This window comes from Microcebus murinus, chromosome 13, assembly GCF_040939455.1.
Source record: "Microcebus murinus isolate Inina chromosome 13, M.murinus_Inina_mat1.0, whole genome shotgun sequence".
Taxonomy (NCBI): Eukaryota; Metazoa; Chordata; class Mammalia; order Primates; family Cheirogaleidae; genus Microcebus; species Microcebus murinus.
The window spans coordinates 322387-390859 of NC_134116.1; the positions used below are offsets into that span (position 1 = coordinate 322387).

The window sequence follows — 68473 nt, forward strand, 5'->3', positions numbered from 1 at the left end:
TGGGTCGGGCAGAGCCCCAGCGGGCCATGCCCACAACCTCTCTCAGCAGGGGTCCCCCAGAAGGCTCCTTTGGGACCAGGATTCTCTTGCGGGTGACTCTTTAAGGTCTGGCCCCTGGATGGAGGGGCACCAGGAGTAGAGGAGCAGGAAGGGGAAGGGGGTGGCCATGCGAGGGGACACTTTCAGGCCAAGTCCCAGCTTCAGTCTGATCCTCCTGGGAACCCCGGGGTGGACATCACACCTCCTGGTTGCCCCGCTCTGAGACAAGGAGCCGGGCTTCGCATTGCCACAGCAGCCAGTCGTGGGCTGAGGACACCTGGGGCGTTGGGAACTCCCTGGCTTCTCCTTGGTTTAACATCTGGAGCTGCTTGTGAATCGTGCCGCCACACACACCCGAGTGCAGGTGTCTTCTGCACAGACTGCGGGCCTCGCTCTTCTGAATGCCGCTAGCTCGCGACCCACCCACGGGTGAACCTGGTCAGGGTACTTTCTCTCAGGGGCAGACTCTGATCCGGGCGGGCTACCGGTGTCTCTGTTTGCTCCTTTCTTTCTTCCACTTCGGGAAAGGCTTCCTTACTGGGTGTGGAAATCTCCTATGCCTTTCCTCGCCTATTCTGTCAGCTCTAAAATTCTCTTTCGGTTGCCACCCTCACAGATGGATTAGGAAACTCTTTGCGGTGCACTCATTAGTGAAATGACCTCAATGACGCTGGAATCCAATATCTAATCGCCAATTTTTAGCGAGTCCACACGCCAGGGTGGTCGGGGTCCAATGCAGCCCCGGCCAGGCCCAGGCCCCTTGGACTGGGCCACAGGAGGACACAGAGGAGGGTCCCGGCCCCCACGGTAGGTAGAGGTGCGGGCAGTTCTCCAAGGGCTTGGGTGTTTTCCAGAGGGAGGAGATGGAGGGGACTGATTTCTTCAGCGCCCCACAAACCACGCCACCCCACCCCACCCATGGGACACATCCCGAGAGAGAGAGAGACGCCCCATACACTGGCTCCCCTCCCCCGTGCGCTGTGCCCCAGCCCTGGCCCGGGGGAATAGGCGGCCGCCGGGCCACAGGGTGGGGGGCGCAGCTGAAAGGGGTTGTGGGGGAGGGCCGCCCCTGGCTGGGGTCAAAGGGCGAGCGCCCCGCCCCTCCCGCCCGTGCGCAGTCAGCGGCCCCGGCGCGCTGGGGGTGGGGGGCGGGGAGGTGAAGGAGGCCAGGCGAGGAGAGGAGGGGGGCTGGAAGGGCTCCACCTTGGCGGGTCCAGCCGTGGAGGCGCATCTTGTGTGAGTGTGAGTGAGTGAGTGCGTGTGAGTGTGAGTGTGTGTGTATACAGAGACAGCCCCCAACCCCGGCCCGCCGCTCCCTGCCCGCCCCGCCTGTCACCCCCGTCCCTCGGAGCCCGCGGGACGCGGCCGGCGAACTCAACAGGCCCGACCCGGCGCGGGGCCTGGGGCGGGAGGAGGCGGCGGGGAAGCGCAGAGAGGCTCGGCTTCTTGAGCGGGGCAGGGGCGCCCTCCGCCATCCACGGCCACACCACCCCGAACGCGCCCGATCCCGTCTGGTCTCGGAAGCTAAGCAGGGTCGGGCCTGGTTAGAACTTGGATGGGAGACCGCCCGGGAATACCGGGTGCCGTAGGCTTCTTCTTTTTTTTTTTTTTTGCCTCTGGTTCTGTCGCGTTTCTGGGAGTGCGGGGGCGGCCCGGGGTGGGGGTGACCCCCACCCTCAGCGCCCGCCGGCCGCGGTGCCTGGCGCCCCAGCCCGCACCGTGGGGCCTCCTCTTGTCCCGAGCCGTGACACCGCCGCCACGCGGCAGCATGCGTGGCTTCTGGACTGTCAGGTCTCAGACCAAAGGTCTGCTCTGTGGGAGCCGACACGCTGGAGGAAACCTTGAGAGTCTGAGAGGGGAGGGAGTTCCAGAAGAAGGCCAGGATGTCATTTTGAGGGAGTATGTGACCAGAACTCCTCCCGTTGCTTTTGGGGTTCTATGGGCTACACGTAGGAATCTTTGGTGGTGGCACCTGATGTTCGGGGATCCGGAGTCACACCCAGACCTGCTCCACAGGCCTCCTTTTACTTTTCTCTTCGGATTCATTTTTTTTTTTTTTTTTTTTTTTTTGAGACAGAGTCTCGGTTTGTTGCCCAGGCTAGAGTGAGTGCCGTGGCGTCAGCCTAGCTCACAGCAACTTCAAACTCCTGGGCTCGAGTGATCCTTCTGCCTCAGCCTCCCGGGTAGCTGGGACTGCAGGCATGCGCCACCATGCCCCGCTAATTTTTTATATATATATCAGTTGGCCAATTAATTTCTTTCTATTTATAGTAGAGACGGGGTCTCGCTCTTGCTCAGGCTGGTTTTGAACTCCTGACCTTGAGCAATCCGCCCGCCTCGGCCTCCCAAGAGCTAGGATTACAGGCGTGAGCCACAGCGCCCGGCCGGATTCATTATTTTTAAAAAGTGTCTCTTATCTCTATTATTGCATTTACTTTTCTCTCTCTTTTCAAGCAGATGATGGGAGTCCAAGTATTAAGGTGACATGTGTTGCCCGTGCCCCCCTCCCCCCCCCCCGTGTTCTTATTCATTTACCCCTCATGTTGTTCCAGCATATTGTGGGGGCACCAATGTTAAGGACGGGTGCGTTGCCCTCTCCCAGCCTCCCCCCTCGGGTCAGAGCTTCAAGTGCGCCCATCCCCCAGTCGGTGCGTACCCACCCCATTCCTAATGGATGTGTATGCCCATCCCCTCCCCCCACCCGCCCGACACCCACCCGAAGAAGGTGATTCCTCTGTGTCCACTTAGGTGTCCATCGGTTCGTACCCATTTGCTGGTGAGCGCGAGCACGTGGTGCTCGTGTGTCCATTCTTGGGATACTTGGCTTACTGGAACGGGTTCCAGCTCTGGCCAGGAGAACCACGAGAGGTGCCCCCTCACCGCTGCTCCTCATAGCCGAATAGCACTCCGTGGTGTCCACGCGCCACATTTTATTTACCCACTCGTGGGTCGATGGGCACTCGGGTGGCTTCCAGGTCTTTGCGATTGTGACTTGTGCCCTGACACTAACCCTAACCCTTACCCAGCCCGTCTCCTCCACGGCCCCTGCCTGACTGACTCCTTCCCGCCCGGCCTATCACCTGTCACCGTCCTCTGCCCCTGCCTGACACGCTCCTCCCCGCCCGGGCCGTCACCGTCCTCGGCCCCTGCCTGACGGGGCTCCTCCGTCGCCTGGGCCTTCCAAGGGCTTGGTGTGGACGCTGGTTCCAGGACGCCCTCCCAGGAACCCGGTAGCAGGGCGGCCGCAGCGTCTCGCGCAACCCAACCGTCCGCCGGCTGGCCGCCGTGGCTAAGTGGCCTGCGGGGGACGTGCTCCCGCTGTGCCGTGGGGGCCCAGCCTGGTGTCTTCTCTGAGGCCCCGCGGCTGCCGCTCCCCGCAAGGGGAGAGCCGCGGAGGTGGGGACCGCCTCCTCATGGGGACGTACACCCAGCTCTCCACGTCGGATTCCGGGGCTCTCTGTCCTGCCAGAAGGCCCAGCTGGCCTGCGGGTCCTCAGAGTGGCAAAAACATCCGAAAACTGAGATTGAGGGTCCGGTGGGTGTCTGCACTTTTGTGCTGGGCACCCCAGGGAGGCCCGGGGGCTGGCTGGACAACGCGGTCTGCTGGGCTGGGGGGGGGGTTTGGAGGAGCAACTGATGCCCTTTGCACTTTGGGTAGCAAGTGTCTGAGGTGTCTCTGGGCCCTGTGCCATGTGGGGGCGGGGGCGGAGGCGGGGTGGGAGGAGGAGGAGGAGGAGGAGGAGGAGGAGGAGGAGGTGGGAAGGGCCGTGGCCTGCAGTCGTGTTCCCCGGGGTGGCACAGCATGTGGCTTCTTCCACAGGCTGCTTGGCCTGGGCTCCCTGCACCTGGGCCTTTGGAGGACTGGCCCTGTGCTTGCCAACACTTCCTGCAGGGACCCAGAGCTGGGAGGTTGCATCTCTCAGCCCTGGGTCGGGCAGAGCCCCAGCGGGCCATGCCCACAACCTCTCTCAGCAGGGGTCCCCCAGAAGGCTCCTTTGGGACCAGGATTCTCTTGCGGGTGACTCTTTAAGGTCTGGCCCCTGGATGGAGGGGCACCAGGAGTAGAGGAGCAGGAAGGGGAAGGGGGTGGCCATGCGAGGGGACACTTTCAGGCCAAGTCCCAGCTTCAGTCTGATCCTCCTGGGAACCCCGGGGTGGACATCACACCTCCTGGTTGCCCCGCTCTGAGACAAGGAGCCGGGCTTCGCATTGCCACAGCAGCCAGTCGTGGGCTGAGGACACCTGGGGCGTTGGGAACTCCCTGGCTTCTCCTTGGTTTAACATCTGGAGCTGCTTGTGAATCGTGCCGCCACACACACCCGAGTGCAGGTGTCTTCTGCACAGACTGCGGGCCTCGCTCTTCTGAATGCCGCTAGCTCGCGACCCACCCACGGGTGAACCTGGTCAGGGTACTTTCTCTCAGGGGCAGACTCTGATCCGGGCGGGCTACCGGTGTCTCTGTTTGCTCCTTTCTTTCTTCCACTTCGGGAAAGGCTTCCTTACTGGGTGTGGAAATCTCCTATGCCTTTCCTCGCCTATTCTGTCAGCTCTAAAATTCTCTTTCGGTTGCCACCCTCACAGATGGATTAGGAAACTCTTTGCGGTGCACTCATTAGTGAAATGACCTCAATGACGCTGGAATCCAATATCTAATCGCCAATTTTTAGCGAGTCCACACGCCAGGGTGGTCGGGGTCCAATGCAGCCCCGGCCAGGCCCAGGCCCCTTGGACTGGGCCACAGGAGGACACAGAGGAGGGTCCCGGCCCCCACGGTAGGTAGAGGTGCGGGCAGTTCTCCAAGGGCTTGGGTGTTTTCCAGAGGGAGGAGATGGAGGGGACTGATTTCTTCAGCGCCCCACAAACCACGCCACCCCACCCCACCCTTGGGACACATCCCGAGAGAGAGAGAGACGCCCCATACACTGGCTCCCCTCCCCCGTGCGCTGTGCCCCAGCCCTGGCCCGGGGGAATAGGCGGCCGCCGGGCCACAGGGTGGGGGGCGCAGCTGAAAGGGGTTGTGGGGGAGGGCCGCCCCTGGCTGGGGTCAAAGGGCGAGCGCCCCGCCCCTCCCGCCCGTGCGCAGTCAGCGGCCCCGGCGCGCTGGGGGTGGGGGGCGGGGAGGTGAAGGAGGCCAGGCGAGGAGAGGAGGGGGGCTGGAAGGGCTCCACCTTGGCGGGTCCAGCCGTGGAGGCGCATCTTGTGTGAGTGTGAGTGAGTGAGTGCGTGTGAGTGTGAGTGTGTGTGTATACAGAGACAGCCCCCAACCCCGGCCCGCCGCTCCCTGCCCGCCCCGCCTGTCACCCCCGTCCCTCGGAGCCCGCGGGACGCGGCCGGCGAACTCAACAGGCCCGACCCGGCGCGGGGCCTGGGGCGGGAGGAGGCGGCGGGGAAGCGCAGAGAGGCTCGGCTTCTTGAGCGGGGCAGGGGCGCCCTCCGCCGTCCACGGCCACACCACCCCGAACGCGCCCGATCCCGTCTGGTCTCGGAAGCTAAGCAGGGTCGGGCCTGGTTAGAACTTGGATGGGAGACTGCCCGGGAATACCGGGTGCCGTAGGCTTCTTCTTTTTTTTTTTTTTTTGCCTCTGGTTCTGTCGCGTTTCTGGGAGTGCGGGGGCGGCCCGGGGTGGGGGTGACCCCCACCCTCAGCGCCCGCCGGCCGCGGTGCCTGGCGCCCCAGCCCGCACCGTGGGGCCTCCTCTTGTCCCGAGCCGTGACACCGCCGCCACGCGGCAGCATGCGTGGCTTCTGGACTGTCAGGTCTCAGACCAAAGGTCTGCTCTGTTGGAGCCGACACGCTGGAGGAAACCTTGAGAGTCTGAGAGGGGAGGGAGTTCCAGAAGAAGGCCAGGATGTCATTTTGAGGGAGTATGTGACCAGAACTCCTCCCGTTGCTTTTGGGGTTCTATGGGCTACACGTAGGAATCTTTGGTGGTGGCACCTGATGTTCGGGGATCCGGAGTCACACCCAGACCTGCTCCACAGGCCTCCTTTTACTTTTCTCTTCGGATTCATTTTTTTTTTTTTTTTTTTTTTTGAGACAGAGTCTCGGTTTGTTGCCCAGGCTAGAGTGAGTGCCGTGGCGTCAGCCTAGCTCACAGCAACTTCAAACTCCTGGGCTCGAGTGATCCTTCTGCCTCAGCCTCCCGGGTAGCTGGGACTGCAGGCATGCGCCACCATGCCCCGCTAATTTTTTATATATATATCAGTTGGCCAATTAATTTCTTTCTATTTATAGTAGAGACGGGGTCTCGCTCTTGCTCAGGCTGGTTTTGAACTCCTGACCTTGAGCAATCCGCCCGCCTCGGCCTCCCAAGAGCTAGGATTACAGGCGTGAGCCACAGCGCCCGGCCGGATTCATTATTTTTAAAAAGTGTCTCTTATCTCTATTATTGCATTTACTTTTCTCTCTCTTTTCAAGCAGATGATGGGAGTCCAAGTATTAAGGTGACATGTGTTGCCCGTGCCCCCCTCCCCCCCCCGTGTTCTTATTCATTTACCCCTCATGTTGTTCCAGCATATTGTGGGGGCACCAATGTTAAGGACGGGTGCGTTGCCCTCTCCCAGCCTCCCCCCTCGGGTCAGAGCTTCAAGTGCGCCCATCCCCCAGTCGGTGCGTACCCACCCCATTCCTAATGGATGTGTATGCCCATCCCCTCCCCCCACCCGCCCGACACCCACCCGAAGAAGGTGATTCCTCTGTGTCCACTTAGGTGTCCATCGGTTCGTACCCATTTGCTGGTGAGCGCGAGCACGTGGTGCTCGTGTGTCCATTCTTGGGATACTTGGCTTACTGGAACGGGTTCCAGCTCTGGCCAGGAGAACCACGAGAGGTGCCCCCTCACCGCTGCTCCTCATAGCCGAATAGCACTCCGTGGTGTCCACGCGCCACATTTTATTTACCCACTCGTGGGTCGATGGGCACTCGGGTGGCTTCCAGGTCTTTGCGATTGTGACTTGTGCCCTGACACTAACCCTAACCCTTACCCAGCCCGTCTCCTCCACGGCCCCTGCCTGACTGACTCCTTCCCGCCCGGCCTATCACCTGTCACCGTCCTCTGCCCCTGCCTGACACGCTCCTCCCCGCCCGGGCCGTCACCGTCCTCGGCCCCTGCCTGACGGGGCTCCTCCGTCGCCTGGGCCTTCCAAGGGCTTGGTGTGGACGCTGGTTCCAGGACGCCCTCCCAGGAACCCGGTAGCAGGGCGGCCGCAGCGTCTCGCGCAACCCAACCGTCCGCCGGCTGGCCGCCGTGGCTAAGTGGCCTGCGGGGGACGTGCTCCCGCTGTGCCGTGGGGGCCCAGCCTGGTGTCTTCTCTGAGGCCCCGCGGCTGCCGCTCCCCGCAAGGGGAGAGCCGCGGAGGTGGGGACCGCCTCCTCATGGGGACGTACACCCAGCTCTCCACGTCGGATTCCGGGGCTCTCTGTCCTGCCAGAAGGCCCAGCTGGCCTGCGGGTCCTCAGAGTGGCAAAAACATCCGAAAACTGAGATTGAGGGTCCGGTGGGTGTCTGCACTTTTGTGCTGGGCACCCCAGGGAGGCCCGGGGGCTGGCTGGACAACGCGGTCTGCTGGGCTGGGGGGGGGTTTGGAGGAGCAACTGATGCCCTTTGCACTTTGGGTAGCAAGTGTCTGAGGTGTCTCTGGGCCCTGTGCCATGTGGGGGCGGGGGCGGAGGCGGGGTGGGAGGAGGAGGAGGAGGAGGAGGAGGAGGAGGAGGAGGTGGGAAGGGCCGTGGCCTGCAGTCGTGTTCCCCGGGGTGGCACAGCATGTGGCTTCTTCCACAGGCTGCTTGGCCTGGGCTCCCTGCACCTGGGCCTTTGGAGGACTGGCCCTGTGCTTGCCAACACTTCCTGCAGGGACCCAGAGCTGGGAGGTTGCATCTCTCAGCCCTGGGTCGGGCAGAGCCCCAGCGGGCCATGCCCACAACCTCTCTCAGCAGGGGTCCCCCAGAAGGCTCCTTTGGGACCAGGATTCTCTTGCGGGTGACTCTTTAAGGTCTGGCCCCTGGATGGAGGGGCACCAGGAGTAGAGGAGCAGGAAGGGGAAGGGGGTGGCCATGCGAGGGGACACTTTCAGGCCAAGTCCCAGCTTCAGTCTGATCCTCCTGGGAACCCCGGGGTGGACATCACACCTCCTGGTTGCCCCGCTCTGAGACAAGGAGCCGGGCTTCGCATTGCCACAGCAGCCAGTCGTGGGCTGAGGACACCTGGGGCGTTGGGAACTCCCTGGCTTCTCCTTGGTTTAACATCTGGAGCTGCTTGTGAATCGTGCCGCCACACACACCCGAGTGCAGGTGTCTTCTGCACAGACTGCGGGCCTCGCTCTTCTGAATGCCGCTAGCTCGCGACCCACCCACGGGTGAACCTGGTCAGGGTACTTTCTCTCAGGGGCAGACTCTGATCCGGGCGGGCTACCGGTGTCTCTGTTTGCTCCTTTCTTTCTTCCACTTCGGGAAAGGCTTCCTTACTGGGTGTGGAAATCTCCTATGCCTTTCCTCGCCTATTCTGTCAGCTCTAAAATTCTCTTTCGGTTGCCACCCTCACAGATGGATTAGGAAACTCTTTGCGGTGCACTCATTAGTGAAATGACCTCAATGACGCTGGAATCCAATATCTAATCGCCAATTTTTAGCGAGTCCACACGCCAGGGTGGTCGGGGTCCAATGCAGCCCCGGCCAGGCCCAGGCCCCTTGGACTGGGCCACAGGAGGACACAGAGGAGGGTCCCGGCCCCCACGGTAGGTAGAGGTGCGGGCAGTTCTCCAAGGGCTTGGGTGTTTTCCAGAGGGAGGAGATGGAGGGGACTGATTTCTTCAGCGCCCCACAAACCACGCCACCCCACCCCACCCTTGGGACACATCCCGAGAGAGAGAGAGACGCCCCATACACTGGCTCCCCTCCCCCGTGCGCTGTGCCCCAGCCCTGGCCCGGGGGAATAGGCGGCCGCCGGGCCACAGGGTGGGGGGCGCAGCTGAAAGGGGTTGTGGGGGAGGGCCGCCCCTGGCTGGGGTCAAAGGGCGAGCGCCCCGCCCCTCCCGGCCGTGCGCAGTCAGCGGCCCCGGCGCGCTGGGGGTGGGGGGCGGGGAGGTGAAGGAGGCCAGGCGAGGAGAGGAGGGGGGCTGGAAGGGCTCCACCTTGGCGGGTCCAGCCGTGGAGGCGCATCTTGTGTGAGTGTGAGTGAGTGAGTGCGTGTGAGTGTGAGTGTGTGTGTATACAGAGACAGCCCCCAACCCCGGCCCGCCGCTCCCTGCCCGCCCCGCCTGTCACCCCCGTCCCTCGGAGCCCGCGGGACGCGGCCGGCGAACTCAACAGGCCCGACCCGGCGCGGGGCCTGGGGCGGGAGGAGGCGGCGGGGAAGCGCAGAGAGGCTCGGCTTCTTGAGCGGGGCAGGGGCGCCCTCCGCCGTCCACGGCCACACCACCCCGAACGCGCCCGATCCCGTCTGGTCTCGGAAGCTAAGCAGGGTCGGGCCTGGTTAGAACTTGGATGGGAGACCGCCCGGGAATACCGGGTGCCGTAGGCTTCTTCTTTTTTTTTTTTTTTTGCCTCTGGTTCTGTCGCGTTTCTGGGAGTGCGGGGGCGGCCCGGGGTGGGGGTGACCCCCACCCTCAGCGCCCGCCGGCCGCGGTGCCTGGCGCCCCAGCCCGCACCGTGGGGCCTCCTCTTGTCCCGAGCCGTGACACCGCCGCCACGCGGCAGCATGCGTGGCTTCTGGACTGTCAGGTCTCAGACCAAAGGTCTGCTCTGTTGGAGCCGACACGCTGGAGGAAACCTTGAGAGTCTGAGAGGGGAGGGAGTTCCAGAAGAAGGCCAGGATGTCATTTTGAGGGAGTATGTGACCAGAACTCCTCCCGTTGCTTTTGGGGTTCTATGGGCTACACGTAGGAATCTTTGGTGGTGGCACCTGATGTTCGGGGATCCGGAGTCACACCCAGACCTGCTCCACAGGCCTCCTTTTACTTTTCTCTTCGGATTCATTTTTTTTTTTTTTTTTTTTTTGAGACAGAGTCTCGGTTTGTTGCCCAGGCTAGAGTGAGTGCCGTGGCGTCAGCCTAGCTCACAGCAACTTCAAACTCCTGGGCTCGAGTGATCCTTCTGCCTCAGCCTCCCGGGTAGCTGGGACTGCAGGCATGCGCCACCATGCCCCGCTAATTTTTTATATATATATCAGTTGGCCAATTAATTTCTTTCTATTTATAGTAGAGACGGGGTCTCGCTCTTGCTCAGGCTGGTTTTGAACTCCTGACCTTGAGCAATCCGCCCGCCTCGGCCTCCCAAGAGCTAGGATTACAGGCGTGAGCCACAGCGCCCGGCCGGATTCATTATTTTTAAAAAGTGTCTCTTATCTCTATTATTGCATTTACTTTTCTCTCTCTTTTCAAGCAGATGATGGGAGTCCAAGTATTAAGGTGACATGTGTTGCCCGTGCCCCCCTCCCCCCCCCGTGTTCTTATTCATTTACCCCTCATGTTGTTCCAGCATATTGTGGGGGCACCAATGTTAAGGACGGGTGCGTTGCCCTCTCCCAGCCTCCCCCCTCGGGTCAGAGCTTCAAGTGCGCCCATCCCCCAGTCGGTGCGTACCCACCCCATTCCTAATGGATGTGTATGCCCATCCCCTCCCCCCACCCGCCCGACACCCACCCGAAGAAGGTGATTCCTCTGTGTCCACTTAGGTGTCCATCGGTTCGTACCCATTTGCTGGTGAGCGCGAGCACGTGGTGCTCGTGTGTCCATTCTTGGGATACTTGGCTTACTGGAACGGGTTCCAGCTCTGGCCAGGAGAACCACGAGAGGTGCCCCCTCACCGCTGCTCCTCATAGCCGAATAGCACTCCGTGGTGTCCACGCGCCACATTTTATTTACCCACTCGTGGGTCGATGGGCACTCGGGTGGCTTCCAGGTCTTTGCGATTGTGACTTGTGCCCTGACACTAACCCTAACCCTTACCCAGCCCGTCTCCTCCACGGCCCCTGCCTGACTGACTCCTTCCCGCCCGGCCTATCACCTGTCACCGTCCTCTGCCCCTGCCTGACACGCTCCTCCCCGCCCGGGCCGTCACCGTCCTCGGCCCCTGCCTGACGGGGCTCCTCCGTCGCCTGGGCCTTCCAAGGGCTTGGTGTGGACGCTGGTTCCAGGACGCCCTCCCAGGAACCCGGTAGCAGGGCGGCCGCAGCGTCTCGCGCAACCCAACCGTCCGCCGGCTGGCCGCCGTGGCTAAGTGGCCTGCGGGGGACGTGCTCCCGCTGTGCCGTGGGGGCCCAGCCTGGTGTCTTCTCTGAGGCCCCGCGGCTGCCGCTCCCCGCAAGGGGAGAGCCGTGGAGGTGGGGACCGCCTCCTCATGGGGACGTACACCCAGCTCTCCAAGTCGGATTCCGGGGCTCTCTGTCCTGCCAGAAGGCCCAGCTGGCCTGCGGGTCCTCAGAGTGGCAAAAACATCCGAAAACTGAGATTGAGGGTCCGGTGGGTGTCTGCACTTTTGTGCTGGGCACCCCAGGGAGGCCCGGGGGCTGGCTGGACAACGCGGTCTGCTGGGCTGGGGGGGGGGTTTGGAGGAGCAACTGATGCCCTTTGCACTTTGGGTAGCAAGTGTCTGAGGTGTCTCTGGGCCCTGTGCCATGTGGGGGCGGGGGCGGAGGCGGGGTGGGAGGAGGAGGAGGAGGAGGAGGAGGAGGAGGAGGAGGAGGTGGGAAGGGCCGTGGCCTGCAGTCGTGTTCCCCGGGGTGGCACAGCATGTGGCTTCTTCCACAGGCTGCTTGGCCTGGGCTCCCTGCACCTGGGCCTTTGGAGGACTGGCCCTGTGCTTGCCAACACTTCCTGCAGGGACCCAGAGCTGGGAGGTTGCATCTCTCAGCCCTGGGTCGGGCAGAGCCCCAGCGGGCCATGCCCACAACCTCTCTCAGCAGGGGTCCCCCAGAAGGCTCCTTTGGGACCAGGATTCTCTTGCGGGTGACTCTTTAAGGTCTGGCCCCTGGATGGAGGGGCACCAGGAGTAGAGGAGCAGGAAGGGGAAGGGGGTGGCCATGCGAGGGGACACTTTCAGGCCAAGTCCCAGCTTCAGTCTGATCCTCCTGGGAACCCCGGGGTGGACATCACACCTCCTGGTTGCCCCGCTCTGAGACAAGGAGCCGGGCTTCGCATTGCCACAGCAGCCAGTCGTGGGCTGAGGACACCTGGGGCGTTGGGAACTCCCTGGCTTCTCCTTGGTTTAACATCTGGAGCTGCTTGTGAATCGTGCCGCCACACACACCCGAGTGCAGGTGTCTTCTGCACAGACTGCGGGCCTCGCTCTTCTGAATGCCGCTAGCTCGCGACCCACCCACGGGTGAACCTGGTCAGGGTACTTTCTCTCAGGGGCAGACTCTGATCCGGGCGGGCTACCGGTGTCTCTGTTTGCTCCTTTCTTTCTTCCACTTCGGGAAAGGCTTCCTTACTGGGTGTGGAAATCTCCTATGCCTTTCCTCGCCTATTCTGTCAGCTCTAAAATTCTCTTTCGGTTGCCACCCTCACAGATGGATTAGGAAACTCTTTGCGGTGCACTCATTAGTGAAATGACCTCAATGACGCTGGAATCCAATATCTAATCGCCAATTTTTAGCGAGTCCACACGCCAGGGTGGTCGGGGTCCAATGCAGCCCCGGCCAGGCCCAGGCCCCTTGGACTGGGCCACAGGAGGACACAGAGGAGGGTCCCGGCCCCCACGGTAGGTAGAGGTGCGGGCAGTTCTCCAAGGGCTTGGGTGTTTTCCAGAGGGAGGAGATGGAGGGGACTGATTTCTTCAGCGCCCCACAAACCACGCCACCCCACCCCACCCTTGGGACACATCCCGAGAGAGAGAGAGACGCCCCATACACTGGCTCCCCTCCCCCGTGCGCTGTGCCCCAGCCCTGGCCGGGGGAATAGGCGGCCGCCGGGCCACAGGGTGGGGGGCGCAGCTGAAAGGGGTTGTGGGGGAGGGCCGCCCCTGGCTGGGGTCAAAGGGCGAGCGCCCCGCCCCTCCCGCCCGTGCGCAGTCAGCGGCCCCGGCGCGCTGGGGGTGGGGGGCGGGGAGGTGAAGGAGGCCAGGCGAGGAGAGGAGGGGGGCTGGAAGGGCTCCACCTTGGCGGGTCCAGCCGTGGAGGCGCATCTTGTGTGAGTGTGAGTGAGTGAGTGCGTGTGAGTGTGAGTGTGTGTGTATACAGAGACAGCCCCCAACCCCGGCCCGCCGCTCCCTGCCCGCCCCGCCTGTCACCCCCGTCCCTCGGAGCCCGCGGGACGCGGCCGGCGAACTCAACAGGCCCGACCCGGCGCGGGGCCTGGGGCGGGAGGAGGCGGCGGGGAAGCGCAGAGAGGCTCGGCTTCTTGAGCGGGGCAGGGGCGCCCTCCGCCGTCCACGGCCACACCACCCCGAACGCGCCCGATCCCGTCTGGTCTCGGAAGCTAAGCAGGGTCGGGCCTGGTTAGAACTTGGATGGGAGACCGCCCGGGAATACCGGGTGCCGTAGGCTTCTTCTTTTTTTTTTTTTTTGCCTCTGGTTCTGTCGCGTTTCTGGGAGTGCGGGGGCGGCCCGGGGTGGGGGTGACCCCCACCCTCAGCGCCCGCCGGCCGCGGTGCCTGGCGCCCCAGCCCGCACCGTGGGGCCTCCTCTTGTCCCGAGCCGTGACACCGCCGCCACGCGGCAGCATGCGTGGCTTCTGGACTGTCAGGTCTCAGACCAAAGGTCTGCTCTGTGGGAGCCGACACGCTGGAGGAAACCTTGAGAGTCTGAGAGGGGAGGGAGTTCCAGAAGAAGGCCAGGATGTCATTTTGAGGGAGTATGTGACCAGAACTCCTCCCGTTGCTTTTGGGGTTCTATGGGCTACACGTAGGAATCTTTGGTGGTGGCACCTGATGTTCGGGGATCCGGAGTCACACCCAGACCTGCTCCACAGGCCTCCTTTTACTTTTCTCTTCGGATTCATTTTTTTTTTTTTTTTTTTTTTTTGAGACAGAGTCTCGGTTTGTTGCCCAGGCTAGAGTGAGTGCCGTGGCGTCAGCCTAGCTCACAGCAACTTCAAACTCCTGGGCTCGAGTGATCCTTCTGCCTCAGCCTCCCGGGTAGCTGGGACTGCAGGCATGCGCCACCATGCCCCGCTAATTTTTTATATATATATCAGTTGGCCAATTAATTTCTTTCTATTTATAGTAGAGACGGGGTCTCGCTCTTGCTCAGGCTGGTTTTGAACTCCTGACCTTGAGCAATCCGCCCGCCTCGGCCTCCCAAGAGCTAGGATTACAGGCGTGAGCCACAGCGCCCGGCCGGATTCATTATTTTTAAAAAGTGTCTCTTATCTCTATTATTGCATTTACTTTTCTCTCTCTTTTCAAGCAGATGATGGGAGTCCAAGTATTAAGGTGACATGTGTTGCCCGTGCCCCCCTCCCCCCCCCCGTGTTCTTATTCATTTACCCCTCATGTTGTTCCAGCATATTGTGGGGGCACCAATGTTAAGGACGGGTGCGTTGCCCTCTCCCAGCCTCCCCCCTCGGGTCAGAGCTTCAAGTGCGCCCATCCCCCAGTCGGTGCGTACCCACCCCATTCCTAATGGATGTGTATGCCCATCCCCTCCCCCCACCCGCCCGACACCCACCCGAAGAAGGTGATTCCTCTGTGTCCACTTAGGTGTCCATCGGTTCGTACCCATTTGCTGGTGAGCGCGAGCACGTGGTGCTCGTGTGTCCATTCTTGGGATACTTGGCTTACTGGAACGGGTTCCAGCTCTGGCCAGGAGAACCACGAGAGGTGCCCCCTCACCGCTGCTCCTCATAGCCGAATAGCACTCCGTGGTGTCCACGCGCCACATTTTATTTACCCACTCGTGGGTCGATGGGCACTCGGGTGGCTTCCAGGTCTTTGCGATTGTGACTTGTGCCCTGACACTAACCCTAACCCTTACCCAGCCCGTCTCCTCCACGGCCCCTGCCTGACTGACTCCTTCCCGCCCGGCCTATCACCTGTCACCGTCCTCTGCCCCTGCCTGACACGCTCCTCCCCGCCCGGGCCGTCACCGTCCTCGGCCCCTGCCTGACGGGGCTCCTCCGTCGCCTGGGCCTTCCAAGGGCTTGGTGTGGACGCTGGTTCCAGGACGCCCTCCCAGGAACCCGGTAGCAGGGCGGCCGCAGCGTCTCGCGCAACCCAACCGTCCGCCGGCTGGCCGCCGTGGCTAAGTGGCCTGCGGGGGACGTGCTCCCGCTGTGCCGTGGGGGCCCAGCCTGGTGTCTTCTCTGAGGCCCCGCGGCTGCCGCTCCCCGCAAGGGGAGAGCCGCGGAGGTGGGGACCGCCTCCTCATGGGGACGTACACCCAGCTCTCCACGTCGGATTCCGGGGCTCTCTGTCCTGCCAGAAGGCCCAGCTGGCCTGCGGGTCCTCAGAGTGGCAAAAACATCCGAAAACTGAGATTGAGGGTCCGGTGGGTGTCTGCACTTTTGTGCTGGGCACCCCAGGGAGGCCCGGGGGCTGGCTGGACAACGCGGTCTGCTGGGCTGGGGGGGGGGTTTGGAGGAGCAACTGATGCCCTTTGCACTTTGGGTAGCAAGTGTCTGAGGTGTCTCTGGGCCCTGTGCCATGTGGGGGCGGGGGCGGAGGCGGGGTGGGAGGAGGAGGAGGAGGAGGAGGAGGAGGAGGAGGAGGTGGGAAGGGCCGTGGCCTGCAGTCGTGTTCCCCGGGGTGGCACAGCATGTGGCTTCTTCCACAGGCTGCTTGGCCTGGGCTCCCTGCACCTGGGCCTTTGGAGGACTGGCCCTGTGCTTGCCAACACTTCCTGCAGGGACCCAGAGCTGGGAGGTTGCATCTCTCAGCCCTGGGTCGGGCAGAGCCCCAGCGGGCCATGCCCACAACCTCTCTCAGCAGGGGTCCCCCAGAAGGCTCCTTTGGGACCAGGATTCTCTTGCGGGTGACTCTTTAAGGTCTGGCCCCTGGATGGAGGGGCACCAGGAGTAGAGGAGCAGGAAGGGGAAGGGGGTGGCCATGCGAGGGGACACTTTCAGGCCAAGTCCCAGCTTCAGTCTGATCCTCCTGGGAACCCCGGGGTGGACATCACACCTCCTGGTTGCCCCGCTCTGAGACAAGGAGCCGGGCTTCGCATTGCCACAGCAGCCAGTCGTGGGCTGAGGACACCTGGGGCGTTGGGAACTCCCTGGCTTCTCCTTGGTTTAACATCTGGAGCTGCTTGTGAATCGTGCCGCCACACACACCCGAGTGCAGGTGTCTTCTGCACAGACTGCGGGCCTCGCTCTTCTGAATGCCGCTAGCTCGCGACCCACCCACGGGTGAACCTGGTCAGGGTACTTTCTCTCAGGGGCAGACTCTGATCCGGGCGGGCTACCGGTGTCTCTGTTTGCTCCTTTCTTTCTTCCACTTCGGGAAAGGCTTCCTTACTGGGTGTGGAAATCTCCTATGCCTTTCCTCGCCTATTCTGTCAGCTCTAAAATTCTCTTTCGGTTGCCACCCTCACAGATGGATTAGGAAACTCTTTGCGGTGCACTCATTAGTGAAATGACCTCAATGACGCTGGAATCCAATATCTAATCGCCAATTTTTAGCGAGTCCACACGCCAGGGTGGTCGGGGTCCAATGCAGCCCCGGCCAGGCCCAGGCCCCTTGGACTGGGCCACAGGAGGACACAGAGGAGGGTCCCGGCCCCCACGGTAGGTAGAGGTGCGGGCAGTTCTCCAAGGGCTTGGGTGTTTTCCAGAGGGAGGAGATGGAGGGGACTGATTTCTTCAGCGCCCCACAAACCACGCCACCCCACCCCACCCATGGGACACATCCCGAGAGAGAGAGAGACGCCCCATACACTGGCTCCCCTCCCCCGTGCGCTGTGCCCCAGCCCTGGCCCGGGGGAATAGGCGGCCGCCGGGCCACAGGGTGGGGGGCGCAGCTGAAAGGGGTTGTGGGGGAGGGCCGCCCCTGGCTGGGGTCAAAGGGCGAGCGCCCCGCCCCTCCCGCCCGTGCGCAGTCAGCGGCCCCGGCGCGCTGGGGGTGGGGGGCGGGGAGGTGAAGGAGGCCAGGCGAGGAGAGGAGGGGGGCTGGAAGGGCTCCACCTTGGCGGGTCCAGCCGTGGAGGCGCATCTTGTGTGAGTGTGAGTGAGTGAGTGCGTGTGAGTGTGAGTGTGTGTGTATACAGAGACAGCCCCCAACCCCGGCCCGCCGCTCCCTGCCCGCCCCGCCTGTCACCCCCGTCCCTCGGAGCCCGCGGGACGCGGCCGGCGAACTCAACAGGCCCGACCCGGCGCGGGGCCTGGGGCGGGAGGAGGCGGCGGGGAAGCGCAGAGAGGCTCGGCTTCTTGAGCGGGGCAGGGGCGCCCTCCTCCATCCACGGCCACACCACCCCGAACGCGCCCGATCCCGTCTGGTCTCGGAAGCTAAGCAGGGTCGGGCCTGGTTAGAACTTGGATGGGAGACCGCCCGGGAATACCGGGTGCCGTAGGCTTCTTCTTTTTTTTTTTTTTTGCCTCTGGTTCTGTCGCGTTTCTGGGAGTGCGGGGGCGGCCCGGGGTGGGGGTGACCCCCACCCTCAGCGCCCGCCGGCCGCGGTGCCTGGCGCCCCAGCCCGCACCGTGGGGCCTCCTCTTGTCCCGAGCCGTGACACCGCCGCCACGCGGCAGCATGCGTGGCTTCTGGACTGTCAGGTCTCAGACCAAAGGTCTGCTCTGTGGGAGCCGACACGCTGGAGGAAACCTTGAGAGTCTGAGAGGGGAGGGAGTTCCAGAAGAAGGCCAGGATGTCATTTTGAGGGAGTATGTGACCAGAACTCCTCCCGTTGCTTTTGGGGTTCTATGGGCTACACGTAGGAATCTTTGGTGGTGGCACCTGATGTTCGGGGATCCGGAGTCACACCCAGACCTGCTCCACAGGCCTCCTTTTACTTTTCTCTTCGGATTCATTTTTTTTTTTTTTTTTTTTTTTTTGAGACAGAGTCTCGGTTTGTTGCCCAGGCTAGAGTGAGTGCCGTGGCGTCAGCCTAGCTCACAGCAACTTCAAACTCCTGGGCTCGAGTGATCCTTCTGCCTCAGCCTCCCGGGTAGCTGGGACTGCAGGCATGCGCCACCATGCCCCGCTAATTTTTTATATATATATCAGTTGGCCAATTAATTTCTTTCTATTTATAGTAGAGACGGGGTCTCGCTCTTGCTCAGGCTGGTTTTGAACTCCTGACCTTGAGCAATCCGCCCGCCTCGGCCTCCCAAGAGCTAGGATTACAGGCGTGAGCCACAGCGCCCGGCCGGATTCATTATTTTTAAAAAGTGTCTCTTATCTCTATTATTGCATTTACTTTTCTCTCTCTTTTCAAGCAGATGATGGGAGTCCAAGTATTAAGGTGACATGTGTTGCCCGTGCCCCCCTCCCCCCCCCCGTGTTCTTATTCATTTACCCCTCATGTTGTTCCAGCATATTGTGGGGGCACCAATGTTAAGGACGGGTGCGTTGCCCTCTCCCAGCCTCCCCCCTCGGGTCAGAGCTTCAAGTGCGCCCATCCCCCAGTCGGTGCGTACCCACCCCATTCCTAATGGATGTGTATGCCCATCCCCTCCCCCCACCCGCCCGACACCCACCCGAAGAAGGTGATTCCTCTGTGTCCACTTAGGTGTCCATCGGTTCGTACCCATTTGCTGGTGAGCGCAAGCACGTGGTGCTCGTGTGTCCATTCTTGGGATACTTGGCTTACTGGAACGGGTTCCAGCTCTGGCCAGGAGAACCACGAGAGGTGCCCCCTCACCGCTGCTCCTCATAGCCGAATAGCACTCCGTGGTGTCCACGCGCCACATTTTATTTACCCACTCGTGGGTCGATGGGCACTCGGGTGGCTTCCAGGTCTTTGCGATTGTGACTTGTGCCCTGACACTAACCCTAACCCTTACCCAGCCCGTCTCCTCCACGGCCCCTGCCTGACTGACTCCTTCCCGCCCGGCCTATCACCTGTCACCGTCCTCTGCCCCTGCCTGACACGCTCCTCCCCGCCCGGGCCGTCACCGTCCTCGGCCCCTGCCTGACGGGGCTCCTCCGTCGCCTGGGCCTTCCAAGGGCTTGGTGTGGACGCTGGTTCCAGGACGCCCTCCCAGGAACCCGGTAGCAGGGCGGCCGCAGCGTCTCGCGCAACCCAACCGTCCGCCGGCTGGCCGCCGTGGCTAAGTGGCCTGCGGGGGACGTGCTCCCGCTGTGCCGTGGGGGCCCAGCCTGGTGTCTTCTCTGAGGCCCCGCGGCTGCCGCTCCCCGCAAGGGGAGAGCCGCGGAGGTGGGGACCGCCTCCTCATGGGGACGTACACCCAGCTCTCCACGTCGGATTCCGGGGCTCTCTGTCCTGCCAGAAGGCCCAGCTGGCCTGCGGGTCCTCAGAGTGGCAAAAACATCCGAAAACTGAGATTGAGGGTCCGGTGGGTGTCTGCACTTTTGTGCTGGGCACCCCAGGGAGGCCCGGGGGCTGGCTGGACAACGCGGTCTGCTGGGCTGGGGGGGGGGTTTGGAGGAGCAACTGATGCCCTTTGCACTTTGGGTAGCAAGTGTCTGAGGTGTCTCTGGGCCCTGTGCCATGTGGGGGCGGGGGCGGAGGCGGGGTGGGAGGAGGAGGAGGAGGAGGAGGAGGAGGAGGAGGAGGTGGGAAGGGCCGTGGCCTGCAGTCGTGTTCCCCGGGGTGGCACAGCATGTGGCTTCTTCCACAGGCTGCTTGGCCTGGGCTCCCTGCACCTGGGCCTTTGGAGGACTGGCCCTGTGCTTGCCAACACTTCCTGCAGGGACCCAGAGCTGGGAGGTTGCATCTCTCAGCCCTGGGTCGGGCAGAGCCCCAGCGGGCCATGCCCACAACCTCTCTCAGCAGGGGTCCCCCAGAAGGCTCCTTTGGGACCAGGATTCTCTTGCGGGTGACTCTTTAAGGTCTGGCCCCTGGATGGAGGGGCACCAGGAGTAGAGGAGCAGGAAGGGGAAGGGGGTGGCCATGCGAGGGGACACTTTCAGGCCAAGTCCCAGCTTCAGTCTGATCCTCCTGGGAACCCCGGGGTGGACATCACACCTCCTGGTTGCCCCGCTCTGAGACAAGGAGCCGGGCTTCGCATTGCCACAGCAGCCAGTCGTGGGCTGAGGACACCTGGGGCGTTGGGAACTCCCTGGCTTCTCCTTGGTTTAACATCTGGAGCTGCTTGTGAATCGTGCCGCCACACACACCCGAGTGCAGGTGTCTTCTGCACAGACTGCGGGCCTCGCTCTTCTGAATGCCGCTAGCTCGCGACCCACCCACGGGTGAACCTGGTCAGGGTACTTTCTCTCAGGGGCAGACTCTGATCCGGGCGGGCTACCGGTGTCTCTGTTTGCTCCTTTCTTTCTTCCACTTCGGGAAAGGCTTCCTTACTGGGTGTGGAAATCTCCTATGCCTTTCCTCGCCTATTCTGTCAGCTCTAAAATTCTCTTTCGGTTGCCACCCTCACAGATGGATTAGGAAACTCTTTGCGGTGCACTCATTAGTGAAATGACCTCAATGACGCTGGAATCCAATATCTAATCGCCAATTTTTAGCGAGTCCACACGCCAGGGTGGTCGGGGTCCAATGCAGCCCCGGCCAGGCCCAGGCCCCTTGGACTGGGCCACAGGAGGACACAGAGGAGGGTCCCGGCCCCCACGGTAGGTAGAGGTGCGGGCAGTTCTCCAAGGGCTTGGGTGTTTTCCAGAGGGAGGAGATGGAGGGGACTGATTTCTTCAGCGCCCCACAAACCACGCCACCCCACCCCACCCATGGGACACATCCCGAGAGAGAGAGAGACGCCCCATACACTGGCTCCCCTCCCCCGTGCGCTGTGCCCCAGCCCTGGCCCGGGGGAATAGGCGGCCGCCGGGCCACAGGGTGGGGGGCGCAGCTGAAAGGGGTTGTGGGGGAGGGCCGCCCCTGGCTGGGGTCAAAGGGCGAGCGCCCCGCCCCTCCCGCCCGTGCGCAGTCAGCGGCCCCGGCGCGCTGGGGGTGGGGGGCGGGGAGGTGAAGGAGGCCAGGCGAGGAGAGGAGGGGGGCTGGAAGGGCTCCACCTTGGCGGGTCCAGCCGTGGAGGCGCATCTTGTGTGAGTGTGAGTGAGTGAGTGCGTGTGAGTGTGAGTGTGTGTGTATACAGAGACAGCCCCCAACCCCGGCCCGCCGCTCCCTGCCCGCCCCGCCTGTCACCCCCGTCCCTCGGAGCCCGCGGGACGCGGCCGGCGAACTCAACAGGCCCGACCCGGCGCGGGGCCTGGGGCGGGAGGAGGCGGCGGGGAAGCGCAGAGAGGCTCGGCTTCTTGAGCGGGGCAGGGGCGCCCTCCGCCATCCACGGCCACACCACCCCGAACGCGCCCGATCCCGTCTGGTCTCGGAAGCTAAGCAGGGTCGGGCCTGGTTAGAACTTGGATGGGAGACCGCCCGGGAATACCGGGTGCCGTAGGCTTCTTCTTTTTTTTTTTTTTTGCCTCTGGTTCTGTCGCGTTTCTGGGAGTGCGGGGGCGGCCCGGGGTGGGGGTGACCCCCACCCTCAGCGCCCGCCGGCCGCGGTGCCTGGCGCCCCAGCCCGCACCGTGGGGCCTCCTCTTGTCCCGAGCCGTGACACCGCCGCCACGCGGCAGCATGCGTGGCTTCTGGACTGTCAGGTCTCAGACCAAAGGTCTGCTCTGTGGGAGCCGACACGCTGGAGGAAACCTTGAGAGTCTGAGAGGGGAGGGAGTTCCAGAAGAAGGCCAGGATGTCATTTTGAGGGAGTATGTGACCAGAACTCCTCCCGTTGCTTTTGGGGTTCTATGGGCTACACGTAGGAATCTTTGGTGGTGGCACCTGATGTTCGGGGATCCGGAGTCACACCCAGACCTGCTCCACAGGCCTCCTTTTACTTTTCTCTTCGGATTCATTTTTTTTTTTTTTTTTTTTTTTTTGAGACAGAGTCTCGGTTTGTTGCCCAGGCTAGAGTGAGTGCCGTGGCGTCAGCCTAGCTCACAGCAACTTCAAACTCCTGGGCTCGAGTGATCCTTCTGCCTCAGCCTCCCGGGTAGCTGGGACTGCAGGCATGCGCCACCATGCCCCGCTAATTTTTTATATATATATCAGTTGGCCAATTAATTTCTTTCTATTTATAGTAGAGACGGGGTCTCGCTCTTGCTCAGGCTGGTTTTGAACTCCTGACCTTGAGCAATCCGCCCGCCTCGGCCTCCCAAGAGCTAGGATTACAGGCGTGAGCCACAGCGCCCGGCCGGATTCATTATTTTTAAAAAGTGTCTCTTATCTCTATTATTGCATTTACTTTTCTCTCTCTTTTCAAGCAGATGATGGGAGTCCAAGTATTAAGGTGACATGTGTTGCCCGTGCCCCCCTCCCCCCCCCCGTGTTCTTATTCATTTACCCCTCATGTTGTTCCAGCATATTGTGGGGGCACCAATGTTAAGGACGGGTGCGTTGCCCTCTCCCAGCCTCCCCCCTCGGGTCAGAGCTTCAAGTGCGCCCATCCCCCAGTCGGTGCGTACCCACCCCATTCCTAATGGATGTGTATGCCCATCCCCTCCCCCCACCCGCCCGACACCCACCCGAAGAAGGTGATTCCTCTGTGTCCACTTAGGTGTCCATCGGTTCGTACCCATTTGCTGGTGAGCGCGAGCACGTGGTGCTCGTGTGTCCATTCTTGGGATACTTGGCTTACTGGAACGGGTTCCAGCTCTGGCCAGGAGAACCACGAGAGGTGCCCCCTCACCGCTGCTCCTCATAGCCGAATAGCACTCCGTGGTGTCCACGCGCCACATTTTATTTACCCACTCGTGGGTCGATGGGCACTCGGGTGGCTTCCAGGTCTTTGCGATTGTGACTTGTGCCCTGACACTAACCCTAACCCTTACCCAGCCCGTCTCCTCCACGGCCCCTGCCTGACTGACTCCTTCCCGCCCGGCCTATCACCTGTCACCGTCCTCTGCCCCTGCCTGACACGCTCCTCCCCGCCCGGGCCGTCACCGTCCTCGGCCCCTGCCTGACGGGGCTCCTCCGTCGCCTGGGCCTTCCAAGGGCTTGGTGTGGACGCTGGTTCCAGGACGCCCTCCCAGGAACCCGGTAGCAGGGCGGCCGCAGCGTCTCGCGCAACCCAACCGTCCGCCGGCTGGCCGCCGTGGCTAAGTGGCCTGCGGGGGACGTGCTCCCGCTGTGCCGTGGGGGCCCAGCCTGGTGTCTTCTCTGAGGCCCCGCGGCTGCCGCTCCCCGCAAGGGGAGAGCCGCGGAGGTGGGGACCGCCTCCTCATGGGGACGTACACCCAGCTCTCCACGTCGGATTCCGGGGCTCTCTGTCCTGCCAGAAGGCCCAGCTGGCCTGCGGGTCCTCAGAGTGGCAAAAACATCCGAAAACTGAGATTGAGGGTCCGGTGGGTGTCTGCACTTTTGTGCTGGGCACCCCAGGGAGGCCCGGGGGCTGGCTGGACAACGCGGTCTGCTGGGCTGGGGGGGGGGTTTGGAGGAGCAACTGATGCCCTTTGCACTTTGGGTAGCAAGTGTCTGAGGTGTCTCTGGGCCCTGTGCCATGTGGGGGCGGGGGCGGAGGCGGGGTGGGAGGAGGAGGAGGAGGAGGAGGAGGAGGAGGAGGAGGTGGGAAGGGCCGTGGCCTGCAGTCGTGTTCCCCGGGGTGGCACAGCATGTGGCTTCTTCCACAGGCTGCTTGGCCTGGGCTCCCTGCACCTGGGCCTTTGGAGGACTGGCCCTGTGCTTGCCAACACTTCCTGCAGGGACCCAGAGCTGGGAGGTTGCATCTCTCAGCCCTGGGTCGGGCAGAGCCCCAGCGGGCCATGCCCACAACCTCTCTCAGCAGGGGTCCCCCAGAAGGCTCCTTTGGGACCAGGATTCTCTTGCGGGTGACTCTTTAAGGTCTGGCCCCTGGATGGAGGGGCACCAGGAGTAGAGGAGCAGGAAGGGGAAGGGGGTGGCCATGCGAGGGGACACTTTCAGGCCAAGTCCCAGCTTCAGTCTGATCCTCCTGGGAACCCCGGGGTGGACATCACACCTCCTGGTTGCCCCGCTCTGAGACAAGGAGCCGGGCTTCGCATTGCCACAGCAGCCAGTCGTGGGCTGAGGACACCTGGGGCGTTGGGAACTCCCTGGCTTCTCCTTGGTTTAACATCTGGAGCTGCTTGTGAATCGTGCCGCCACACACACCCGAGTGCAGGTGTCTTCTGCACAGACTGCGGGCCTCGCTCTTCTGAATGCCGCTAGCTCGCGACCCACCCACGGGTGAACCTGGTCAGGGTACTTTCTCTCAGGGGCAGACTCTGATCCGGGCGGGCTACCGGTGTCTCTGTTTGCTCCTTTCTTTCTTCCACTTCGGGAAAGGCTTCCTTACTGGGTGTGGAAATCTCCTATGCCTTTCCTCGCCTATTCTGTCAGCTCTAAAATTCTCTTTCGGTTGCCACCCTCACAGATGGATTAGGAAACTCTTTGCGGTGCACTCATTAGTGAAATGACCTCAATGACGCTGGAATCCAATATCTAATCGCCAATTTTTAGCGAGTCCACACGCCAGGGTGGTCGGGGTCCAATGCAGCCCCGGCCAGGCCCAGGCCCCTTGGACTGGGCCACAGGAGGACACAGAGGAGGGTCCCGGCCCCCACGGTAGGTAGAGGTGCGGGCAGTTCTCCAAGGGCTTGGGTGTTTTCCAGAGGGAGGAGATGGAGGGGACTGATTTCTTCAGCGCCCCACAAACCACGCCACCCCACCCCACCCATGGGACACATCCCGAGAGAGAGAGAGACGCCCCATACACTGGCTCCCCTCCCCCGTGCGCTGTGCCCCAGCCCTGGCCCGGGGGAATAGGCGGCCGCCGGGCCACAGGGTGGGGGGCGCAGCTGAAAGGGGTTGTGGGGGAGGGCCGCCCCTGGCTGGGGTCAAAGGGCGAGCGCCCCGCCCCTCCCGCCCGTGCGCAGTCAGCGGCCCCGGCGCGCTGGGGGTGGGGGGCGGGGAGGTGAAGGAGGCCAGGCGAGGAGAGGAGGGGGGCTGGAAGGGCTCCACCTTGGCGGGTCCAGCCGTGGAGGCGCATCTTGTGTGAGTGTGAGTGAGTGAGTGCGTGTGAGTGTGAGTGTGTGTGTATACAGAGACAGCCCCCAACCCCGGCCCGCCGCTCCCTGCCCGCCCCGCCTGTCACCCCCGTCCCTCGGAGCCCGCGGGACGCGGCCGGCGAACTCAACAGGCCCGACCCGGCGCGGGGCCTGGGGCGGGAGGAGGCGGCGGGGAAGCGCAGAGAGGCTCGGCTTCTTGAGCGGGGCAGGGGCGCCCTCCGCCATCCACGGCCACACCACCCCGAACGCGCCCGATCCCGTCTGGTCTCGGAAGCTAAGCAGGGTCGGGCCTGGTTAGAACTTGGATGGGAGACCGCCCGGGAATACCGGGTGCCGTAGGCTTCTTCTTTTTTTTTTTTTTTGCCTCTGGTTCTGTCGCGTTTCTGGGAGTGCGGGGGCGGCCCGGGGTGGGGGTGACCCCCACCCTCAGCGCCCGCCGGCCGCGGTGCCTGGCGCCCCAGCCCGCACCGTGGGGCCTCCTCTTGTCCCGAGCCGTGACACCGCCGCCACGCGGCAGCATGCGTGGCTTCTGGACTGTCAGGTCTCAGACCAAAGGTCTGCTCTGTGGGAGCCGACACGCTGGAGGAAACCTTGAGAGTCTGAGAGGGGAGGGAGTTCCAGAAGAAGGCCAGGATGTCATTTTGAGGGAGTATGTGACCAGAACTCCTCCCGTTGCTTTTGGGGTTCTATGGGCTACACGTAGGAATCTTTGGTGGTGGCACCTGATGTTCGGGGATCCGGAGTCACACCCAGACCTGCTCCACAGGCCTCCTTTTACTTTTCTCTTCGGATTCATTTTTTTTTTTTTTTTTTTTTTTTGAGACAGAGTCTCGGTTTGTTGCCCAGGCTAGAGTGAGTGCCGTGGCGTCAGCCTAGCTCACAGCAACTTCAAACTCCTGGGCTCGAGTGATCCTTCTGCCTCAGCCTCCCGGGTAGCTGGGACTGCAGGCATGCGCCACCATGCCCCGCTAATTTTTTATATATATATCAGTTGGCCAATTAATTTCTTTCTATTTATAGTAGAGACGGGGTCTCGCTCTTGCTCAGGCTGGTTTTGAACTCCTGACCTTGAGCAATCCGCCCGCCTCGGCCTCCCAAGAGCTAGGATTACAGGCGTGAGCCACAGCGCCCGGCCGGATTCATTATTTTTAAAAAGTGTCTCTTATCTCTATTATTGCATTTACTTTTCTCTCTCTTTTCAAGCAGATGATGGGAGTCCAAGTATTAAGGTGACATGTGTTGCCCGTGCCCCCCTCCCCCCCCCCCGTGTTCTTATTCATTTACCCCTCATGTTGTTCCAGCATATTGTGGGGGCACCAATGTTAAGGACGGGTGCGTTGCCCTCTCCCAGCCTCCCCCCTCGGGTCAGAGCTTCAAGTGCGCCCATCCCCCAGTCGGTGCGTACCCACCCCATTCCTAATGGATGTGTATGCCCATCCCCTCCCCCCACCCGCCCGACACCCACCCGAAGAAGGTGATTCCTCTGTGTCCACTTAGGTGTCCATCGGTTCGTACCCATTTGCTGGTGAGCGCGAGCACGTGGTGCTCGTGTGTCCATTCTTGGGATACTTGGCTTACTGGAACGGGTTCCAGCTCTGGCCAGGAGAACCACGAGAGGTGCCCCCTCACCGCTGCTCCTCATAGCCGAATAGCACTCCGTGGTGTCCACGCGCCACATTTTATTTACCCACTCGTGGGTCGATGGGCACTCGGGTGGCTTCCAGGTCTTTGCGATTGTGACTTGTGCCCTGACACTAACCCTAACCCTTACCCAGCCCGTCTCCTCCACGGCCCCTGCCTGACTGACTCCTTCCCGCCCGGCCTATCACCTGTCACCGTCCTCTGCCCCTGCCTGACACGCTCCTCCCCGCCCGGGCCGTCACCGTCCTCGGCCCCTGCCTGACGGGGCTCCTCCGTCGCCTGGGCCTTCCAAGGGCTTGGTGTGGACGCTGGTTCCAGGACGCCCTCCCAGGAACCCGGTAGCAGGGCGGCCGCAGCGTCTCGCGCAACCCAACCGTCCGCCGGCTGGCCGCCGTGGCTAAGTGGCCTGCGGGGGACGTGCTCCCGCTGTGCCGTGGGGGCCCAGCCTGGTGTCTTCTCTGAGGCCCCGCGGCTGCCGCTCCCCGCAAGGGGAGAGCCGCGGAGGTGGGGACCGCCTCCTCATGGGGACGTACACCCAGCTCTCCACGTCGGATTCCGGGGCTCTCTGTCCTGCCAGAAGGCCCAGCTGGCCTGCGGGTCCTCAGAGTGGCAAAAACATCCGAAAACTGAGATTGAGGGTCCGGTGGGTGTCTGCACTTTTGTGCTGGGCACCCCAGGGAGGCCCGGGGGCTGGCTGGACAACGCGGTCTGCTGGGCTGGGGGGGGGGTTTGGAGGAGCAACTGATGCCCTTTGCACTTTGGGTAGCAAGTGTCTGAGGTGTCTCTGGGCCCTGTGCCATGTGGGGGCGGGGGCGGAGGCGGGGTGGGAGGAGGAGGAGGAGGAGGAGGAGGAGGAGGAGGAGGTGGGAAGGGCCGTGGCCTGCAGTCGTGTTCCCCGGGGTGGCACAGCATGTGGCTTCTTCCACAGGCTGCTTGGCCTGGGCTCCCTGCACCTGGGCCTTTGGAGGACTGGCCCTGTGCTTGCCAACACTTCCTGCAGGGACCCAGAGCTGGGAGGTTGCATCTCTCAGCCCTGGGTCGGGCAGAGCCCCAGCGGGCCATGCCCACAACCTCTCTCAGCAGGGGTCCCCCAGAAGGCTCCTTTGGGACCAGGATTCTCTTGCGGGTGACTCTTTAAGGTCTGGCCCCTGGATGGAGGGGCACCAGGAGTAGAGGAGCAGGAAGGGGAAGGGGGTGGCCATGCGAGGGGACACTTTCAGGCCAAGTCCCAGCTTCAGTCTGATCCTCCTGGGAACCCCGGGGTGGACATCACACCTCCTGGTTGCCCCGCTCTGAGACAAGGAGCCGGGCTTCGCATTGCCACAGCAGCCAGTCGTGGGCTGAGGACACCTGGGGCGTTGGGAACTCCCTGGCTTCTCCTTGGTTTAACATCTGGAGCTGCTTGTGAATCGTGCCGCCACACACACCCGAGTGCAGGTGTCTTCTGCACAGACTGCGGGCCTCGCTCTTCTGAATGCCGCTAGCTCGCGACCCACCCACGGGTGAACCTGGTCAGGGTACTTTCTCTCAGGGGCAGACTCTGATCCGGGCGGGCTACCGGTGTCTCTGTTTGCTCCTTTCTTTCTTCCACTTCGGGAAAGGCTTCCTTACTGGGTGTGGAAATCTCCTATGCCTTTCCTCGCCTATTCTGTCAGCTCTAAAATTCTCTTTCGGTTGCCACCCTCACAGATGGATTAGGAAACTCTTTGCGGTGCACTCATTAGTGAAATGACCTCAATGACGCTGGAATCCAATATCTAATCGCCAATTTTTAGCGAGTCCACACGCCAGGGTGGTCGGGGTCCAATGCAGCCCCGGCCAGGCCCAGGCCCCTTGGACTGGGCCACAGGAGGACACAGAGGAGGGTCCCGGCCCCCACGGTAGGTAGAGGTGCGGGCAGTTCTCCAAGGGCTTGGGTGTTTTCCAGAGGGAGGAGATGGAGGGGACTGATTTCTTCAGCGCCCCACAAACCACGCCACCCCACCCCACCCATGGGACACATCCCGAGAGAGAGAGAGACGCCCCATACACTGGCTCCCCTCCCCCGTGCGCTGTGCCCCAGCCCTGGCCCGGGGGAATAGGCGGCCGCCGGGCCACAGGGTGGGGGGCGCAGCTGAAAGGGGTTGTGGGGGAGGGCCGCCCCTGGCTGGGGTCAAAGGGCGAGCGCCCCGCCCCTCCCGCCCGTGCGCAGTCAGCGGCCCCGGCGCGCTGGGGGTGGGGGGCGGGGAGGTGAAGGAGGCCAGGCGAGGAGAGGAGGGGGGCTGGAAGGGCTCCACCTTGGCGGGTCCAGCCGTGGAGGCGCATCTTGTGTGAGTGTGAGTGAGTGAGTGCGTGTGAGTGTGAGTGTGTGTGTATACAGAGACAGCCCCCAACCCCGGCCCGCCGCTCCCTGCCCGCCCCGCCTGTCACCCCCGTCCCTCGGAGCCCGCGGGACGCGGCCGGCGAACTCAACAGGCCCGACCCGGCGCGGGGCCTGGGGCGGGAGGAGGCGGCGGGGAAGCGCAGAGAGGCTCGGCTTCTTGAGCGGGGCAGGGGCGCCCTCCTCCATCCACGGCCACACCACCCCGAACGCGCCCGATCCCGTCTGGTCTCGGAAGCTAAGCAGGGTCGGGCCTGGTTAGAACTTGGATGGGAGACCGCCCGGGAATACCGGGTGCCGTAGGCTTCTTCTTTTTTTTTTTTTTTGCCTCTGGTTCTGTCGCGTTTCTGGGAGTGCGGGGGCGGCCCGGGGTGGGGGTGACCCCCACCCTCAGCGCCCGCCGGCCGCGGTGCCTGGCGCCCCAGCCCGCACCGTGGGGCCTCCTCTTGTCCCGAGCCGTGACACCGCCGCCACGCGGCAGCATGCGTGGCTTCTGGACTGTCAGGTCTCAGACCAAAGGTCTGCTCTGTGGGAGCCGACACGCTGGAGGAAACCTTGAGAGTCTGAGAGGGGAGGGAGTTCCAGAAGAAGGCCAGGATGTCATTTTGAGGGAGTATGTGACCAGAACTCCTCCCGTTGCTTTTGGGGTTCTATGGGCTACACGTAGGAATCTTTGGTGGTGGCACCTGATGTTCGGGGATCCGGAGTCACACCCAGACCTGCTCCACAGGCCTCCTTTTACTTTTCTCTTCGGATTCATTTTTTTTTTTTTTTTTTTTTTTTGAGACAGAGTCTCGGTTTGTTGCCCAGGCTAGAGTGAGTGCCGTGGCGTCAGCCTAGCTCACAGCAACTTCAAACTCCTGGGCTCGAGTGATCCTTCTGCCTCAGCCTCCCGGGTAGCTGGGACTGCAGGCATGCGCCACCATGCCCCGCTAATTTTTTATATATATATCAGTTGGCCAATTAATTTCTTTCTATTTATAGTAGAGACGGGGTCTCGCTCTTGCTCAGGCTGGTTTTGAACTCCTGACCTTGAGCAATCCGCCCGCCTCGGCCTCCCAAGAGCTAGGATTACAGGCGTGAGCCACAGCGCCCGGCCGGATTCATTATTTTTAAAAAGTGTCTCTTATCTCTATTATTGCATTTACTTTTCTCTCTCTTTTCAAGCAGATGATGGGAGTCCAAGTATTAAGGTGACATGTGTTGCCCGTGCCCCCCTCCCCCCCCCCGTGTTCTTATTCATTTACCCCTCATGTTGTTCCAGCATATTGTGGGGGCACCAATGTTAAGGACGGGTGCGTTGCCCTCTCCCAGCCTCCCCCCTCGGGTCAGAGCTTCAAGTGCGCCCATCCCCCAGTCGGTGCGTACCCACCCCATTCCTAATGGATGTGTATGCCCATCCCCTCCCCCCACCCGCCCGACACCCACCCGAAGAAGGTGATTCCTCTGTGTCCACTTAGGTGTCCATCGGTTCGTACCCATTTGCTGGTGAGCGCGAGCACGTGGTGCTCGTGTGTCCATTCTTGGGATACTTGGCTTACTGGAACGGGTTCCAGCTCTGGCCAGGAGAACCACGAGAGGTGCCCCCTCACCGCTGCTCCTCATAGCCGAATAGCACTCCGTGGTGTCCACGCGCCACATTTTATTTACCCACTCGTGGGTCGATGGGCACTCGGGTGGCTTCCAGGTCTTTGCGATTGTGACTTGTGCCCTGACACTAACCCTAACCCTTACCCAGCCCGTCTCCTCCACGGCCCCTGCCTGACTGACTCCTTCCCGCCCGGCCTATCACCTGTCACCGTCCTCTGCCCCTGCCTGACACGCTCCTCCCCGCCCGGGCCGTCACCGTCCTCGGCCCCTGCCTGACGGGGCTCCTCCGTCGCCTGGGCCTTCCAAGGGCTTGGTGTGGACGCTGGTTCCAGGACGCCCTCCCAGGAACCCGGTAGCAGGGCGGCCGCAGCGTCTCGCGCAACCCAACCGTCCGCCGGCTGGCCGCCGTGGCTAAGTGGCCTGCGGGGGACGTGCTCCCGCTGTGCCGTGGGGGCCCAGCCTGGTGTCTTCTCTGAGGCCCCGCGGCTGCCGCTCCCCGCAAGGGGAGAGCCGCGGAGGTGGGGACCGCCTCCTCATGGGGACGTACACCCAGCTCTCCACGTCGGATTCCGGGGCTCTCTGTCCTGCCAGAAGGCCCAGCTGGCCTGCGGGTCCTCAGAGTGGCAAAAACATCCGAAAACTGAGATTGAGGGTCCGGTGGGTGTCTGCACTTTTGTGCTGGGCACCCCAGGGAGGCCCGGGGGCTGGCTGGACAACGCGGTCTGCTGGGCTGGGGGGGGGGTTTGGAGGAGCAACTGATGCCCTTTGCACTTTGGGTAGCAAGTGTCTGAGGTGTCTCTGGGCCCTGTGCCATGTGGGGGCGGGGGCGGAGGCGGGGTGGGAGGAGGAGGAGGAGGAGGAGGAGGAGGAGGAGGAGGTGGGAAGGGCCGTGGCCTGCAGTCGTGTTCCCCGGGGTGGCACAGCATGTGGCTTCTTCCACAGGCTGCTTGGCCTGGGCTCCCTGCACCTGGGCCTTTGGAGGACTGGCCCTGTGCTTGCCAACACTTCCTGCAGGGACCCAGAGCTGGGAGGTTGCATCTCTCAGCCCTGGGTCGGGCAGAGCCCCAGCGGGCCATGCCCACAACCTCTCTCAGCAGGGGTCCCCCAGAAGGCTCCTTTGGGACCAGGATTCTCTTGCGGGTGACTCTTTAAGGTCTGGCCCCTGGATGGAGGGGCACCAGGAGTAGAGGAGCAGGAAGGGGAAGGGGGTGGCCATGCGAGGGGACACTTTCAGGCCAAGTCCCAGCTTCAGTCTGATCCTCCTGGGAACCCCGGGGTGGACATCACACCTCCTGGTTGCCCCGCTCTGAGACAAGGAGCCGGGCTTCGCATTGCCACAGCAGCCAGTCGTGGGCTGAGGACACCTGGGGCGTTGGGAACTCCCTGGCTTCTCCTTGGTTTAACATCTGGAGCTGCTTGTGAATCGTGCCGCCACACACACCCGAGTGCAGGTGTCTTCTGCACAGACTGCGGGCCTCGCTCTTCTGAATGCCGCTAGCTCGCGACCCACCCACGGGTGAACCTGGTCAGGGTACTTTCTCTCAGGGGCAGACTCTGATCCGGGCGGGCTACCGGTGTCTCTGTTTGCTCCTTTCTTTCTTCCACTTCGGGAAAGGCTTCCTTACTGGGTGTGGAAATCTCCTATGCCTTTCCTCGCCTATTCTGTCAGCTCTAAAATTCTCTTTCGGTTGCCACCCTCACAGATGGATTAGGAAACTCTTTGCGGTGCACTCATTAGTGAAATGACCTCAATGACGCTGGAATCCAATATCTAATCGCCAATTTTTAGCGAGTCCACACGCCAGGGTGGTCGGGGTCCAATGCAGCCCCGGCCAGGCCCAGGCCCCTTGGACTGGGCCACAGGAGGACACAGAGGAGGGTCCCGGCCCCCACGGTAGGTAGAGGTGCGGGCAGTTCTCCAAGGGCTTGGGTGTTTTCCAGAGGGAGGAGATGGAGGGGACTGATTTCTTCAGCGCCCCACAAACCACGCCACCCCACCCCACCCATGGGACACATCCCGAGAGAGAGAGAGACGCCCCATACACTGGCTCCCCTCCCCCGTGCGCTGTGCCCCAGCCCTGGCCCGGGGGAATAGGCGGCCGCCGGGCCACAGGGTGGGGGGCGCAGCTGAAAGGGGTTGTGGGGGAGGGCCGCCCCTGGCTGGGGTCAAAGGGCGAGCGCCCCGCCCCTCCCGCCCGTGCGCAGTCAGCGGCCCCGGCGCGCTGGGGGTGGGGGGCGGGGAGGTGAAGGAGGCCAGGCGAGGAGAGGAGGGGGGCTGGAAGGGCTCCACCTTGGCGGGTCCAGCCGTGGAGGCGCATCTTGTGTGAGTGTGAGTGAGTGAGTGCGTGTGAGTGTGAGTGTGTGTGTATACAGAGACAGCCCCCAACCCCGGCCCGCCGCTCCCTGCCCGCCCCGCCTGTCACCCCCGTCCCTCGGAGCCCGCGGGACGCGGCCGGCGAACTCAACAGGCCCGACCCGGCGCGGGGCCTGGGGCGGGAGGAGGCGGCGGGGAAGCGCAGAGAGGCTCGGCTTCTTGAGCGGGGCAGGGGCGCCCTCCGCCATCCACGGCCACACCACCCCGAACGCGCCCGATCCCGTCTGGTCTCGGAAGCTAAGCAGGGTCGGGCCTGGTTAGAACTTGGATGGGAGACCGCCCGGGAATACCGGGTGCCGTAGGCTTCTTCTTTTTTTTTTTTTTGCCTCTGGTTCTGTCGCGTTTCTGGGAGTGCGGGGGCGGCCCGGGGTGGGGGTGACCCCCACCCTCAGCGCCCGCCGGCCGCGGTGCCTGGCGCCCCAGCCCGCACCGTGGGGCCTCCTCTTGTCCCGAGCCGTGACACCGCCGCCACGCGGCAGCATGCGTGGCTTCTGGACTGTCAGGTCTCAGACCAAAGGTCTGCTCTGTGGGAGCCGACACGCTGGAGGAAACCTTGAGAGTCTGAGAGGGGAGGGAGTTCCAGAAGAAGGCCAGGATGTCATTTTGAGGGAGTATGTGACCAGAACTCCTCCCGTTGCTTTTGGGGTTCTATGGGCTACACGTAGGAATCTTTGGTGGTGGCACCTGATGTTCGGGGATCCGGAGTCACACCCAGACCTGCTCCACAGGCCTCCTTTTACTTTTCTCTTCGGATTCATTTTTTTTTTTTTTTTTTTTTTTTTGAGACAGAGTCTCGGTTTGTTGCCCAGGCTAGAGTGAGTGCCGTGGCGTCAGCCTAGCTCACAGCAACTTCAAACTCCTGGGCTCGAGTGATCCTTCTGCCTCAGCCTCCCGGGTAGCTGGGACTGCAGGCATGCGCCACCATGCCCCGCTAATTTTTTATATATATATCAGTTGGCCAATTAATTTCTTTCTATTTATAGTAGAGACGGGGTCTCGCTCTTGCTCAGGCTGGTTTTGAACTCCTGACCTTGAGCAATCCGCCCGCCTCGGCCTCCCAAGAGCTAGGATTACAGGCGTGAGCCACAGCGCCCGGCCGGATTCATTATTTTTAAAAAGTGTCTCTTATCTCTATTATTGCATTTACTTTTCTCTCTCTTTTCAAGCAGATGATGGGAGTCCAAGTATTAAGGTGACATGTGTTGCCCGTGCCCCCCTCCCCCCCCCCCGTGTTCTTATTCATTTACCCCTCATGTTGTTCCAGCATATTGTGGGGGCACCAATGTTAAGGACGGGTGCGTTGCCCTCTCCCAGCCTCCCCCCTCGGGTCAGAGCTTCAAGTGCGCCCATCCCCCAGTCGGTGCGTACCCACCCCATTCCTAATGGATGTGTATGCCCATCCCCTCCCCCCACCCGCCCGACACCCACCCGAAGAAGGTGATTCCTCTGTGTCCACTTAGGTGTCCATCGGTTCGTACCCATTTGCTGGTGAGCGCGAGCACGTGGTGCTCGTGTGTCCATTCTTGGGATACTTGGCTTACTGGAACGGGTTCCAGCTCTGGCCAGGAGAACCACGAGAGGTGCCCCCTCACCGCTGCTCCTCATAGCCGAATAGCACTCCGTGGTGTCCACGCGCCACATTTTATTTACCCACTCGTGGGTCGATGGGCACTCGGGTGGCTTCCAGGTCTTTGCGATTGTGACTTGTGCCCTGACACTAACCCTAACCCTTACCCAGCCCGTCTCCTCCACGGCCCCTGCCTGACTGACTCCTTCCCGCCCGGCCTATCACCTGTCACCGTCCTCTGCCCCTGCCTGACACGCTCCTCCCCGCCCGGGCCGTCACCGTCCTCGGCCCCTGCCTGACGGGGCTCCTCCGTCGCCTGGGCCTTCCAAGGGCTTGGTGTGGACGCTGGTTCCAGGACGCCCTCCCAGGAACCCGGTAGCAGGGCGGCCGCAGCGTCTCGCGCAACCCAACCGTCCGCCGGCTGGCCGCCGTGGCTAAGTGGCCTGCGGGGGACGTGCTCCCGCTGTGCCGTGGGGGCCCAGCCTGGTGTCTTCTCTGAGGCCCCGCGGCTGCCGCTCCCCGCAAGGGGAGAGCCGCGGAGGTGGGGACCGCCTCCTCATGGGGACGTACACCCAGCTCTCCACGTCGGATTCCGGGGCTCTCTGTCCTGCCAGAAGGCCCAGCTGGCCTGCGGGTCCTCAGAGTGGCAAAAACATCCGAAAACTGAGATTGAGGGTCCGGTGGGTGTCTGCACTTTTGTGCTGGGCACCCCAGGGAGGCCCGGGGGCTGGCTGGACAACGCGGTCTGCTGGGCTGGGGGGGGGGTTTGGAGGAGCAACTGATGCCCTTTGCACTTTGGGTAGCAAGTGTCTGAGGTGTCTCTGGGCCCTGTGCCATGTGGGGGCGGGGGCGGAGGCGGGGTGGGAGGAGGAGGAGGAGGAGGAGGAGGAGGAGGAGGAGGTGGGAAGGGCCATGGCCTGCAGTCGTGTTCCCCGGGGTGGCACAGCATGTGGCTTCTTCCACAGGCTGCTTGGCCTGGGCTCCCTGCACCTGGGCCTTTGGAGGACTGGCCCTGTGCTTGCCAACACTTCCTGCAGGGACCCAGAGCTGGGAGGTTGCATCTCTCAGCCCTGGGTCGGGCAGAGCCCCAGCGGGCCATGCCCACAACCTCTCTCAGCAGGGGTCCCCCAGAAGGCTCCTTTGGGACCAGGATTCTCTTGCGGGTGACTCTTTAAGGTCTGGCCCCTGGATGGAGGGGCACCAGGAGTAGAGGAGCAGGAAGGGGAAGGGGGTGGCCATGCGAGGGGACACTTTCAGGCCAAGTCCCAGCTTCAGTCTGATCCTCCTGGGAACCCCGGGGTGGACATCACACCTCCTGGTTGCCCCGCTCTGAGACAAGGAGCCGGGCTTCGCATTGCCACAGCAGCCAGTCGTGGGCTGAGGACACCTGGGGCGTTGGGAACTCCCTGGCTTCTCCTTGGTTTAACATCTGGAGCTGCTTGTGAATCGTGCCGCCACACACACCCGAGTGCAGGTGTCTTCTGCACAGACTGCGGGCCTCGCTCTTCTGAATGCCGCTAGCTCGCGACCCACCCACGGGTGAACCTGGTCAGGGTACTTTCTCTCAGGGGCAGACTCTGATCCGGGCGGGCTACCGGTGTCTCTGTTTGCTCCTTTCTTTCTTCCACTTCGGGAAAGGCTTCCTTCCTGGGTGTGGAAATCTCCTATGCCTTTCCTCGCCTATTCTGTCAGCTTTAAAATTCTCTTTCAGGCCGGGCGCGGTGGCTCAAGCCTGTAATCCTAGCTCTCTGGGAGGCCGAGGCGGGCGGATTGCTCGAGGTCAGGAGTTCGAAACCAGCCTGAGCAAGAGCCAGACCCGGTCTCCACTGTAAATAGAAAGAAATTAATTGGCCAACTAATATATATAGGAAAATGAGCCAGGCATGGTGGCGCATGCCTGTAGTCCCAGCTGCTTGGGAGGCTGAGGCAGAAGGATTGCTTGAGCCCAGGAGTTTGAGGTTGCTGTGAGCTAGGCTAACGCCACGGCACTCACTCTAGCCTAGGCAACAAAGCGAGACTGTGTCTCAAAAAAAAAAAAAAAATTCTCTTTCAGTTGCCACCCTCACAGATGGATTAGGAAACTCTTTCCGGTGCACTCATTAGTGAAATGACCTCAATGAAGCTGGAATCCAATACCTAATCGTCGATTTTTGGCGAGTCCACACGCCAGGGTGGTCGGGGTCCAATGCAGCCCCGGCCAGGCCTAGGCCCCTTGGACTGGGCCACAGGAGGACACAGAGGAGGGTCCCGGCCCCCACGGTAGCGGTGCGGGCAGTTCCCCAAGGGCTTGGGCGTTTTCCAGAGGTAGGAGATAGAGGGGACTGATTTCTTCAGCGCCCCACAGACCAAGCCACCCCACCCCACCCATGGGACACATCCCGAGAGAGAGAGACGCCCCATACACTGGCTCCCCTCCCCCATGCGCTGTGCCCCAGCCCTGACCCGGGGGAATAGGCAGCCGCCCACCCACAGGGCGGGGGGCACAGCTGAAAGGGGTTGTGGGGGAGGGCGGCCCCTGGCTGGGGTCAAAGGGCGAGCGCCCCGCGCGTGCGCAGTCATTGGCGGCAGCGGCGGCGGCGGCGGCGGCGGCGGCGGTGGCGATGCGCTGGGGGTGGGGGGCGGGGAGGTGAAGGAGGCCAGGCGAGGAGAGGAGGGGGGCTGGAAGGGCTCCACCTTGGCGAGTCCAGCCGTGGAGGCGCATCTTGTGTGAGTGAGTGAGTGAGTGTGTGTGTGTGGGTGTGTGTGTGTTGTCTGTGTGTCTGTGTGTCTGTGTGTGTAGAGAGACAGCCCCCCACCCCTGCCCCCCCCGCCCCGCCCCGCCCGTCACCCCTGTCCCTCGGAGCCCGCCGGACCCGGCCGCCGGCGAACTCAACGGGCCCGGCCCCCGCGGGGCCTGGGGCGGGAGGAGGCGGCGGGGAAGCGCAGAGAGGCTCGGCTTCTTGAGCGGGGCAGGGGCGCCCTCCGCCGCCTTCTAGGGCCACACCACCCCGAACGCGCCCTATCTCGTCTGATCTCGGAAGCTAAGCAGGGTCGGGCCTGGGAATCCCGGGTGCCGTAGGCTTCTCCTTTTTTGTTTTGGCCTCTTGTTCTGTCCCCTTTCTGGGAGCGCCGCGGAGGCCCGGGCTGGGGGTCACCCCCACCCACAGCGCCCGCCGCGGTGCCTGGCGCCCCAGCCCGCACCGTGGGGCCACCTCTTGTCCCGAGCCGCGACACCGCCGCCACGCGGCAGCATGCGTGGCATCTGGACTGTCAGGTCTCAGACCAAAAGTCTGCTCTGTGGGAACCGACACGCCGGAGGAAACCTTGAGAGTCTGAGAGGGGAGGGAGTTGCAGAAGAAGGCCAGGATGTCATTTTGAGGGAGTATGTGACCAGAACTCGTCCCGTTGCTTTTGGGGTTCTATGGGCTACACGTAGGAATCTTTGGTGGTGGCACCTGATGTTGGGGGATCCGGAGTCACACCCAGACCTGCTCCACAGGCCTCCTTTTACTTTTCTCTTCGGATTCATTATTTTTAAAAAGTGTCTCTTTTCTCTATTAGTGCATTTTCTTTTCTCTCTCTCTTCAAGCAGATGATGGGAGTCCAAGTATTAAGGTGACATGTGTTGCCCGTGCCCCCCTCCCCCCGGTGTTCTTATTCATTTACCTCTCATGTTGTTCCAGCGTATTGTGGGGGCACCAATGTTCAGGTCGGGTACATGGCCCTCTCCCCGCCTCCCCCCTCGGGGTCAGAGCTTCAAGTGCGCCCATCCCCCAGTGGGTGCGCACCCACCCCATTCCTAATGGAGGTGTATGCCCATCCCCTCCCCACGCCCGCCCGACACCCACCCGATGAAGGTGAGTCCTCTGTGTCCACTTAGGTGTCCATCGGTTCGTACCAATTTGCTGGTGAGCGCGAGCACGTGGTGCTCGTGTGTCCATTCTTGGGATACTTGGCTTACTGGAACGGGTTCCAGCTCTGGCCAGGAGAACCACGAGAGGTGCCCCCTCACCGCTGCTCCTCATAGCCGAATAGCACTCCGTGGTGTCCACGCGCCACATTTTATTTACGCACTCGTGGGTCGATGGGCACTCGGGTCGCTTCCAGGTCTTTGCGATTGTGACTTGTGCCCTGACTCTACCCCTAACCCTTACCCAGCCCGTCTCGTCCTCGGCCCCTGCCTGACTGACTCCTTCCCGCCCGGCCTGTCACCTGTCACCTGTCACCGTCCTCGGCCCCTGCCTGACGGGGCTCCTCCGTCGCCTGGGCCTTCCAAGGGCTTGGTGTGGACGCTGGTTCCAGGACGCCCTCCCAGGAACCCGGTGGCAGGGCGGCCGCGGCGTCTCGCGCAACCCAACCGTCCGCCTGCCGCCCTCGCTAAGCGGCCTGCGGGGGACGTGCTCCCGCTGTGCCGCGGGGGCCCAGCCTGGTGTCTTCTCTGAGGCCCCGCGGCTGCCACTCCCCGCAAGGGGAGAGCCGCGGAGGTGGGGACCGCCTCCTCACGGGGACGTACACCCAGCTCTCCACGTCGGATTCCGGGGCTCTCTGTCCTGCCCGAAGGCCCAGCTGGCCTGCGGGTCCTTAGAGTGGCAAAAACATCCGAAAACTGAGATTGAGGGTCCGGTGGGTGTCTGCACTTTTGTGCTGGGCACCCCAGGGAGGCCCGGGGGCTGGCTGGACAACGCGGTCTGCTGGGCGGGGGGGTTTGGAGGAGCAACTGATGCCCTTTGCACTTTGGGTAGCAAGTGTCTGAGGTGTCTCTGATCCCTGCACCATGTGGGGGGGGGCAGGAGGAGGAGGAGGAGGAGGAGGAAGAGGAGGGGGGCAGTGACCTGCAGTCGTGTTCCCGGGTTGGCACGGCATGTGGCTTCTTCCACGGGCTGCTTGGCCTGGGCTCCCTGCACCTGGGCCTTTGGAGGACTGGCCCTGTGCTTGCCAACACTTCCTGCAGGGACCCAGAGCTGGGAGGTTGCATCTCTCAGCCCTGGGTCGGGCAGAGTCCCAGCGGGCCATGCCCACAACCTCTCTCAGCACGGGTCCCCCAGAAGGCTCCTTTGGGACCAGGATTCTCTTGCGGGTGACTCTTTAAGGTCTGGCCCCTGGATGGAGGGGCACCAGGAGTAGAGGAGCAGGAAGGGGAAGGGGGTGGCCATGCGAGGGGACACTTTCAGGCCAAGTCGCAGCTTCAGCCTGATCCTCCTGGGAACCGCGCGGGGTGGACATCACACCTCCTGGTTGTCCCGCTCTGAGACAAGGAGCCGGGCTTCGCATTCCCACAGCAGCCAGTCGTGGGCTGAGGACACCTGGGGCGTTGGGAACTCCCTGGCTTCTCCTTGGTTTAACATCTGGAGCTGCTTGGGAATTGTGCCGCCACACACACCCGAGTGCAGGTGTCTTCTGCACAGACTGCGGGCCTCGCTCTTCTGAATGCCGCTAGCTCGCCACCCACCCACGGGTGAGCCTGGTCAGGGTACTTTCTCTCAGGGGCAGACTCTGATCCGGGCGGGCTACCGGTGTCTCTGTTTGCTCCTTTCTTTCTTCCATTTCGGGAAAGGCTTCCTTCCTGGGTGTGGAAATCTCCTATGCCTTTCCTCGCCTATTCTGTCAGCTTTAAAATTCTCTTTCAGGCCGGGCGCGGTGGCTCAAGCCTGTAATCCTAGCTCTCTGGGAGGCCGAGGCGGGCGGATTGCTCGAGGTCAGGAGTTCGAAACCAGCCTGAGCAAGAGCCAGACCCGGTCTCCACTGTAAATAGAAAGAAATTAATTGGCCAACTAATATATATAGGAAAATGAGCCAGGCATGGTGGCGCATGCCTGTAGTCCCAGCTGCTTGGGAGGCTGAGGCAGAAGGATTGCTTGAGCCCAGGAGTTTGAGGTTGCTGTGAGCTAGGCTAACGCCACGGCACTCACTCTAGCCTAGGCAACAAAGCGAGACTGTGTCTCAAAAAAAAAAAAAAATTCTCTTTCAGTTGCCACCCTCACAGATGGATTAGGAAACTCTTTCCGGTGCACTCATTAGTGAAATGACCTCAATGAAGCTGGAATCCAATACCTAATCGTCGATTTTTGGCGAGTCCACACGCCAGGGTGGTCGGGGTCCAATGCAGCCCCGGCCAGGCCTAGGCCCCTTGGACTGGGCCACAGGAGGACACAGAGGAGGGTCCCGGCCCCCACGGTAGCGGTGCGGGCAGTTCCCCAAGGGCTTGGGCGTTTTCCAGAGGGAGGAGATAGAGGGGACTGATTTCTTCAGCGCCCCACAGACCAAGCCACCCCACCCCACCCATGGGACACATCCCGAGAGAGAGAGACGCCCCATACACTGGCTCCCCTCCCCCGTGCGCTGTGCCCCAGCCCTGACCCGGGGGAATAGGCAGCCGCCCACCCACAGGGCGGGGGGCACAGCTGAAAGGGGTTGTGGGGGAGGGCGGCCCCTGGCTGGGGTCAAAGGGCGAGCGCCCCGCGCGTGCGCAGTCATTGGCGGCAGCGGCGGCGGCGGCGGTGGTGGCAATGCGCTGGGGGTGGGGGGCGGGGAGGTGAAGGAGGCCAGGCGAGGAGAGGAGGGGGGCTGGAAGGGCTCCACCTTGGCGAGTCCAGCCGTGGAGGCGCATCTTGTGTGAGTGAGTGAGTGAGTGTGAGTGTGTGTGTGTGGGTGTGTGTGTGTTGTCTGTGTGTCTGTGTGTCTGTGTGTGTAGAGAGACAGCCCCCCACCCCTGCCCCCCCCGCCCCGCCCCGCCCGTCACCCCTGTCCCTCGGAGCCCGCCGGACCCGGCCGCCGGCGAACTCAACGGGCCCGGCCCCCGCGGGGCCTGGGGCGGGAGGAGGCGGCGGGGAAGCGCAGAGAGGCTCGGCTTCTTGAGCGGGGCAGGGGCGCCCTCCGCCGCCTTCTAGGGCCACACCACCCCGAACGCGCCCTATCTCGTCTGATCTCGGAAGCTAAGCAGGGTCGGGCCTGGGAATCCCGGGTGCCGTAGGCTTCTCCTTTTTTGTTTTGGCCTCTTGTTCTGTCCCCTTTCTGGGAGCGCCGCGGAGGCCCGGGCTGGGGGTCACCCCCACCCACAGCGCCCGCCGCGGTGCCTGGCGCCCCAGCCCGCACCGTGGGGCCACCTCTTGTCCCGAGCCGCGACACCGCCGCCACGCGGCAGCATGCGTGGCATCTGGACTGTCAGGTCTCAGACCAAAAGTCTGCTCTGTGGGAACCGACACGCTGGAGGAAACCTTGAGAGTCTGAGAGGGGAGGGAGTTGCAGAAGAAGGCCAGGATGTCATTTTGAGGGAGTATGTGACCAGAACTCGTCCCGTTGCTTTTGGGGTTCTATGGGCTACACGTAGGAATCTTTGGTGGTGGCACCTGATGTTGGGGGATCCGGAGTCACACCCAGACCTGCTCCACAGGCCTCCTTTTACTTTTCTCTTCGGATTCATTATTTTTAAAAAGTGTCTCTTTTCTCTATTAGTGCATTTTCTTTTCTCTCTCTCTTCAAGCAGATGATGGGAGTCCAAGTATTAAGGTGACATGTGTTGCCCGTGCCCCCCTCCCCCCGGTGTTCTTATTCATTTACCTCTCATGTTGTTCCAGCGTATTGTGGGGGCACCAATGTTCAGGTCGGGTACATGGCCCTCTCCCCGCCTCCCCCCTCGGGGTCAGAGCTTCAAGTGCGCCCATCCCCCAGTGGGTGCGCACCCACCCCATTCCTAATGGAGGTGTATGCCCATCCCCTCCCCACGCCCGCCCGACACCCACCCGATGAAGGTGAGTCCTCTGTGTCCACTTAGGTGTCCATCGGTTCGTACCAATTTGCTGGTGAGCGCGAGCACGTGGTGCTCGTGTGTCCATTCTTGGGATACTTGGCTTACTGGAACGGGTTCCAGCTCTGGCCAGGAGAACCACGAGAGGCGCCCTCTCACCGCCGTTCCTCATAGCCGAATAGCACTCCGTGGTGTCCACGCGCCACATTTTATTTACGCACTCGTGGGTCGATGGGCACTCGGGTCGCTTCCAGGTCTTTGCGATTGTGACTTGTGCCCTGACTCTACCCCTAACCCTTACCCAGCCCGTCTCCTCCTCGGCCCCTGCCTGACTGACTCCTTCCCGCCCGGCCTGTCACCTGTCACCTGTCACCGTCCTCGGCCCCTGCCTGACGGGGCTCCTCCGTCGCCTGGGCCTTCCAAGGGCTTGGTGTGGACGCTGGTTCCAGGACGCCCTCCCAGGAACCCGGTGGCAGGGCGGCCGCGGCGTCTCGCGCAACCCAACCGTCCGCCTGCCGCCCTCGCTAAGCGGCCTGCGGGGGACGTGCTCCCGCTGTGCCGCGGGGGCCCAGCCTGGTGTCTTCTCTGAGGCCCCGCGGCTGCCACTCCCCGCAAGGGGAGAGCCGCGGAGGTGGGGACCGCCTCCTCACGGGGACGTACACCCAGCTCTCCACGTCGGATTCCGGGGCTCTCTGTCCTGCCCGAAGGCCCAGCTGGCCTGCGGGTCCTTAGAGTGGCAAAAACATCCGAAAACTGAGATTGAAGGTCCGGTGGGTGTCTGCACTTTTGTGCTGGGCACCCCAGGGAGGCCCGGGGGCTGGCTGGACAACGCGGTCTGCTGGGCGGGGGGGTTTGGAGGAGCAACTGATGCCCTTTGCACTTTGGGTAGCAAGTGTCTGAGGTGTCTTTGATCCCTGCACCATGTGGGGGGGCCAGGAGGAGGAGGAGGAGGAGGAGGAAGAGGAGGGGGGCAGTGACCTGCAGTCGTGTTCCCGGGTTGGCACGGCATGTGGCTTCTTCCACGGGCTGCTTGGCCTGGGCTCCCTGCACCTGGGCCTTTGGAGGACTGGCCCTGTGCTTGCCAACACTTCCTGCAGGGACCCAGAGCTGGGAGGTTGCATCTCTCAGCCCTGGGTCGGGCAGAGTCCCAGCGGGCCATGCCCACAACCTCTCTCAGCACGGGTCCCCCAGAAGGCTCCTTTGGGACCAGGATTCTCTTGCGGGTGACTCTTTAAGGTCTGGCCCCTGGATGGAGGGGCACCAGGAGTAGAGGAGCAGGAAGGGGAAGGGGGTGGCCATGCGAGGGCACACTTTCAGGCCAAGTCCCAGCTTCAGCCTGATCCTCCTGGGAACCCCGGGATGGACATCACACCCCCTGGTTGTCCCGCTCTGAGACCAGGAGCCGGGCTTCGCATTCCCACAGCAGCCAGTCGTGGGCTGAGGACACCTGGGGCGTTGGGAACTCCCTGGCCTCTCCTTGGTTTAACATCTGGAGCTGCTTGTGAATCGTGCCGCCACACACACCCGAGTGCAGGTGTCTTCCGCACAGACTGCGGGCCTCGCTCTTCTGAATGCCGCTAGCTCGCGACCCACCCACGGGTGAACCTGGTCAGGGTACTTTCTCTCAGGGGCAGACTCTCATCCGGGCGGGCTACCGGTGTCTCTGTTTGCTCCTTTCTTTCTTCCATTTCGGGAAAGGCTTCCTTACTGGGTGTGGAAATCTCCTATGCCTTTCCTCGCCTATTCTGTCAGCTTTAAAATTCTCTTTCAGGCCGGGGGCGGTGGCTCAAGCCTGTAATCCTAGCTCTCTGGGAGGCTGAGGCGGGCGGATTGCTCGAGGTCAGGAGTTCGAAACCAGCCTGAGCAAGAGCCAGACCCCGTCTCTACTGTAAATACAAAGACTTAATTGGCCAACTAATATATATAGGAAAATGAGCCAGGCATGGTGGCGCATGCCTGTAGTCCCAGCTACTTGGGAGGCTGAGGCAGAAGGATTGCTTGAGCCCAGGAGTTTGAGGTTGCTGTGAGCTAGGCTGACGCCACGGCACTCACTCTAGCCTAGGCAACAAAGCGAGACTCTGTCTCAAAAAAAAAAAAAATTCTCTTTCAGTTGCCACCCTCACAGATGGATTAGGAAACTCTTTCCGGTGCACTCATTAGTGAAATGACCTCAATGAAGCTGGAATCCAATATCTAATCGCCGATTTTTGGCGAGTCCACACGCCAGGGTGGTTGGGGTCCAATGCAGCCCCGGCCAGGCCCAGGCCCCTTGGACTGGGCCACAGGAGGACACAGAGGAGGGTCCCGGCCCCCACGGTAGCGGTGCAGGCAGTTCCCCAAGGGCTTGGGCGTTTTCCAGAGGTAGGAGATGGAGGGGACTGATTTCTTCAGCGCCCCACAGACCAAGCCACCCCACCCCACCCATGGGACACATCCCGAGAGAGAGACGCCCCATACACTGGCTCCCCTCCCCCATGCGCTGTGCCCCAGCCCTGACCCGGGGGAATAGGCGGCCGCCCACCCACAGGGCGGGGGGCACAGCTGAAAGGGGTTGTGGGGGAGGGCGGCCCCTGGCTGGGGTCAAAGGGCGAGCGCCCCGCGCGCGTGCGCAGTCATTGGCTGCGCTGGGGGTGGGGGGCGGGGAGGTGAAGGAGGCCAGGCGAGGAGAGGAGGGGGGCTGGAAGGTCTCCACCTTGGCGAGTCCAGCCGTGGAGGCGCATCTTGTGTGAGTGTGAGTGAGTGTGAGTGTGAGTGTGAGTGAGTGTGAGTGTGTGTGTGTGTGTGTGTGTGTGTGTGTTGTCTGTGTGTCTGTGTGTCTGTGTGTGTAGAGAGACAGCCCCCCACCCCGGCCCGCCCCTCCCTGCCCGCCCCGCCCCGCCCGTCACCCCCTGTCCCTCAGAGCCCGACCGACCCGACCCGGCCGGCAAACTCAACAGGCCCCCGCGGGGCCTGGGGCGGGAGGAGGCGGCGGGGAAGCGCAGAGAGGCTCGGCTTCTTGAGCGGGGCAGGGGCGCCCTCCGCCGCTGTCTACGGCCACACCACCCCGAACGCGCCCCATCTCGTCTGATCTCGGAAGCTAGGCAGGGTCGGGCCTGGGAATACCGGGTGCCGTAGGCTGCTTCTTTTTTTTTTGGCCTCTTGTTCTGTCCCCTTTCCGGGAGCGCCGCGGAGGCCCGGGCTGGGGGTCACCCCCACCCTCAGCGCCCGCCGCGGTGCCTGGCGCCCCAGCCCGCACCGTGGGGCCTCCTCTCGTCCCGAGCCGCGACACCGCCGCCACGCGGCAGCATGCGTGGCATCTGGACTGTCAGGTCTCAGACCAAATGTCTGCTCTGTGGGAACCGACACGCTGGAGGAAACCTTGAGAGGCTGAGAGGGGAGGGAGTTGCAGAAGAAGGCCAGGATGTCATTTTGAGGGAGTATGTGACCAGAACTCGTCCCGTTGCGTTTGGGGTTCTACGGGCTCCACGTAGGAATCTTTGGTGGTGGCACCTGATGTTGGGGGATCCGGAGTCACACCCAGACCTGCTCCACAGGCCTCCTTTGACTTTTCTCTTCGGATTCATTATTTTTAAAAAGTGTCTCTTATCTCTATTAGTGCATTTTCTTTTCTCTCTCTTTTCAAGCAGATGATGGGAGTCCAAGTATTCAGGTGACATGTGCTGCCCGTGCCCCCCTGCCCCCTGTGTTCTTATTCATTTACCTCTCATGTTGTTCCGGCGTATTGTGGGGGCACCAATGTTAAGGTCGGGTACATCGCCCTCTCCCCGCCTCCCCCCTCGGGTCAGAGCTTCAAGTGCGCCCATCCCCCAGTGGGTGCGCACCCACCCCATTCCTAATGGATGTGTATGCCCATGCCCTCCCCACGCCCGCCCGACACCCACCCGATGAAGGTGATTCCTCTGTGTCCACTTAGGTGTCCATCGGTTCGTACCCATTTGCCGGTGAGCGCGAGCACGTGGTGCTCGTGTGTCCATTCTTGGGATACTTGGCTTACTGGAACGGGTTCCAGCTCTGGCCAGGAGAACCACGAGAGGTGCCCTCTCACCGCTGCTCCTCATAGCCGAATGGCACTCCGTGGTGTCCACGCGCCACATTTTATTCACGCACTCGTGGGTCGATGGGCACTCGGGTCGCTTCCAGGTCTTTGCCATTGTGACTTGTGCCCTGACTCTAACCCTAACCCTTACCCAGGCCCCTCCTCGGCCCCTGCCTGACTGACTCCTTCCCACCCGGCCTGTCACCTGTCACCTGTCACCGTCCTCGGCCCCTGCCTGACGGGGCTCCTCCGTCGCCTGGGCCTTCCAAGGGCTTGGTGTGGACGCTGGTTCCAGGAGGCCCTCCCAGGAACCCGGTAGCAGGGCGGCCGCAGCGTCTCGCGCAACCCAACCGTCCGCCTGCCGCCCTCGCTAAGTGGCCTGCGGGGGACGTGCTCCCGCTGTGCCGCGGGGGCCCAGCCTGGTGTCTTCTCTGAGGCCCCGCGGCTGCCACTCCCCGCAAGGGGAGAGCCGCGCAGGTGGGGACCGCCTCCTCATGGGGACGTACACCCAGCTCTCCACGTCGTCGGATTCCGGGGCTCTCTGTCCTGGCAGAAGGCCCAGCTGGCCTGCGGGTCCTTAGAGTGGCAAAAACATCCGAAAACTGAGATTGAGGGTCCGGTGGGTGTCTGCACTTTTGTGCTGGGCACCCCAGGGAGGCCCGGGGGCTGGCTGGACAACGCGGTCTGCTGGGCGGGGGGTTTGGAGGAGCAACTGATGCCCTTTGCACTTTGGGTAGCAAGTGTCTGAGGTGTCCCTGATCCCTGCACCATGGCCGGGGGGCGGGGGGGGAGCAGGAGGAGGGGGGGCCGTGACCTGCAGTCGTGTTCCCGGGGTGGCACGGCATGTGGCTTCTTCCACGGGCTGCTTGGCCTGGGCCCCCTGCACCTGGGCCTTTGGAAGACTGGCCCTGTGCTTGCCAACACTTCCTGCAGGGACCCAGAGCTGGGAGGTTGTATCTCTCAGCCCTGGGTCGGGCAGAGCCCCAGCGGGCCAAGCCCACAACCTCTCTCAGCACGGGTCCCCCAGAAGGCTCCTTTGGGACCAGGATTCTCTTGCGGGTGACTCTTTAAGGTCTGGCCCCTGGATGGAGGGGCACCAGGAGTAGAGGAGCAGGAAGGGGAAGGGGGTGGCCATGCGAGGGCACACTTTCAGGCCAAGTCCCAGCTTCAGCCTGATCCTCCTGGGAACCCCGGGATGGACATCACACCCCCTGGTTGTCCCGCTCTGAGACCAGGAGCCGGGCTTCGCATTCCCACAGCAGCCAGTCGTGGGCTGAGGACACCTGGGGCGTTGGGAACTCCCTGGCCTCTCCTTGGTTTAACATCTGGAGCTGCTTGTGAATCGTGCCGCCACACACACCCGAGTGCAGGTGTCTTCCGCACAGACTGCGGGCCTCGCTCTTCTGAATGCCGCTAGCTCGCCACCCACCCACGGGTGAACCTGGTCAGGGTACTTTCTCTCAGGGGCAGACTCTGATCCGGGCGGGCTACCGGTGTCTCTGTTTGCTCCTTTCTTTCTTCCATTTCGGGAAAGGCTTCCTTACTGGGTGTGGAAATCTCCTATGCCTTTCCTCGCCTATTCTGTCAGCTTTAAAATTCTCTTTCAGGCCGGGCACGGTGGCTCAAGCCTGTAATCCTAGCTCTCTGGGAGGCTGAGGCGGGCGGATTGCTCGAGGTCAGGAGTTCGAAACCAGCCTGAGCAAGAGCCAGACCCCGTCTCTACTGTAAATACAAAGACTTAATTGGCCAACTAATATATATAGGAAAATGAGCCAGGCATGGTGGCGCATGCCTGTAGTCCCAGCTACTTGGGAGGCTGAGGCAGAAGGATTGCTTGAGCCCAGGAGTTTGAGGTTGCTGTGAGCTAGGCTGACGCCACGGCACTCACTCTAGCCTAGGCAACAAAGCGAGACTCTGTCTCAAAAAAAAAAAAAAAAAAATTCTCTTTCAGTTGCCACCCTCACAGATGGATTAGGAAACTCTTTCCGGTGCACTCATTAGTGAAATGACCTCAATGAAGCTGGAATCCAATATCTAATCGCCGATTTTTGGCGAGTCCACACGCCAGGGTGGTTGGGGTCCAATGCAGCCCCGGCCAGGCCCAGGCCCCTTGGACTGGGCCACAGGAGGACACAGAGGAGGGTCCCGGCCCCCACGGTAGCGGTGCAGGCAGTTCCCCAAGGGCTTGGGCGTTTTCCAGAGGTAGGAGATGGAGGGGACTGATTTCTTCAGCGCCCCACAGACCAAGCCACCCCACCCCACCCATGGGACACATCCCGAGAGAGAGACGCCCCATACACTGGCTCCCCTCCCCCATGCGCTGTGCCCCAGCCCTGACCCGGGGGAATAGGCGGCCGCCCACCCACAGGGCGGGGGGCACAGCTGAAAGGGGTTGTGGGGGAGGGCGGCCCCTGGCTGGGGTCAAAGGGCGAGCGCCCCGCGCGCGTGCGCAGTCATTGGCTGCGCTGGGGGTGGGGGGCGGGGAGGTGAAGGAGGCCAGGCGAGGAGAGGAGGGGGGCTGGAAGGTCTCCACCTTGGCGAGTCCAGCCGTGGAGGCGCATCTTGTGTGAGTGTGAGTGAGTGTGAGTGTGAGTGTGAGTGAGTGTGAGTGTGTGTGTGTGTGTGTGTGTGTGTGTTGTCTGTGTGTCTGTGTGTCTGTGTGTGTAGAGAGACAGCCCCCCACCCCAGCCCGCCCCTCCCTGCCCGCCCCGCCCCGCCCGTCACCCCCCGTCCCTCGGAGCCCGACCGACCCGACCCGGCCGGCAAACTCAACAGGCCCCCGCGGGGCCTGGGGCGGGAGGAGGCGGCGGGGAAGCGCAGAGAGGCTCGGCTTCTTGAGCGGGGCAGGGGCGCCCTCCGCCGTCTACGGCCACACCACCCCGAACGCGCCCCATCTCGTCTGATCTCGGAAGCTAGGCAGGGTCGGGCCTGGGAATACCGGGTGCCGTAGGCTGCTTCTTTTTTTTTTGGCCTCTTGTTCTGTCCCCTTTCCGGGAGCGCCGCGGAGGCCCGGGCTGGGGGTCACCCCCACCCTCAGCGCCCGCCGCGGTGCCTGGCGCCCCAGCCCGCACCGTGGGGCCTCCTCTCGTCCCGAGCCGCGACACCGCCGCCACGCGGCAGCATGCGTGGCATCTGGACTGTCAGGTCTCAGACCAAAAGTCTGCTCTGTGGGAACCGACACGCTGGAGGAAACCTTGAGAGGCTGAGAGGGGAGGGAGTTGCAGAAGAAGGCCAGGATGTCATTTTGAGGGAGTATGTGACCAGAACTCGTCCCGTTGCGTTTGGGGTTCTACGGGCTCCACGTAGGAATCTTTGGTGGTGGCACCTGATGTTGGGGGATCCGGAGTCACACCCAGACCTGCTCCACAGGCCTCCTTTGACTTTTCTCTTCGGATTCATTATTTTTAAAAAGTGTCTCTTATCTCTATTAGTGCATTTTCTTTTCTCTCTCTTTTCAAGCAGATGATGGGAGTCCAAGTATTCAGGTGACATGTGCTGCCCGTGCCCCCCTGCCCCCTGTGTTCTTATTCATTTACCTCTCATGTTGTTCCGGCGTATTGTGGGGGCACCAATGTTAAGGTCGGGTACATCGCCCTCTCCCCGCCTCCCCCCTCGGGTCAGAGCTTCAAGTGCGCCCATCCCCCAGTGGGTGCGCACCCACCCCATTCCTAATGGATGTGTATGCCCATGCCCTCCCCACGCCCGCCCGACACCCACCCGATGAAGGTGATTCCTCTGTGTCCACTTAGGTGTCCATCGGTTCGTACCCATTTGCCGGTGAGCGCGAGCACGTGGTGCTCGTGTGTCCATTCTTGGGATACTTGGCTTACTGGAACGGGTTCCAGCTCTGGCCAGGAGAACCACGAGAGGTGCCCTCTCACCGCTGCTCCTCATAGCCGAATGGCACTCCGTGGTGTCCACGCGCCACATTTTATTCACGCACTCGTGGGTCGCTGGGCACTCGGGTCGCTTCCAGGTCTTTGCGATTGTGACTTGTGCCCTGACTCTAACCCTAACCCTTACCCAGGCCCCTCCTCGGCCCCTGCCTGACTGACTCCTTCCCACCCGGCCTGTCACCTGTCACCTGTCACCGTCCTCGGCCCCTGCCTGACGGGGCTCCTCCGTCGCCTGGGCCTTCCAAGGGCTTGGTGTGGACGCTGGTTCCAGGACGCCCTCCCAGGAACCCGGTAGCAGGGCGGCCGCAGCGTCTCGCGCAACCCAACCGTCCGCCTGCCGCCCTCGCTAAGTGGCCTGCGGGGGACGTGCTCCCGCTGTGCCGCGGGGGCCCAGCCTGGAGTCTTCTCTGAGGCACCGCGGCTGCCACTCCCCGCAAGGGGAGAGCCGCGCAGGTGGGGACCGCCTCCTCATGGGGACGTACACCCAGCTCTCCACGTCGTCGGATTCCGGGGCTCTCTGTCCTGGCAGAAGGCCCAGCTGGCCTGCGGGTCCTTAGAGTGGCAAAAACATCCGAAAACTGAGATTGAGGGTCCGGTGGGTGTCTGCACTTTTGTGCTGGGCACCCCAGGGAGGCCAGGGGGCTGGCTGGACAACGCGGTCTGCTGGGCGGGGGGTTTGGAGGAGCAACTGATGCCCTTTGCACTTTGGGTAGCAAGTGTCTGAGGTGTCCCTGATCCCTGCACCATGGCCGGGGGGCGGGGGGGGGAGCAGGAGGAGGGGGGGCCGTGACCTGCAGTCGTGTTCCCGGGGTGGCACGGCATGTGGCTTCTTCCACGGGCTGCTTGGCCTGGGCCCCCTGCACCTGGGCCTTTGGAAGACTGGCCCTGTGCTTGCCAACACTTCCTGCAGGGACCCAGAGCTGGGAGGTTGTATCTCTCAGCCCTGGGTCGGGCAGAGCCCCAGCGGGCCAAGCCCACAACCTCTCTCAGCACGGGTCCCCCAGAAGGCTCCTTTGGGACCAGGATTCTCTTGCAGGTGACTCTTTAAGGTCTGGCCCCTGGATGGAGGGGCACCAGGAGTAGAGCAGCAGGAAGGGGAAGGGGGTGGCCATGCGAGGGCACACTTTCAGGCCAAGTCCCAGCTTCAGCCTGATCCTCCTGGGAACCCCGGGATGGACATCACACCCCCTGGTTGTCCCGCTCTGAGACCAGGAGCCGGGCTTCGCATTCCCACAGCAGCCAGTCGTGGGCTGAGGACACCTGGGGCGTTGGGAACTCCCTGGCCTCTCCTTGGTTTAACATCTGGAGCTGCTTGTGAATCGTGCCGCCACACACACCCGAGTGCAGGTGTCTTCCGCACAGACTGCGGGCCTCGCTCTTCTGAATGCCGCTAGCTCGCCACCCACCCACGGGTGAACCTGGTCAGGGTACTTTCTCTCAGGGGCAGACTCTCATCCGGGCGGGCTACCGGTGTCTCTGTTTGCTCCTTTCTTTCTTCCATTTCGGGAAAGGCTTCCTTACTGGGTGTGGAAATCTCCTATGCCTTTCCTCGCCTATTCTGTCAGCTTTAAAATTCTCTTTCAGGCCGGGCACGGTGGCTCAAGCCTGTAATCCTAGCTCTCTGGGAGGCTGAGGCGGGCGGATTGCTCGAGGTCAGGAGTTCGAAACCAGCCTGAGCAAGAGCCAGACCCCGTCTCTACTGTAAATACAAAGACTTAATTGGCCAACTAATATATATAGGAAAATGAGCCAGGCATGGTGGCGCATGCCTGTAGTCCCAGCTACTTGGGAGGCTGAGGCAGAAGGATTGCTTGAGCCCAGGAGTTTGAGGTTGCTGTGAGCTAGGCTGACGCCACGGCACTCACTCTAGCCTAGGCAACAAAGCGAGACTCTGTCTCAAAAAAAAAAAAAAAAAAATTCTCTTTCAGTTGCCACCCTCACAGATGGATTAGGAAACTCTTTCCGGTGCACTCATTAGTGAAATGACCTCAATGAAGCTGGAATCCAATATCTAATCGCCGATTTTTGGCGAGTCCACACGCCAGGGTGGTTGGGGTCCAATGCAGCCCCGGCCAGGCCCAGGCCCCTTGGACTGGGCCACAGGAGGACACAGAGGAGGGTCCCGGCCCCCACGGTAGCGGTGCAGGCAGTTCCCCAAGGGCTTGGGCGTTTTCCAGAGGTAGGAGATGGAGGGGACTGATTTCTTCAGCGCCCCACAGACCAAGCCACCCCACCCCACCCATGGGACACATCCCGAGAGAGAGACGCCCCATACACTGGCTCCCCTCCCCCATGCGCTGTGCCCCAGCCCTGACCCGGGGGAATAGGCGGCCGCCCACCCACAGGGCGGGGGGCACAGCTGAAAGGGGTTGTGGGGGAGGGCGGCCCCTGGCTGGGGTCAAAGGGCGAGCGCCCCGCGCGCGTGCGCAGTCATTGGCTGCGCTGGGGGTGGGGGGCGGGGAGGTGAAGGAGGCCAGGCGAGGAGAGGAGGGGGGCTGGAAGGTCTCCACCTTGGCGAGTCCAGCCGTGGAGGCGCATCTTGTGTGAGTGTGAGTGAGTGTGAGTGTGAGTGTGAGTGAGTGTGAGTGTGTGTGTGTGTGTGTGTGTGTGTGTTGTCTGTGTGTCTGTGTGTCTGTGTGTGTAGAGAGACAGCCCCCCACCCCGGCCCGCCCCTCCCTGCCCGCCCCGCCCCGCCCGTCACCCCCCGTCCCTCGGAGCCCGACCGACCCAACCCGGCCGGCAAACTCAACAGGCCCCCGCGGGGCCTGGGGCGGGAGGAGGCGGCGGGGAAGCGCAGAGAGGCTCGGCTTCTTGAGCGGGGCAGGGGCGCCCTCCGCCGTCTACGGCCACAACACCCCGAACGCGCCCCATCTCGTCTGATCTCGGAAGCTAGGCAGGGTCGGGCCTGGGAATACCGGGTGCCGTAGGCTGCTTCTTTTTTTTTTGGCCTCTTGTTCTGTCCCCTTTCCGGGAGCGCCGCGGAGGCCCGGGCTGGGGGTCACCCCCACCCTCAGCGCCCGCCGCGGTGCCTGGCGCCCCAGCCCGCACCGTGGGGCCTCCTCTCGTCCCGAGCCGCGACACCGCCGCCACGCGGCAGCATGCGTGGCATCTGGACTGTCAGGTCTCAGACCAAAAGTCTGCTCTGTGGGAACCGACACGCTGGAGGAAACCTTGAGAGGCTGAGAGGGGAGGGAGTTGCAGAAGAAGGCCAGGATGTCATTTTGAGGGAGTATGTGACCAGAACTCGTCCCGTTGCGTTTGGGGTTCTACGGGCTCCACGTAGGAATCTTTGGTGGTGGCACCTGATGTTGGGGGATCCGGAGTCACACCCAGACCTGCTCCACAGGCCTCCTTTGACTTTTCTCTTCGGATTCATTATTTTTAAAAAGTGTCTCTTATCTCTATTAGTGCATTTTCTTTTCTCTCTCTTTTCAAGCAGATGATGGGAGTCCAAGTATTCAGGTGACATGTGCTGCCCGTGCCCCCCTGCCCCCTGTGTTCTTATTCATTTACCTCTCATGTTGTTCCGGTGTATTGTGGGGGCACCAATGTTAAGGTCGGGTACATCGCCCTCTCCCCGCCTCCCCCCTCGGGTCAGAGCTTCAAGTGCGCCCATCCCCCAGTGGGTGCGCACCCACCCCATTCCTAATGGATGTGTATGCCCATGCCCTCCCCACGCCCGCCCGACACCCACCCGATGAAGGTGATTCCTCTGTGTCCACTTAGGTGTCCATCGGTTCGTACCCATTTGCCGGTGAGCGCGAGCACGTGGTGCTCGTGTGTCCATTCTTGGGATACTTGGCTTACTGGAACGGGTTCCAGCTCTGGCCAGGAGAACCACGAGAGGTGCCCTCTCACCGCTGCTCCTCATAGCCGAATGGCACTCCGTGGTGTCCACGCGCCACATTTTATTCACGCACTCGTGGGTCGATGGGCACTCGGGTCGCTTCCAGGTCTTTGCCATTGTGACTTGTGCCCTGACTCTAACCCTAACCCTTACCCAGGCCCCTCCTCGGCCCCTGCCTGACTGACTCCTTCCCACCCGGCCTGTCACCTGTCACCTGTCACCGTCCTCGGCCCCTGCCTGACGGGGCTCCTCCGTCGCCTGGGCCTTCCAAGGGCTTGGTGTGGACGCTGGTTCCAGGAGGCCCTCCCAGGAACCCGGTAGCAGGGCGGCCGCAGCGTCTCGCGCAACCCAACCGTCCGCCTGCCGCCCTCGCTAAGTGGCCTGCGGGGGACGTGCTCCCGCTGTGCCGCGGGGGCCCAGCCTGGTGTCTTCTCTGAGGCCCCGCGGCTGCCACTCCCCGCAAGGGGAGAGCCGCGCAGGTGGGGACCGCCTCCTCATGGGGACGTACACCCAGCTCTCCACGTCGTCGGATTCCGGGGCTCTCTGTCCTGGCAGAAGGCCCAGCTGGCCTGCGGGTCCTTAGAGTGGCAAAAACATCCGAAAACTGAGATTGAGGGTCCGGTGGGTGTCTGCACTTTTGTGCTGGGCACCCCAGGGAGGCCCGGGGGCTGGCTGGACAACGCGGTCTGCTGGGCGGGGGGTTTGGAGGAGCAACTGATGCCCTTTGCACTTTGGGTAGCAAGTGTCTGAGGTGTCCCTGATCCCTGCACCATGGCCGGGGGGCGGGGGGGGGAGCAGGAGGAGGGGGGGCCGTGACCTGCAGTCGTGTTCCCGGGGTGGCACAGCATGTGGCTTCTTCCACGGGCTGCTTGGCCTGGGCCCCCTGCACCTGGGCCTTTGGAAGACTGGCCCTGTGCTTGCCAACACTTCCTGCAGGGACCCAGAGCTGGGAGGTTGTATCTCTCAGCCCTGGGTCGGGCAGAGCCCCAGCGGGCCAAGCCCACAACCTCTCTCAGCACGGGTCCCCCAGAAGGCTCCTTTGGGACCAGGATTCTCTTGCGGGTGACTCTTTAAGGTCTGGCCCCTGGATGGAGGGGCACCAGGAGTAGAGGAGCAGGAAGGGGAAGGGGGTGGCCATGCGAGGGCACACTTTCAGGCCAAGTCCCAGCTTCAGCCTGATCCTCCTGGGAACCCCGGGATGGACATCACACCCCCTGGTTGTCCCGCTCTGAGACCAGGAGCCGGGCTTCGCATTCCCACAGCAGCCAGTCGTGGGCTGAGGACACCTGGGGCGTTGGGAACTCCCTGGCCTCTCCTTGGTTTAACATCTGGAGCTGCTTGTGAATCGTGCCGCCACACACACCCGAGTGCAGGTGTCTTCCGCACAGACTGCGGGCCTCGCTCTTCTGAATGCCGCTAGCTCGCCACCCACCCACGGGTGAACCTGGTCAGGGTACTTTCTCTCAGGGGCAGACTCTCATCCGGGCGGGCTACCGGTGTCTCTGTTTGCTCCTTTCTTTCTTCCATTTCGGGAAAGGCTTCCTTACTGGGTGTGGAAATCTCCTATGCCTTTCCTCGCCTATTCTGTCAGCTTTAAAATTCTCTTTCAGGCCGGGGGCGGTGGCTCACGCCTGTAATCCTAGCTCTCTGGGAGGCTGAGGCGGGCGGATTGCTCGAGGTCAGGAGTTCGAAACCAGCCTGAGCAAGAGCCAGACCCCGTCTCTACTGTAAATACAAAGACTTAATTGGCCAACTAATATATATAGGAAAATGAGCCAGGCATGGTGGCGCATGCCTGTAGTCCCAGCTACTTGGGAGGCTGAGGCAGAAGGATTGCTTGAGCCCAGGAGTTTGAGGTTGCTGTGAGCTAGGCTGACGCCACGGCACTCACTCTAGCCTAGGCAACAAAGCGAGACTCTGTCTCAAAAAAAAAAAAAAATTCTCTTTCAGTTGCCACCCTCACAGATGGATTAGGAAACTCTTTCCGGTGCACTCATTAGTGAAATGACCTCAATGAAGCTGGAATCCAATATCTAATCGCCGATTTTTGGCGAGTCCACACGCCAGGGTGGTTGGGGTCCAATGCAGCCCCGGCCAGGCCCAGGCCCCTTGGACTGGGCCACAGGAGGACACAGAGGAGGGTCCCGGCCCCCACGGTAGCGGTGCAGGCAGTTCCCCAAGGGCTTGGGCGTTTTCCAGAGGTAGGAGATGGAGGGGACTGATTTCTTCAGCGCCCCACAGACCAAGCCACCCCACCCCACCCATGGGACACATCCCGAGAGAGAGACGCCCCATACACTGGCTCCCCTCCCCCATGCGCTGTGCCCCAGCCCTGACCCGGGGGAATAGGCGGCCGCCCACCCACAGGGCGGGGGGCACAGCTGAAAGGGGTTGTGGGGGAGGGCGGCCCCTGGCTGGGGTCAAAGGGCGAGCGCCCCGCGCGCGTGCGCAGTCATTGGCTGCGCTGGGGGTGGGGGGCGGGGAGGTGAAGGAGGCCAGGCGAGGAGAGGAGGGGGGCTGGAAGGTCTCCACCTTGGCGAGTCCAGCCCTGGAGGCGCATCTTGTGTGAGTGTGAGTGAGTGTGAGTGTGAGTGTGAGTGAGTGTGAGTGTGTGTGTGTGTGTGTGTGTGTGTGTGTTGTCTGTGTGTCTGTGTGTCTGTGTGTGTAGAGAGACAGCCCCCCACCCCGGCCCGCCCCTCCCTGCCCGCCCCGCCCCGCCCGTCACCCCCCGTCCCTCGGAGCCCGACCGACCCGACCCGGCCGGCAAACTCAACAGGCCCCCGCGGGGCCTGGGGCGGGAGGAGGCGGCGGGGAAGCGCAGAGAGGCTCGGCTTCTTGAGCGGGGCAGGGGCGCCCTCCGCCGTCTACGGCCACACCACCCCGAACGCGCCCCATCTCGTCTGATCTCGGAAGCTAGGCAGGGTCGGGCCTGGGAATACCGGGTGCCGTAGGCTGCTTCTTTTTTTTTTGGCCTCTTGTTCTGTCCCCTTTCCGGGAGCGCCGCGGAGGCCCGGGCTGGGGGTCACCCCCACCCTCAGCGCCCGCCGCGGTGCCTGGCGCCCCAGCCCGCACCGTGGGGCCTCCTCTCGTCCCGAGCCGCGACACCGCCGCCACGCGGCAGCATGCGTGGCATCTGGACTGTCAGGTCTCAGACCAAAAGTCTGCTCTGTGGGAACCGACACGCTGGAGGAAACCTTGAGAGGCTGAGAGGGGAGGGAGTTGCAGAAGAAGGCCAGGATGTCATTTTGAGGGAGTATGTGACCAGAACTCGTCCCGTTGCGTTTGGGGTTCTACGGGCTCCACGTAGGAATCTTTGGTGGTGGCACCTGATGTTGGGGGATCCGGAGTCACACCCAGACCTGCTCCACAGGCCTCCTTTGACTTTTCTCTTCGGATTCATTATTTTTAAAAAGTGTCTCTTATCTCTATTAGTGCATTTTCTTTTCTCTCTCTTTTCAAGCAGATGATGGGAGTCCAAGTATTCAGGTTACATGTGTTGCCCGTGCCCCCCTGCCCCCTGTGTTCTTATTCATTTACCTCTCATGTTGTTCCGGCGTATTGTGGGGGCACCAATGTTAAGGTCGGGTACATCGCCCTCTCCCCGCCTCCCCCCTCGGGTCAGAGCTTCAAGTGCGCCCATCCCCCAGTGGGTGCGCACCCACCCCATTCCTAATGGATGTGTATGCCCATGCCCTCCCCACGCCCGCCCGACACCCACCCGATGAAGGTGATTCCTCTGTGTCCACTTAGGTGTCCATCGGTTCGTACCCATTTGCCGGTGAGCGCGAGCACGTGGTGCTCGTGTGTCCATTCTTGGGATACTTGGCTTACTGGAACGGGTTCCAGCTCTGGCCAGGAGAACCACGAGAGGTGCCCTCTCACCGCTGCTCCTCATAGCCGAATGGCACTCCGTGGTGTCCACGCGCCACATTTTATTCACGCACTCGTGGGTCGATGGGCACTCGGGTCGCTTCCAGGTCTTTGCCATTGTGACTTGTGCCCTGACTCTAACCCTAACCCTTACCCAGGCCCCTCCTCGGCCCCTGCCTGACTGACTCCTTCCCACCCGGCCTGTCACCTGTCACCTGTCACCGTCCTCGGCCCCTGCCTGACGGGGCTCCTCCGTCGCCTGGGCCTTCCAAGGGCTTGGTGTGGACGCTGGTTCCAGGAGGCCCTCCCAGGAACCCGGTAGCAGGGCGGCCGCAGCGTCTCGCGCAACCCAACCGTCCGCCTGCCGCCCTCGCTAAGTGGCCTGCGGGGGACGTGCTCCCGCTGTGCCGCGGGGGCCCAGCCTGGTGTCTTCTCTGAGGCCCCGCGGCTGCCACTCCCCGCAAGGGGAGAGCCGCGCAGGTGGGGACCGCCTCCTCATGGGGACGTACACCCAGCTCTCCACGTCGTCGGATTCCGGGGCTCTCTGTCCTGGCAGAAGGCCCAGCTGGCCTGCGGGTCCTTAGAGTGGCAAAAACATCCGAAAACTGAGATTGAGGGTCCGGTGGGTGTCTGCACTTTTGTGCTGGGCACCCCAGGGAGGCCCGGGGGCTGGCTGGACAACGCGGTCTGCTGAGCGGGGGGTTTGGAGGAGCAACTGATGCCCTTTGCACTTTGGGTAGCAAGTGTCTGAGGTGTCCCTGATCCCTGCACCATGGCCGGGGGGCGGGGGGGGAGCAGGAGGAGGGGGGGCCGTGACCTGCAGTCGTGTTCCCGGGGTGGCACGGCATGTGGCTTCTTCCACGGGCTGCTTGGCCTGGGCCCCCTGCACCTGGGCCTTTGGAAGACTGGCCCTGTGCTTGCCAACACTTCCTGCAGGGACCCAGAGCTGGGAGGTTGTATCTCTCAGCCCTGGGTCGGGCAGAGCCCCAGCGGGCCAAGCCCACAACCTCTCTCAGCACGGGTCCCCCAGAAGGCTCCTTTGGGACCAGGATTCTCTTGCGGGTGACTCTTTAAGGTCTGGCCCCTGGATGGAGGGGCACCAGGAGTAGAGGAGCAGGAAGGGGAAGGGGGTGGCCATGCGAGGGCACACTTTCAGGCCAAGTCCCAGCTTCAGCCTGATCCTCCTGGGAACCCCGGGATGGACATCACACCCCCTGGTTGTCCCGCTCTGAGACCAGGAGCCGGGCTTCGCATTCCCACAGCAGCCAGTCGTGGGCTGAGGACACCTGGGGCGTTGGGAACTCCCTGGCCTCTCCTTGGTTTAACATCTGGAGCTGCTTGTGAATCGTGCCGCCACACACACCCGAGTGCAGGTGTCTTCCGCACAGACTGCGGGCCTCGCTCTTCTGAATGCCGCTAGCTCGCCACCCACCCACGGGTGAACCTGGTCAGGGTACTTTCTCTCAGGGGCAGACTCTCATCCGGGCGGGCTACCGGTGTCTCTGTTTGCTCCTTTCTTTCTTCCATTTCGGGAAAGGCTTCCTTACTGGGTGTGGAAATCTCCTATGCCTTTCCTCGCCTATTCTGTCAGCTTTAAAATTCTCTTTCAGGCCGGGGGCGGTGGCTCACGCCTGTAATCCTAGCTCTCTGGGAGGCTGAGGCGGGCGGATTGCTCGAGGTCAGGAGTTCGAAACCAGCCTGAGCAAGAGCCAGACCCCGTCTCTACTGTAAATACAAAGACTTAATTGGCCAACTAATATATATAGGAAAATGAGCCAGGCATGGTGGCGCATGCCTGTAGTCCCAGCTACTTGGGAGGCTGAGGCAGAAGGATTGCTTGAGCCCAGGAGTTTGAGGTTGCTGTGAGCTAGGCTGACGCCACGGCACTCACTCTAGCCTAGGCAACAAAGCGAGACTCTGTCTCAAAAAAAAAAAAAAATTCTCTTTCAGTTGCCACCCTCACAGATGGATTAGGAAACTCTTTCCGGTGCACTCATTAGTGAAATGACCTCAATGAAGCTGGAATCCAATATCTAATCGCCGATTTTTGGCGAGTCCACACGCCAGGGTGGTTGGGGTCCAATGCAGCCCCGGCCAGGCCCAGGCCCCTTGGACTGGGCCACAGGAGGACACAGAGGAGGGTCCCGGCCCCCACGGTAGCGGTGCAGGCAGTTCCCCAAGGGCTTGGGCGTTTTCCAGAGGTAGGAGATGGAGGGGACTGATTTCTTCAGCGCCCCACAGACCAAGCCACCCCACCCCACCCATGGGACACATCCCGAGAGAGAGACGCCCCATACACTGGCTCCCCTCCCCCATGCGCTGTGCCCCAGCCCTGACCCGGGGGAATAGGCGGCCGCCCACCCACAGGGCGGGGGGCACAGCTGAAAGGGGTTGTGGGGGAGGGCGGCCCCTGGCTGGGGTCAAAGGGCGAGCGCCCCGCGCGCGTGCGCAGTCATTGGCTGCGCTGGGGGTGGGGGGCGGGGAGGTGAAGGAGGCCAGGCGAGGAGAGGAGGGGGGCTGGAAGGTCTCCACCTTGGCGAGTCCAGCCGTGGAGGCGCATCTTGTGTGAGTGTGAGTGAGTGTGAGTGTGAGTGTGAGTGAGTGTGAGTGTGTGTGTGTGTGTGTGTGTGTGTGTGTTGTCTGTGTGTCTGTGTGTCTGTGTGTGTAGAGAGACAGCCCCCCACCCCGGCCCGCCCCTCCCTGCCCGCCCCGCCCCGCCCGTCACCCCCCGTCCCTCGGAGCCCGACCGACCCGACCCGGCCGGCAAACTCAACAGGCCCCCGCGGGGCCTGGGGCGGGAGGAGGCGGCGGGGAAGCGCAGAGAGGCTCGGCTTCTTGAGCGGGGCAGGGGCGCCCTCCGCCGCTGTCTACGGCCACACCACCCCGAACGCGCCCCATCTCGTCTGATCTCGGAAGCTAGGCAGGGTCGGGCCTGGGAATACCGGGTGCCGTAGGCTGCTTCTTTTTTTTTTGGCCTCTTGTTCTGTCCCCTTTCCGGGAGCGCCGCGGAGGCCCGGGCTGGGGGTCACCCCCACCCTCAGCGCCCGCCGCGGTGCCTGGCGCCCCAGCCCGCACCGTGGGGCCTCCTCTCGTCCCGAGCCGCGACACCGCCGCCACGCGGCAGCATGCGTGGCATCTGGACTGTCAGGTCTCAGACCAAATGTCTGCTCTGTGGGAACCGACACGCTGGAGGAAACCTTGAGAGGCTGAGAGGGGAGGGAGTTGCAGAAGAAGGCCAGGATGTCATTTTGAGGGAGTATGTGACCAGAACTCGTCCCGTTGCGTTTGGGGTTCTACGGGCTCCACGTAGGAATCTTTGGTGGTGGCACCTGATGTTGGGGGATCCGGAGTCACACCCAGACCTGCTCCACAGGCCTCCTTTGACTTTTCTCTTCGGATTCATTATTTTTAAAAAGTGTCTCTTATCTCTATTAGTGCATTTTCTTTTCTCTCTCTTTTCAAGCAGATGATGGGAGTCCAAGTATTCAGGTGACATGTGCTGCCCGTGCCCCCCTGCCCCCTGTGTTCTTATTCATTTACCTCTCATGTTGTTCCGGCGTATTGTGGGGGCACCAATGTTAAGGTCGGGTACATCGCCCTCTCCCCGCCTCCCCCCTCGGGTCAGAGCTTCAAGTGCGCCCATCCCCCAGTGGGTGCGCACCCACCCCATTCCTAATGGATGTGTATGCCCATGCCCTCCCCACGCCCGCCCGACACCCACCCGATGAAGGTGATTCCTCTGTGTCCACTTAGGTGTCCATCGGTTCGTACCCATTTGCCGGTGAGCGCGAGCACGTGGTGCTCGTGTGTCCATTCTTGGGATACTTGGCTTACTGGAACGGGTTCCAGCTCTGGCCAGGAGAACCACGAGAGGTGCCCTCTCACCGCTGCTCCTCATAGCCGAATGGCACTCCGTGGTGTCCACGCGCCACATTTTATTCACGCACTCGTGGGTCGATGGGCACTCGGGTCGCTTCCAGGTCTTTGCCATTGTGACTTGTGCCCTGACTCTAACCCTAACCCTTACCCAGGCCCCTCCTCGGCCCCTGCCTGACTGACTCCTTCCCACCCGGCCTGTCACCTGTCACCTGTCACCGTCCTCGGCCCCTGCCTGACGGGGCTCCTCCGTCGCCTGGGCCTTCCAAGGGCTTGGTGTGGACGCTGGTTCCAGGAGGCCCTCCCAGGAACCCGGTAGCAGGGCGGCCGCAGCGTCTCGCGCAACCCAACCGTCCGCCTGCCGCCCTCGCTAAGTGGCCTGCGGGGGACGTGCTCCCGCTGTGCCGCGGGGGCCCAGCCTGGTGTCTTCTCTGAGGCCCCGCGGCTGCCACTCCCCGCAAGGGGAGAGCCGCGCAGGTGGGGACCGCCTCCTCATGGGGACGTACACCCAGCTCTCCACGTCGTCGGATTCCGGGGCTCTCTGTCCTGGCAGAAGGCCCAGCTGGCCTGCGGGTCCTTAGAGTGGCAAAAACATCCGAAAACTGAGATTGAGGGTCCGGTGGGTGTCTGCACTTTTGTGCTGGGCACCCCAGGGAGGCCCGGGGGCTGGCTGGACAACGCGGTCTGCTGGGCGGGGGGTTTGGAGGAGCAACTGATGCCCTTTGCACTTTGGGTAGCAAGTGTCTGAGGTGTCCCTGATCCCTGCACCATGGCCGGGGGGCGGGGGGGGAGCAGGAGGAGGGGGGGCCGTGACCTGCAGTCGTGTTCCCGGGGTGGCACGGCATGTGGCTTCTTCCACGGGCTGCTTGGCCTGGGCCCCCTGCACCTGGGCCTTTGGAAGACTGGCCCTGTGCTTGCCAACACTTCCTGCAGGGACCCAGAGCTGGGAGGTTGTATCTCTCAGCCCTGGGTCGGGCAGAGCCCCAGCGGGCCAAGCCCACAACCTCTCTCAGCACGGGTCCCCCAGAAGGCTCCTTTGGGACCAGGATTCTCTTGCGGGTGACTCTTTAAGGTCTGGCCCCTGGATGGAGGGGCACCAGGAGTAGAGGAGCAGGAAGGGGAAGGGGGTGGCCATGCGAGGGCACACTTTCAGGCCAAGTCCCAGCTTCAGCCTGATCCTCCTGGGAACCCCGGGATGGACATCACACCCCCTGGTTGTCCCGCTCTGAGACCAGGAGCCGGGCTTCGCATTCCCACAGCAGCCAGTCGTGGGCTGAGGACACCTGGGGCGTTGGGAACTCCCTGGCCTCTCCTTGGTTTAACATCTGGAGCTGCTTGTGAATCGTGCCGCCACACACACCCGAGTGCAGGTGTCTTCCGCACAGACTGCGGGCCTCGCTCTTCTGAATGCCGCTAGCTCGCCACCCACCCACGGGTGAACCTGGTCAGGGTACTTTCTCTCAGGGGCAGACTCTCATCCGGGCGGGCTACCGGTGTCTCTGTTTGCTCCTTTCTTTCTTCCATTTCGGGAAAGGCTTCCTTACTGGGTGTGGAAATCTCCTATGCCTTTCCTCGCCTATTCTGTCAGCTTTAAAATTCTCTTTCAGGCCGGGGGCGGTGGCTCACGCCTGTAATCCTAGCTCTCTGGGAGGCTGAGGCGGGCGGATTGCTCGAGGTCAGGAGTTCGAAACCAGCCTGAGCAAGAGCCAGACCCCGTCTCTACTGTAAATACAAAGACTTAATTGGCCAACTAATATATATAGGAAAATGAGCCAGGCATGGTGGCGCATGCCTGTAGTCCCAGCTACTTGGGAGGCTGAGGCAGAAGGATTGCTTGAGCCCAGGAGTTTGAGGTTGCTGTGAGCTAGGCTGACGCCACGGCACTCACTCTAGCCTAGGCAACAAAGCGAGACTCTGTCTCAAAAAAAAAAAAAAAAAAATTCTCTTTCAGTTGCCACCCTCACAGATGGATTAGGAAACTCTTTCCGGTGCACTCATTAGTGAAATGACCTCAATGAAGCTGGAATCCAATATCTAATCGCCGATTTTTGGCGAGTCCACACGCCAGGGTGGTTGGGGTCCAATGCAGCCCCGGCCAGGCCCAGGCCCCTTGGACTGGGCCACAGGAGGACACAGAGGAGGGTCCCGGCCCCCACGGTAGCGGTGCAGGCAGTTCCCCAAGGGCTTGGGCGTTTTCCAGAGGTAGGAGATGGAGGGGACTGATTTCTTCAGCGCCCCACAGACCAAGCCACCCCACCCCACCCATGGGACACATCCCGAGAGAGAGACGCCCCATACACTGGCTCCCCTCCCCCATGCGCTGTGCCCCAGCCCTGACCCGGGGGAATAGGCGGCCGCCCACCCACAGGGCGGGGGGCACAGCTGAAAGGGGTTGTGGGGGAGGGCGGCCCCTGGCTGGGGTCAAAGGGCGAGCGCCCCGCGCGCGTGCGCAGTCATTGGCTGCGCTGGGGGTGGGGGGCGGGGAGGTGAAGGAGGCCAGGCGAGGAGAGGAGGGGGGCTGGAAGGTCTCCACCTTGGCGAGTCCAGCCGTGGAGGCGCATCTTGTGTGAGTGTGAGTGAGTGTGAGTGTGAGTGTGAGTGAGTGTGAGTGTGTGTGTGTGTGTGTGTGTGTGTGTGTTGTCTGTGTGTCTGTGTGTCTGTGTGTGTAGAGAGACAGCCCCCCACCCCGGCCCGCCCCTCCCTGCCCGCCCCGCCCCGCCCGTCACCCCCCGTCCCTCGGAGCCCGACCGACCCGACCCGGCCGGCAAACTCAACAGGCCCCCGCGGGGCCTGGGGCGGGAGGAGGCGGCGGGGAAGCGCAGAGAGGCTCGGCTTCTTGAGCGGGGCAGGGGCGCCCTCCGCCGCTGTCTACGGCCACACCACCCCGAACGCGCCCCATCTCGTCTGATCTCGGAAGCTAGGCAGGGTCGGGCCTGGGAATACCGGGTGCCGTAGGCTGCTTCTTTTTTTTTTGGCCTCTTGTTCTGTCCCCTTTCCGGGAGCGCCGCGGAGGCCCGGGCTGGGGGTCACCCCCACCCTCAGCGCCCGCCGCGGTGCCTGGCGCCCCAGCCCGCACCGTGGGGCCTCCTCTCGTCCCGAGCCGCGACACCGCCGCCACGCGGCAGCATGCGTGGCATCTGGACTGTCAGGTCTCAGACCAAATGTCTGCTCTGTGGGAACCGACACGCTGGAGGAAACCTTGAGAGGCTGAGAGGGGAGGGAGTTGCAGAAGAAGGCCAGGATGTCATTTTGAGGGAGTATGTGACCAGAACTCGTCCCGTTGCGTTTGGGGTTCTACGGGCTCCACGTAGGAATCTTTGGTGGTGGCACCTGATGTTGGGGGATCCGGAGTCACACCCAGACCTGCTCCACAGGCCTCCTTTGACTTTTCTCTTCGGATTCATTATTTTTAAAAAGTGTCTCTTATCTCTATTAGTGCATTTTCTTTTCTCTCTCTTTTCAAGCAGATGATGGGAGTCCAAGTATTCAGGTTACATGTGTTGCCCGTGCCCCCCTGCCCCCTGTGTTCTTATTCATTTACCTCTCATGTTGTTCCGGCGTATTGTGGGGGCACCAATGTTAAGGTCGGGTACATCGCCCTCTCCCCGCCTCCCCCCTCGGGTCAGAGCTTCAAGTGCGCCCATCCCCCAGTGGGTGCGCACCCACCCCATTCCTAATGGATGTGTATGCCCATGCCCTCCCCACGCCCGCCCGACACCCACCCGATGAAGGTGATTCCTCTGTGTCCACTTAGGTGTCCATCGGTTCGTACCCATTTGCCGGTGAGCGCGAGCACGTGGTGCTCGTGTGTCCATTCTTGGGATACTTGGCTTACTGGAACGGGTTCCAGCTCTGGCCAGGAGAACCACGAGAGGTGCCCTCTCACCGCTGCTCCTCATAGCCGAATGGCACTCCGTGGTGTCCACGCGCCACATTTTATTCACGCACTCGTGGGTCGCTGGGCACTCGGGTCGCTTCCAGGTCTTTGCCATTGTGACTTGTGCCCTGACTCTAACCCTAACCCTTACCCAGGCCCCTCCTCGGCCCCTGCCTGACTGACTCCTTCCCACCCGGCCTGTCACCTGTCACCTGTCACCGTCCTCGGCCCCTGCCTGACGGGGCTCCTCCGTCGCCTGGGCCTTCCAAGGGCTTGGTGTGGACGCTGGTTCCAGGACGCCCTCCCAGGAACCCGGTAGCAGGGCGGCCGCAGCGTCTCGCGCAACCCAACCGTCCGCCTGCCGCCCTCGCTAAGTGGCCTGCGGGGGACGTGCTCCCGCTGTGCCGCGGGGGCCCAGCCTGGAGTCTTCTCTGAGGCACCGCGGCTGCCACTCCCCGCAAGGGGAGAGCCGCGCAGGTGGGGACCGCCTCCTCATGGGGACGTACACCCAGCTCTCCACGTCGTCGGATTCCGGGGCTCTCTGTCCTGGCAGAAGGCCCAGCTGGCCTGCGGGTCCTTAGAGTGGCAAAAACATCCGAAAACTGAGATTGAGGGTCCGGTGGGTGTCTGCACTTTTGTGCTGGGCACCCCAGGGAGGCCCGGGGGCTGGCTGGACAACGCGGTCTGCTGGGCGGGGGGTTTGGAGGAGCAACTGATGCCCTTTGCACTTTGGGTAGCAAGTGTCTGAGGTGTCCCTGATCCCTGCACCATGGCCGGGGGGCGGGGGGGGGGAGCAGGAGGAGGGGGGGCCGTGACCTGCAGTCGTGTTCCCGGGGTGGCACGGCATGTGGCTTCTTCCACGGGCTGCTTGGCCTGGGCCCCCTGCACCTGGGCCTTTGGAAGACTGGCCCTGTGCTTGCCAACACTTCCTGCAGGGACCCAGAGCTGGGAGGTTGTATCTCTCAGCCCTGGGTCGGGCAGAGCCCCAGCGGGCCAAGCCCACAACCTCTCTCAGCACGGGTCCCCCAGAAGGCTCCTTTGGGACCAGGATTCTCTTGCGGGTGACTCTTTAAGGTCTGGCCCCTGGATGGAGGGGCACCAGGAGTAGAGGAGCAGGAAGGGGAAGGGGGTGGCCATGCGAGGGCACACTTTCAGGCCAAGTCCCAGCTTCAGCCTGATCCTCCTGGGAACCCCGGGATGGACATCACACCCCCTGGTTGTCCCGCTCTGAGACCAGGAGCCGGGCTTCGCATTCCCACAGCAGCCAGTCGTGGGCTGAGGACACCTGGGGCGTTGGGAACTCCCTGGCCTCTCCTTGGTTTAACATCTGGAGCTGCTTGTGAATCGTGCCGCCACACACACCCGAGTGCAGGTGTCTTCCGCACAGACTGCGGGCCTCGCTCTTCTGAATGCCGCTAGCTCGCCACCCACCCACGGGTGAACCTGGTCAGGGTACTTTCTCTCAGGGGCAGACTCTCATCCGGGCGGGCTACCGGTGTCTCTGTTTGCTCCTTTCTTTCTTCCATTTCGGGAAAGGCTTCCTTACTGGGTGTGGAAATCTCCTATGCCTTTCCTCGCCTATTCTGTCAGCTTTAAAATTCTCTTTCAGGCCGGGGGCGGTGGCTCAAGCCTGTAATCCTAGCTCTCTGGGAGGCTGAGGCGGGCGGATTGCTCGAGGTCAGGAGTTCGAAACCAGCCTGAGCAAGAGCCAGACCCCGTCTCTACTGTAAATACAAAGACTTAATTGGCCAACTAATATATATAGGAAAATGAGCCAGGCATGGTGGCGCATGCCTGTAGTCCCAGCTACTTGGGAGGCTGAGGCAGAAGGATTGCTTGAGCCCAGGAGTTTGAGGTTGCTGTGAGCTAGGCTGACGCCACGGCACTCACTCTAGCCTAGGCAACAAAGCGAGACTCTGTCTCAAAAAAAAAAAAAAAAAAATTCTCTTTCAGTTGCCACCCTCACAGATGGATTAGGAAACTCTTTCCGGTGCACTCATTAGTGAAATGACCTCAATGAAGCTGGAATCCAATATCTAATCGCCGATTTTTGGCGAGTCCACACGCCAGGGTGGTTGGGGCCCAATGCAGCCCCGGCCAGGCCCAGGCCCCTTGGACTGGGCCACAGGAGGACACAGAGGAGGGTCCCGGCCCCCACGGTAGCGGTGCAGGCAGTTCCCCAAGGGCTTGGGCGTTTTCCAGAGGTAGGAGATGGAGGGGACTGATTTCTTCAGCGCCCCACAGACCAAGCCACCCCACCCCACCCATGGGACACATCCCGAGAGAGAGACGCCCCATACACTGGCTCCCCTCCCCCATGCGCTGTGCCCCAGCCCTGACCCGGGGGAATAGGCGGCCGCCCACCCACAGGGCGGGGGGCACAGCTGAAAGGGGTTGTGGGGGAGGGCGGCCCCTGGCTGGGGTCAAAGGGCGAGCGCCCCGCGCGCGTGCGCAGTCATTGGCTGCGCTGGGGGTGGGGGGCGGGGAGGTGAAGGAGGCCAGGCGAGGAGAGGAGGGGGGCTGGAAGGTCTCCACCTTGGCGAGTCCAGCCGTGGAGGCGCATCTTGTGTGAGTGTGAGTGAGTGTGAGTGTGAGTGTGAGTGAGTGTGAGTGTGTGTGTGTGTGTGTGTGTGTGTGTGTTGTCTGTGTGTCTGTGTGTCTGTGTGTGTAGAGAGACAGCCCCCCACCCCAGCCCGCCCCTCCCTGCCCGCCCCGCCCCGCCCGTCACCCCCCGTCCCTCGGAGCCCG

At 62.5% G+C, this 68473-nt stretch overlaps 9 pseudogenes; all 9 read left to right on the plus strand.

The window, feature by feature from the left end:
• Positions 1 to 1512: 1512 nt before the first annotated feature.
• LOC142875205 (uncharacterized) lies at positions 1513 to 1631 on the plus strand (annotated as a pseudogene).
• Positions 1632 to 5477: 3846 nt separating this feature from the next.
• On the plus strand, positions 5478 to 5596 carry LOC142875211 (uncharacterized; annotated as a pseudogene).
• Positions 5597 to 9438: 3842 nt separating this feature from the next.
• LOC142875107 (uncharacterized) lies at positions 9439 to 9557 on the plus strand (annotated as a pseudogene).
• Positions 9558 to 13401: 3844 nt separating this feature from the next.
• LOC142875108 (uncharacterized) lies at positions 13402 to 13520 on the plus strand (annotated as a pseudogene).
• Positions 13521 to 17364: 3844 nt separating this feature from the next.
• Positions 17365 to 17483, plus strand: LOC142875206 (uncharacterized; annotated as a pseudogene).
• A 3845-nt stretch (positions 17484 to 21328) lies between these two features.
• Positions 21329 to 21447, plus strand: LOC142875207 (uncharacterized; annotated as a pseudogene).
• Positions 21448 to 25292: 3845 nt separating this feature from the next.
• Positions 25293 to 25411, plus strand: LOC142875208 (uncharacterized; annotated as a pseudogene).
• A 3845-nt stretch (positions 25412 to 29256) lies between these two features.
• LOC142875209 (uncharacterized) lies at positions 29257 to 29375 on the plus strand (annotated as a pseudogene).
• Positions 29376 to 33219: 3844 nt separating this feature from the next.
• On the plus strand, positions 33220 to 33338 carry LOC142875210 (uncharacterized; annotated as a pseudogene).
• The last annotated feature ends 35135 nt before the right edge of the window (positions 33339 to 68473 follow it).